This window comes from Lampetra fluviatilis, chromosome 69 (genome assembly GCF_964198595.1).
Source record: "Lampetra fluviatilis chromosome 69, kcLamFluv1.1, whole genome shotgun sequence".
Lineage (NCBI taxonomy): Eukaryota > Metazoa > Chordata > Hyperoartia > Petromyzontiformes > Petromyzontidae > Lampetra > Lampetra fluviatilis.
In genome coordinates this window covers 5,459-71,500 of record NC_136343.1, presented here as the reverse complement: position 1 = coordinate 71,500, position 66,042 = coordinate 5,459, and the positions used below count along the sequence as shown (strand labels likewise).

Here is a 66,042-nt window from a genome sequence, read left to right as displayed (position 1 = left end):
TATTATTATTACTATTATTACTATTATTACTATTACTATTATTACTATTATTTACTATTATTACTTACTATTACTACTTTACTTATTACTTATTACTATTATTATTACTATTCTATTACTATTATTATTACTATTATTATTATTACTACTATTACTATTATTATTACTATTATTACTATTATTACTATTTATTACTACTATTTATTACGTACTCTATTACTATTATTACTACTATTATTACTATTACTATTATTACTACTATTATTACTACTATTATTACTACTATTATTACTTACTATTATTACTATTATTACTACTATTATTACTATTACTATTATTACTACTATTATTACTACTATTATTACTACTATTATTACTACTATTATTACTACTATTATTACTATTATTATTACTACTTATTACTTACTATTATTACTACTATTACTACTATTATTACTATTATTACTATTATTACTATTATTACTACTATTATTACTACTATTACTACTATTATTACTACTTATTACTATTACTATTATTTACTACTATTACTACTATTATTACTACTATTACTACTATTATTACTATTACTATTATTACTATTATTACTACTATTATTACTATTATTACTACTATTATTACTACTACTATTACTATCTACTATTACTACTACTATTACTACTTATTACTACTATTACTACTACTATTACTACTATTACTATTATTACTACTATTATTACTACTATTATTACTACTACTATTACTACTATTACTACTTACTATTACTTACTACTATTACTACTACTATTACTACTACTATTACTACTACTATTACTACTATTACTACTTATTACTATTACTATTATTACTACTATTACTATTATTACTACTATTACTACTTACTATTACTACTATTACTACTATTACTACTATTACTACTATTATTACTACTATTACTACTATTACTACTATTACTACTATTATTACTACTATTACTACTATTACTACTATTACTACTATTACTTACTATTACTATTACTATTATTACTACTATTACTATTATTACTACTATTACTATTACTATTATTATTACTACTACTATTACTACTATTACTACTATTACTACTATTACTACTACTATTATTATTACTACTACTATTACTACTACTATTACTACTATTACTACTATTACTACTATTACTACTATTACTATTACTATTATTATTACTTACTATTTACTACTATTACTACTATTACTATTATTACTACTATTACTACTATTACTATTATTATTATTCACCACTCACCATTCAGCCCCCCCCCCCCCCCTTCTTCTTCTTCCCCTGACTCCTACACTCTACACCCCCCCCCCCCCACCCCCACCACCCCCACCACCCCCCCCACCCCCACCACCCCCACCACCCCCACCACCACCCCCCCCCCCACCCCCACCCCCACCACCCCACCACCCCCACCACCCCCACCACCCCCACCACCACCCCCACCACCACCCCCCCCCCCACCACCACCCCCACCACCCCCACCACCCCTTACCCCTCACCACCCCCCCCCACCCCCACCCCCACCACCCCCCCTCCCCACCACCCCCCACCCCACCCCCTCCCCCCACCACCCCCACCTCCCCACCACCCCCTCCACCCCCCCACCACCCCTCCACCCCCTACTACCCCTCCACCACCCCCTCCTCCACTACCACCACCCTACACCACTACTACCACTCCTACCACCACTCCTACCCACCACTACCACCACCTCCCCACTACCACCTACCCCTACTACCCCCTACTACCCCCTACTACCACTACTACTACCACTACTACCTCCCACTACTCTACCACTACTACCACTACCTACCACTACTACCTACCACCACTACTACCACCACTACTACCACCACTACCACTACTACCACTATACTACCACTACTACCACTACTACCACTACTACTACCACTACTACTACCACTACTACTACCACCACTACTACCACCACTACCACCACTACTACCACCACTACCACCACTACCACCACTACCACCACTACTACCACTACTACCACCACTACTACCACTACTACTACCACCACTACCACTACCACCACTACCACCACTACTACCACTACTACCACCACTACTACCACCACTACCACCACTACCACCACTACCACCACTACTACCACTACTACCACCACTACTACCACTACTACCACCACCACTACCACCACTACTACCACCACTACTACCACCACTACTACCACCACTACTACCACCACTACTACCGACCACTACCACTACCACCACTACTACCACCACTACCACCACTACTACCACCACTACTGCCACCACTACTACCACCACTACTACCACCACTACCACTACCACCACTACTACCACCACTACCACTACTACTACCACCACTACTACCACCACCACTACCACCACTACCACCACTACCACCACCACTACCACTACTACCACCACCACCACTACCACCACTACCACCACTACCACCACCACTACCACCACTACCACTACTACTACCACTACTACCACTACTACCACCACTACCACCACCACCACTACCACCACTACCACCACTACCACCACCACTACCACCACTACCACTACTACTACCACTACTACCACTACTACCACCACTACCACCACCACCACTACCACTACTACCACCACTACCACTACCACTACCACCACCACTACCACTACCACCACCACTACCACTACTACTACCACTACCACCACTACCACCACTACCACTACCACCACCACCACTACCACCACTACCACCACTACCACTACCACCACTACCACTACTACCACCACTACTACCACTACCACCACTACTACCACTACCACCACCACTACCACTACCACCACCACTACCACTACTACCACTACCACCACTACCACCACTACCACTACCACCACTACCACCACTACCACCACTACCACTACCACCACTACCACCACTACCACTACCACCACTACCACCACTACCACCACCACCACTACCACCACCACTACCACTACTACCACTACCACCACTACCACCACTACCACCACCACTACCACTACCACCACCACTACCACCACTACCACCACTACCACCACTACCACCACCACTACCACTACCACCACCCACTACCACTACCACTCACCCCACCCACTACTACCACCACTACCACCACTACTACCACCTACTACCACCACCACTACTACTACCACCACTACTACCACCACTACTACCACCACTACCACCACTACTACCACTACTACCACTACCACTACCACCACTACCACCACCACTACCACCACCACTACTACTACCACCACTACTACCACCACTACCACCACCACTACCACTACTACCACTACCACCACCACCACCACTACCACTACTACTACCACCACTACTACCACCACTACCACCACTACCACCACTACCACTACTACCACTACCACCACCACCACCACTACCACTACTACTACCACCACTACTACCACCACTACCACCACTACCACCACTACCACTACTACCACTACCACCACCACTACTACTACCACCACTACTACCACCACACTACCTACCCACCACTACCACCACTACTACCACTACTACCACTACCACTACCACCACTACCACCACCACTACTACCACCACTACTACCACCACTACCACCACTACTACCACTACTACCAACTACCACTACCCCACCACCACTACTCACCACTACCACCACCCACATACTACTACCACCACTACTACCACCACTACCACCACCACTACCACTACTACCACTACCACCACCACCACCACTACCACTACTACTACCACCACTACTACCACCACTACCACCACTACCACCACTACCACTACTACCACTACCACCACCACCACCACTACCACTACTACTACCACCACTACTACCACCACTACCACCACTACCACCACTACTACCACTACTACCACCACTACTACCACCACTACCACTACTACCACCACTACCACTACTACCACCACTACTACCACCACTACACTACTACCACCACTACCACCACTACCACCCTACCACCACTACTACCACCACTACCACCACTACCACCACTACTACCACCACTACCACTACTACCACCACTACCACCACTACCACTACCACCACTACCACCACTACCACCACTACCACCACTACCACCACTACTACCACCACTACCACCACCACTACTACCACCACTACCACTACTACCACCACCACCACTACTACCACCACTACCACTACCACCACTACCACCACTACTACCACTACCACCACTACCACCACCACTACTACTACTACCACCACTACCACCACCACTACTACCACCACTACCACTACCACTACCACCACTACCACTACTACCACCACTACTACCACTACCACCACCACTACCACTACCACCACTACCACCACCTACTTCCACTACCACCACTACCACCACCACTACTACCACCACTACCACCACTACTACCACTACCACCACTACCACCACCACTACTACCACCACTACCACCACCACTACCACCACTACTACCACCACTACTACCACCACTACCACCACTACTACCACCACTACCACCACCACTACTACCACCACTACCACCACTACCACCACTACTACCACTACTACCACCACTACCACCACTACCACCACTACTACCACCACTACCACTACTACCACTACTACCACCACTACCACCACCACTACCACTACTGCCACCACTACTACCACCACTACTACCACTACTACCACTACTACCACCACTACCACTACTACCACTACTACCACCACTACCACCACCACTACCACTACTGCCACCACTACTACCACCACCACTACCACTACTACCACTACTACCACCACTACCACTACTACCACTACTACCACCACTACCACCACCACTACCACTACTACCACTACTACCACCACTACCACCACTACCACCACTACTACCACCACTACCACTACTACCACTACTACCACTACTACCACTACTACCACCACTACTACTACCACTACTACCACCACTACTACCACTACTACTACCACTACTACTTCCACTACTACCACTACTACTACCACTACTACCACTACTACCACCACTACTACTACACTACTACTACCACTACTACCACTACTACTACCACTACTACCACTACTACTACCACTACTACCACTACTACTACCACCACTACTACTACCACTACTACTACCACTACCACCACTACTACCACCACTACTACTACCACCACTACTACCACACTACTACCGACCTACCCTGACCACCACTTACTACCCTACAACTACTACTACCACTACTACTCACCACCACTACTACCACTACTACTACACTACCACATACTATCACTACTACTACCACTACTACCACCACCACTACCACCACTACTACCACTACTACCACTACTACCACTACTACCACCCACCACTACCACCACTACTACCACCACTACTACCACTACTACCACCACTACTACCACCACTACCACCACTACTACTACTACCACCACTACCACTACTACCACCACTACCACCACTACTACCACTAACCTTACCACTTCCCCTACCACCCCCCCAAGTTTCTCCCAGCATCTCACCGTATCTCCCTCACATCTTTTCCCGTGTCTCCCCGTGTCTCTCACCGTGTCTCTCACCGTGTCTCTCACCGCGTCTCTCACCGCGTCTCCCCGTGTCTTTCACCGCGTCTCCCGTGTCTCTCACCGTGTCTCTCACCGTGTCTCTCACCGTGTCTCTCACCGCGTCTCCCCGTGTCTTTCACCGCGTCTCCCCGTGTCTCTCACCGTGTCTCTCACCGTGTCTCTCACCGCGTCTCCCCGTGTCTCTCACCGCGTCTCCCCGTGTCTCCCCGTGTCTCCCCGTGTCTCTCACCGCGTCTCCCCGTGTCTCCCCGTGTCTCTCACCGTGTCTCTCACCGCGTCTCCCCGTGTCTCTCCCCGTGTCTCCCCGTGTCTCCCCGTGTCTCCCCGTGTCTCTCACCGTGTCTCCCCGTGTCTCCCCCGTGTCTCTCACCGTGTCTCTCACCGCGTCTCCCCGTGTCTCTCACCGTGTCTCTCACCGTGTCTCCCCGTGTCTCCCCGTGTCTCTCCCCGTGTCTCTCACCGCGTCTCCCCGTGTCTCCCCGTGTCTCTCACCGTGTCTCTCACCGCGTCTCCCCGTGTCTCTCACCGCGTCTCCCCGTGTCTCCCCGTGTCTCCCCGTGTCTCTCACCGCGTCTCCCCGTGTCTCCCCCGTGTCTCCCCGTGTCTCTCACCGTGTCTCCCCGTGTCTCTCACCGTGTCTCCCCGTGTCTCTCCCCGCGTCTCCCCGTGTCTCTCACCGTGTCTCTCACCGTGTCTCCCCGTGTCTCTCACCGCGTCTCCCCGTGTCTCTCACCGCGTCTCCCCGTGTCTCCCCGTGTCTCCCCGTGTCTCCCCGTGTCTCTCACCGTGTCTCCCCGTGTCTCTCACCGCGTCTCTCCTCCCCCTGCCTCCCCGTGTCTCCCCGTGTCTCTCACCGTGTCACCCCGTGTCTCTCCCCGCGTCTCCCCGTGTCTCCCCGTGTCTCTCCCCGTGTCTCTCCCCGTGTCTCCCCGTGTCTCTCCCCGCGTCTCCCCGTGTCTCTCACCGTGTCTCCCCCGTGTCTCTCACCGCGTCTCCCCGTGTCTCTCACCGCGTCTCCCCGTGTCTCTCACCCGTGTCTCTCACCCGCGTCTCCCCGTGTCTCTCACCATGTCTCCCTGTGTCTCTCACCGTGTCTCTCACCGTGTCACCCCGTGTCTCTCCCCGCGTCTCCCCGTGTCTCCCCGTGTCTCCCCGTGTCTCTCACCGCGTCTCCCCGTGTCTCCCCGTGTCTCCCCGTGTCTCTCACCGTGTCTCCCCGTGTCTCTCACCGTGTCTCCCCGTGTCTCTCCCCGCGTCTCCCCGTGTCTCTCACCGTGTCTCTCACCGTGTCTCCCCGTGTCTCTCACCGCGTCTCCCCGTGTCTCTCACCGCGTCTCCCCGTGTCTCCCCGTGTCTCCCCGTGTCTCCCCGTGTCTCTCACCGTGTCTCCCCCGTTGTCTCTCACCGCGTCTCTCCTCCCCCTGCCTCCCCGTGTCTCCCCGTGTCTCTCACCGTGTCACCCCGTGTCTCTCCCAGCGTCTCCCCGTGTCTCCCCCGTGTCTCTCACCGTGTCTCTCCCCGCGTCTCCCCGTGTCTCCCCCGTGTCTCCCCGTGTCTCTCCCCGTGTCTCTCCCCGTGTCTCCCCGTGTCTCTCCCCCGCGTCTCCCCGTGTCTCTCACCGTGTCTCCCCGTGTCTCTCACCGCGTCTCCCCGTGTCTCTCACCGCGTCTCCCCGTGTCTCTCACCGTGTCTCTCACCGCGTCTCCCCGTGTCTCTCACGCGTCTCCCGTGTCTCTCACCGTGTCTCTCACCGCGTCTCCCCGTGTCTCTCACCATGTCTCCCTGTGTCTCTCACCGTGTCTCTCACCGTGTCTCCCCGTGTCTCTCACCGCGTCTCCCCGTGTCTCTCCCCGTGTCTCTCCCCGCGTCTCCCCGTGTCTCTCACCGTGTCTCCCCGTGTCTCTCCCCGTGTCTCTCCCCGTGTCTCTCCCCGTGTCTCTCCCCGTGTCTCTCCCCGCGTCTCCCCGTGTCTCTCACCGCGTCTCCCCGTGTCTCTCACCGTGTCTCTCACCGTGTCTCCCCGTGTCTCTCACCGCGTCTCCCCGTGTCTCTCACCGCGTCTCTCACCGTGTCTCTCACCGCGTCTCTCACCGCGTCTCCCCGTGTCTCTCACCGTGTCTCTCACCGTGTCTCTCACCGCGTCTCCCCGTGTCTCTCACCGCGTCTCTCACCGCGTCTCCCCGTGTCTCTCACCGCGTCTCCCCGTGTCTCTCACCGTGTCTCTCACCGTGTCTCTCACCGTGTCTCTCACCCGCGTCTCCCCGTGTCTCTCCCCGTGTCTCTCCCTGTGTCTTTCCCCGTGTCTCTCCCCGTGTCTCTCCCCGTGTCTCTCCCCGTGTCTCTCCCCGCGTCTTTCCCCGTGTCTCTCACCGTGTCTCTCCCTGTGTCTTTCCCCGTGTCTCTCCCCGTGTCTCTCCCCGTGTCTCTCCCCGTGTCTCTCCCTGTGTCTTTCCCCGTGTCTCTCCCGTGTCTCTCCCCGTGTCCTCTCACCGTGTCTCTCACCGCGTCTCCCCGTGTCTCTCACCACGTCTCTCCCCGGTGGTCTCTCACCGCGTCTCTCACCGTGTCTCTCCCCGCGTCTCCCCGTTGTCTCTCACCGCGTCTCCCGTGTCTCTCCCCGCGTCTCATCGTGTCTCTCCCCACGTCTCCCCGTGTCTCTCCCCGCGTCTCATCGTGTCTCTCCCCGCGTCTCCCCGTGTCTCTCCCCGCGTCTCCCCGTGTCTCTCACCGTGTCTCCCTGTGTCTCTCCCCGCGTCTCCCCGTGTCTCTCCCCGTGTCTCCCCGTGTCTCTCACCGTGTCTCTCCCCGTGTCTCCCCGTGTCTCCCCGCGTCTCCCCGTGTCTCCCCGTGTCTCCCCCGTGTCTCTCCCCGTGTCTCACCGTGTCTCTCACCACGTCTCCCCGTATCTCTCACCGCGTTTCCCCGTGTCTCTCACCGTGTCTCTCACCGGTGTCCTCTCCCCGCGTCTCCCCGTGTCTCTCACCGCGTCTCTCCTGCCTCCCCCGTGTCTCCCCGTGTCTCACCGTGTCTCTCACCGCGTCTCTCCTGCCTCCCCCGTGTCTCCCTGGTGTCTCACCGTGTCTCTCTCCTGCCTCCCCGTGTCTCCCCGTGTCTCTCCCCGCGTCTCCCCGCGTCTCCCCGTGTCTCCCCGTGTCTCACCGTGTCTCTCACCGTGTCTCTCCTGCCTCCCCGGTGTCTCCACAGTTTCGCTTCCGGCCAGGAGATTAAAAAGAAGAAAACTTTGTTCGGACTCCGAATCCGAGTTCCCCCGTCACCCCCTCCTCCCGCCCATCCTCCTCCTCCTCCTCTCACGGAGACACGGGGAGGACGCGGGGGACACGGAGACACGGGGAGGACGCGGGGACACGGAGACACGGGGAGGACGCGGGGACACGGGGGGCACAAGAGGAGGTGAGGCAACGTGGTGATGATGATCCTGCTGAGGCTGCGGTGCCTCTAGGATTAGGAGGAAGTAGCCAAACTCCCTGTGAGTGGGTGGGTGGTGGTGAGTGGGTGGGTGGGGTGGGTGTGTGAGTGAGTGAGTGGGTGAGTGGGTGAGTAGGTGGGTGGGTGGTGGGTGGGTGGGTGGTGAGTGGGTGGGTGAGGTGGGTGGGGTGGTGGGTGGGTGGGTGGTGAGTGGGTGGGTGGTGAGTGGGTGGGTGAGTGGGTGGGTGGGTGAGTGGGTGGGTGGGTGGGTGAGTGGGTGGGTGGGGTGGGTGAGTGAGTGAGTGGTGTGGGTGGGTGCTTGAGTGAGTGGGTGGGTGGGTGAGTGGGTGGGGTGGGTGGGTGAGTGAGTGAGTGAGTGAGTGAGTGGGTGGGTGGGTGAGTGGGTGGGTGGGTGGGTGAGTGAGTGGGTGGGTGAGTTGGTGGGTGGGTGAGTTGGTGGGTGAGTTGGTGAGTGAGTGGGTGGGTAAGTGGGTGGGTGAGTGGGTGGGTGAGTGAGTGAGTGGGTGGGTGGGTGAGTGGGTGGGTGAATGGGTGGGTGGGTGGGTGAGTGGGTGAGTGGGTGGGTGGGTGAGTGAGTGGGTGGGGTGGGGTGGGTGGGTGGGTGAGTGGGTGGGTGGGTGGGTGGGTGAGTGGGTGGGTGAGTGGGTGAGTGAGTGAGTGAGTGGGTGGGGTGGGTGGGTTGGTGGGTGAATGGGTGGGTGGGTGGGTGAGTGAGTGGGTGGGTGGGTGGGTGAGTTGAGTTGAGTGGGTGGGTGGGTGGGTGAGTGAGTGAGTGGGGTGGGTGGGTGGGTGAGTGGGTGGGTGAGTTGGTGAGTGAGTGGGTGGGTGAGTGGGTGGGTGGGTGAGTGGGTGGGGTGGGTGAGTGGGTGAGTGAGTGGGTGGGTGAGTGGGTGAGTGAGTGGGTGGGTGACTGGGTGAGTGAGTGAGTGGGTGCGTGGGTGGGTGGGTGAGTGGGTGGGTGGGTGGGTGCGTGGGGTGGGTGGGGTGGGTGGGTGAGTGGGTGGGTGGGTGGGTGAGTGGGTGGGTGGGTGATGATTGAGTGAGTGAGTGGGTGGGTGGGTGGGTGGGTGGGTGGGTGAGTGAGTGGGTGGGTGGGTGGGTGGGTGGGTGAGTGGGTGGGTGGGTGGGTGGGTGATTGAGGTGAGTGGTGGGTGGGTGAGTGAGTGAGTGGGTGGGTGAGTGAGTGGGTGGGTGGGTGGGTGGTGTGAGTGGGTGGGTGAGTGAGTGGGTGGGTGGGTGGGTGGGTGAGTGAGTGGGTGGGTGAGTGAGTGGGTGGGTGGGTGGGTGAGTGGGTGGGTGAGTGGGTGGGTGACTGGGTGAGTGAGTGAGTGGGTGAGTGGGTGGGTGGGTGAGTGGGTGGGTGAGTGGGTGGGTGGGTGGGTGGGTGGGTGGGTGGGTGAGTGGGTGGGTGGGTGATTGAGTGAGTGAGTGGGGTGGTGAGTGGGTGGGTGGGTGAGTGGGTGGGTGGGTGAGTGGGTGGGTGAGTGGGTGGGTGGGTGGGTGGGTGGGTGGGTGAGTGGGTGAGTGAGTGGGTGGGTGAGTGGGGTGAGTGAGTGGGTGGGTGAGTGGGTGGGTGAGTGAGTGAGTGGTGGATGAGTGGGTGGGTGGGGTGGGTAGGTGAGTGGGTGGGTGAGTGGGTGGGTGGGTGGGTGAGTTGGTGAGTGAGTGGGTGGGTGAGTGGGTGGGTGGGTGAGTGGGTGGGGGTGGTGAGTGGGTGAGTGAGTGGGTGGGTGAGTGGGTGAGTGAGTGGGTGGGTGAGTGGGTGGGTGACTGGGTGAGGTGAGTGAGTGGGTGGGGGTGCGTGGGTGGGTGGGTGGGTGAGTGGGTGGGTGCGTGGGTGGGTGGGTGGGTGAGTGGGTGGGTGGGTGGGTGAGTGGGTGGGTGGATGATTGAGTGAGTGGGTGGGTGGGTGGGTGGGTGAGTGAGTGGGTGGGTGGGTGGGTGGGTGAGTGGGTGGGTGGGTGGGTGGGTGATTGAGTGAGTGAGTGGGTGGGTGGGTGGGTGGGTGAGTGAGTGGGTGGGTGAGTGAGTGAGTGGGTGGGTGAGTGAGTGGGTGGGTGGGTGGGTGGTGGGTGGGTGAGTGGGTGGGTGGGTGGGTGGGTGGGTGAGTGGTGTGGGTGAGTGGGTGGGTGACTGGGTGAGTGAGTGAGTGGGTGGGTGAGTGGGTGGGGTGGGTGAGTGGGTGGGTGAGTGGATGGGTGGGTGAGTGGGTGGGTGGGTGGGTGATTGAGTGAGTGAGTGGTGGGGTGAGTGGGTGGGTGGGTGAGTGGGTGGGTGGGTGGGTGGGTGAGTGGGTGGGTGGGTGGGTGGGTGGAGTGGGGTGAGTGGGTGAGTGAGTGGGTGGGTGAGTGGGTGAGTGAGTGGGTGAGTGAGTGGTGTGGTGTGAAGTGGGTGGGTGACTGGGTGAGTGAGTGAGTGGGTGGATGAGTGGGTGGGTGGGGTGGGTAGGTGAGTGGGTGGGTGAGTGGGTGGGTGAGTGGGTGGGTGGGTGGGTGGGTGAGTGGGTGGGTGGGTGGGTGGGTGAGTGGGTGGGTGGGTGGGTGAGTGGGTGGGTGGGTGGGTGGGTGGGTGAGTGGGTGGGTGGGGTGAGTGGGTGGGTGACTGGGTGAGTGGGTGAGTGGGTGGGTGACTGGGTGAGTGAGTGAGTGGGTGGGTGAGTGGGGTGGGTGAGTGGGTGGGTGGGTGATTGAGTGAGTGGGTGGGTGATTGAGTGAGTGAGTGGGTGGGTGAGTGGGTGGGTGGGTGAGTGGGTGGGTGGGTGAGTGGGTGGGTGGGTGGGTGAGTGGGTGGGTGAGTGGGGTGAGTGAGTGGGGTGAGTGAGTGGGTGGGTGACTGGGTGAGTGAGTGAGTGGGTGGGTTAGTGGGTGGGTGGGTGGGTGAGTGGGTGGGGTGGGTGGGTGATTGAGTGAGTGAGTGAGTGTTGTCGTGGTGATGAAGATCCTGCTGAGGCTGCGGTGCCTCTAGGATTAGGAGGAAGTAGCCAACTCCCTGTGAGTGTAGTGTGTAGTGTAGTGTGTAGTGTAGTGTGTAGTGTAGTGTGTAGTGTAGTGTGTAGTGATGTAGTGTAGTATGTAGTGTAGTGTATAGTGTAGTGTGTAGTGTGTAGTGTAGTGTAGTGATGTAGTGTAGTGTGTAGTGTAGTGTGTAGTGATGTAGTGTATAGTGTAGTGTGTAGTGATGTAGTGTAGTATGTAGTGTGTAGTGTAGTGTATAGTGTAGTGTGTAGTGTATATTGTAGTGTGTAGTGATGTAGTGTAGTGTGTAGTGTAGTGTGTAGTGATGTAGTGTAGTGTGTAGTGTAGTGTGTAGTGATGTAGTGTAGTGTGTAGTGTAGTGTGTAGTGATGTAGTGTAGTGTGTAGTGTAGTGTGTAGTGATGTAGTGTAGTGTGTAGTGTAGTGTAGTGTGTAGTGTAGTGTAGTGTGTAGTGTAGTATGTAGTGTAGTGTGTAGTGTGTAGTGTAGTGTGTAGTGTAGTGTGTAGTGATGTTAGTGATGTAGTGTAGTGTAGTGATGTAGTGTAGTATGTAGTGTAGTGATGTGTAGTGTAGTGTAGTGTGTAGTGTAGTGTGTAGTGATGTAGTGTAGTGTGTTGTGTAGTGTGTAGTGATGTAGTGTAGTGTGTAGTGTAGTGTAGTGTGTAGTGTAGTGTAGTGTGTAGTGTAGTATGTAGTGTAGTGTGTAGTGTGTAGTGTAGTGTGTAGTGTAGTGTGTAGTGATGTAGTGATGTAGTGTAGTGTAGTGATGTAGTGTAGTATGTAGTGTAGTGATGTAGTGTAGTGTAGTGTGTAGTGATGTAGTGTAGTGTGTAGTGATGTAGTGATGTAGTGTAGTGATGTAGTGTAGTATGTAGTGTAGTGATGTAGTGTAGTGTAGTGTGTAGTGTAGTGTGTAGTGATGTAGTGTAGTGTGTAGTGATGTAGTGATGTAGTGTAGTGATGTAGTGTAGTATGTAGTGTAGTGATGTAGTGTAGTGTAGTGTGTAGTGTAGTGTGTAGTGATGTAGTGTAGTGTGTAGTGATGTAGTGATGTAGTGTGTAGTGTAGTGTAGTGTAGTGTGTAGTGTAGTGTGTAGTGATGTAGTGTAGTGTGTAGTGATGTAGTGATGTAGTGTGTAGTGTAGTGATGTAGTGTAGTGTAGTATGTAGTGTGTAGTGATGTAGTGTAGTGTAGTGTGTAGTATAGTATGTAGTGTAGTGATGTAGTGTAGTGTAGTGATGTAGTGTAGTGTGTAGTGTAGTGTAGTGATGTTGTGCAGTATGTAGTGTAGTGTGTAGTGTAGTGTAGTGATGTAGTGTAGTGTGTAGTGTAGTGTGTAGTGTAGTGTAGTGATGTTGTGTAGTATGTAGTGTAGTGTGTAGTGTAGTGTAGTGATGTAGTGTAGTGTGTAGTGTAGTGTGTAGTGATGTAGTGTAGTGTGTAGTGTAGTGTAGTGATGTAGTGTAGTATGTAGTGTAGTGATGTAGTGTAGTATGTAGTGTGTAGTGATGTAGTGTAGTGTGTAGTGTAGTGTATAGTGTATAGTGTAGTATGTAGTGTAGTGTATAGTGTAGTATGTAGTGTAGTGTGTAGTGTAGTGTGTAGTTTCATGTCTGCATCTCTATTTCCCTCGCCCAGATTGCCAAGTTCCATCAATTCTCGTCTGGCCAAGAAATGCTCCATCAGGGACACCACTCCCCCCCCCTCTCCTCCTCCTCCTCCTCCGCTCGTGAAGACAGCATCCCGCGCACACGCTCACGCGCACACACGCACGCACACACACGCGCACACACGCACACACGCGCACACACGCACACACGCGCACGCACGCACACACGCGCGACTCCCACGTACATCTCAACAGCAGCGGCATCTGCAGATACGGCTGAAAAAGGTGAACGGGGAACCTGGAAACACTCGCCCGCTCGCTCGCCCATTCATCCACCCACTCAGCCACTCACTCACCCACTCACCCACCCACTCAGCCACCCACCCACTCACCCACCCACTCAGCCACCCACTCACCCACCCTCTCACTCGCTCGCCCGCTCGCTCACCCACTCGCTCGCCCGCCTACCCACTCACCCACCCACTCAGCCACCCACTCACCCACCCACTCACTCGCTCGCCCGCTCGCTCGCCCGCCTACCCATTCACCCACCCACTCAGCCACCCACTCAGCCACCCACTCACTCAACCACCCACCCACTCACTCACCCACCCACCCACCCACCCATTCACCCACCCACCCACTCACCCACCCACTCACCCACCCACCCACCCACTCACCCACCCACTCACCCACTCACCCACCCACCCACTCACCCACCCACCCACTCACTCACTCACCCACCCACCCACTCACTCACTCACCCACTCACCCACCCACTCACTCACTTATCCACCCACTCACCCATCCACCCACTCACTCACCCACCCACTCACTCACTCACCCACTCACTCACTCACTCATCCACCCAACCACTCACTCACTCATCCACCCACTCACCCACCCACCCACTCACCCACCCACTCACTCACTCACTCACTCATCCACCCACCCACTCACCCACTCACTCACTCATCCACCCACTCACCCACCCACCCACTCACCCATCCACCCACTCACTCACTCACCCACCCACTCACTCATCCACCCACTCACCCATCCACTCACCCACTCACCCACCCACTCACTCACTCACTCATCCACCCACTCACCCATCCACCCACTCACTCACCCACCCACCCACTCATCCACCCACTCACCCATCCACCCACTCACTCACTCATCCACCCACTCACCCACTCACTCACCCACCCACCCACTCACTCACTCACTCACCCACTCACCCACCCACCCACTCACTCACTCATCCACCCACTCACCCATCCACCCACTCACCCACTCACCCATCCACCCACTCACTCACCCACCCACCCACTCACCCACCCACTCACTCACTCATCCACCCACCCACTCACCCACTCACTCACTCATCCACCCACTCACCCACCCACTCACCCATCCACCCACTCACTCACTCACCCACCCACTCACTCACTCATCCACCCACTCACCCATCCACCCACTCACTCACTCACCCACTCACCCACTCACCCACCCACTCACTCACTCATCCACCCACTCACCCATCCACCCACTCACTCACTCACCCACCCACTCACTCACTCATCCACCCACTCACCCATCCACCCACTCACTCACTCACCCACCCACTCACTCACTCATCCACCCACTCACCCATCCACCCACTCACTCACCCACCCACTCACTCACTCATCCACCCACTCACCCATCCACCCACTCACTCACTCACCCACCCACTCACTCACTCATCCACCCACTCACCCATCCACCCACTCACTCACTCACCCACTCACCCACCCACTCACTCACTCATCCACCCACTCACCCATCCACCCACTCACTCACTCACCCACCCACTCACTCACTCATCCACCCACTCACCCATCCACCCACTCACTCACTCACCCACCCACTCACTCACTCATCCACCCACTCACCCATCCACCCACTCACTCACTCACCCACCCACTCACTCACTCATCCACCCACTCACCCATCCACCCACTCACTCACTCACTCACCCACTCACCCACTCACCCACCCACTCACTCACTCATCCACCCACTCACCCATCCACCCACTCACTCACTCACCCACTCACCCACTCACCCACCCACTCACTCACTCATCCACCCACTCACCCATCCACCCACTCACTCACTCACCCACTCACCCACCCACTCACTCACTCATCCACCCACTCACCCATCCACCCACTCACTCACTCACCCACTCACCCACTCACCCACCCACTCACTCACTCATCCACCCACTCACCCATCCACCCACTCACTCACTCACCCACTCACCCACTCACCCACCCACTCACTCACTCATCCACCCACTCACCCATCCACCCACTCACTCACTCACCCCACTCACCCACTCACCCACCCACTCACTCACTCATCCACCCACTCACCCATCCACCCACTCACTCACTCACCCACTCACCCACTCACCCACCCACTCACTCACTCATCCACCCACTCACCCATCCACCCACTCACTCACTCATCCACCCACTCACCCATCCACCCACTCACTCACCCACTCACCCACCCACTCACTCACTCATCCACCCACTCACCCATCCACCCACTCACTCACTCATCCACCAACTCACCCATCCACCCACTCACTCACTCACCCACTCACCCACCCACTCACTCACTCATCCACCCACTCACCCATCCACCCACTCACTCACTCATCCACCCACTCACCCATCCACCCACTCACTCACTCACTCACCCACTCACCCACCCACTCACTCACTCATCCACCCACTCACCCACCCACTCACTCACTCACCCACTCACCCACCCACTCACTCACTCATCCACCCACTCACCCACTCACTCACTCATCCACCCACTCACCCATCCACCCACTCACTCACTCATCCACCCACTCACCCATCCACCCACTCACTCACTCACCCACTCACCCACCCACTCACTCACTCATCCACCCACTCACTCACCTTGGTGTTTGCTGTCTTGCCAGGAGATGGATCTGAACTCTGAACTCCCAGTCAACTCTTTCGCCTGCTCCACACGCCACGTGGACAAAACACGGTGAGACACGGGGGGGTGAGACACGGGGGGTGAGACACGGGGGGGTGAGACACGGGGGGTGAGACACGGGGGGGGTGAGACACGGGGGGGAGACACGGGGGGAGACACGGGGGGTGAGACACGGGGGGGAGACACGGGGGGAGACACGGGGGGAGAGACACGGGGGGTGAGACACGGGGGGGGAGACACGGGGGGTGAGACACGGGGGGGAGACACGGGGGGGGAGACACGGGGGGTGAGACACGGGGGGGAGACACGGGGGGTGAGACGCGGGGGGTGAGACACGGGGGGTGAGACACGGGGGGGGAGACACGGGGGGGGAGACACGGGGGGTGAGACACGGGGGGGAGACACGGGGGGGTGAGACGCGGGGGGTGAGACGCGGGGGGGAGACACGGGGGGGGAGACACGGGGGGGGAGACACGGGGGGAGAGACGCGGGGGGGGAGACACGGGGGGTGAGACACGGGGGGGAGACACGGGGGGGAGACACAGGGAGAGAGACACGGGGGGAGACACGGGGGGGGAGACACGGGGGGTGAGACACGGGGGGGAGACACGGGGGGGGAGACACGGGGGGTGAGACACGGGGGGTGAGACACGGGGGGGAGACACGGGGGGAGAGACGCGGGGGGGAGACACGGGGGGTGAGACACGGGGGGTGAGACACGGGGGGGAGACACGGGGGGGGAGACACGGGGGGGAGACACGGGGGGAGAGACGCGGGGGGGGAGACACGGGGGGTGAGACACGGGGGGTGAGACACGGGGGGGAGACGCGGGGGGGGAGACGCGGGGGGAGAGACGCGGGGGGGGGAGACACGGGGGGTGAGACACGGGGGGGAGACACGGGGGGGGAGACGCGGGGGGGAGACACGGGGGGGAGACACAGGGAGAGAGACACGGGGGGAGACACGGGGGGGGAGACACGGGGGGTGAGACACGGGGGGGAGACACGGGGGGGGGAGACACGGGGGGTGAGACACGGGGGGTGAGACACGGGGGGAGACACGGGGGGGAGACACAGGGAGAGAGACACGGGGGGAGACACGGGGGGGGAGACACGGGGGGGAGACACGGGGGGGGAGACACGGGGGGTGAGACACGGGGGGGAGACACGGGGGGAGAGACGCGGGGGGGGAGACACGGGGGGTGAGACACGGGGGGAGACACGGGGGGGGAGACACGGGGGGTGAGACACGGGGGGGAGACACGGGGGGGGAGACACGGGGGGGGAGACACGGGGGGGTGAGACACGGGGGGTGAGACACGGGGGGAGACACGGGGGGGAGACACAGGGAGAGAGACACGGGGGGAGACACGGGGGGGAGACACGGGGGGTGAGACACGGGGGGGAGACACGGGGGGGGAGACACGGGGGGTGAGACACGGGGGGGAGACACGGGGGGGGAGACACGGGGGGGGAGACGCGGGGGGGAGACACGGGGGGTGAGACACGGGGGGGAGACACGGGGGGGGAGACACGGGGGGGGAGACGCGGGGGGGAGACATGGGGGGGGGAGACACGGGGGGGTGAGACACGGGGGGGAGACACGGGGGGGGAGACGCGGGGGGGGAGACACGGGGGGTGAGACACGGGGGGTGAGACACGGGGGGGAGACGCGGGGGGGGAGACGCGGGGGGGGAGACGCGGGGGGGAGACACGGGGGGGAGACACGGGGGGAGAGACGCGGGGGGGGAGACACGGGGGGTGAGACACGGGGGGTGAGACACGGGGGGGAGACACGGGGGGGGAGACACGGGGGGAGAGACGCGGGGGGGGAGACGCGGGGGGTGAGACACGGGGGGGGAGACACGGGGGGGGAGACGCGGGGGGGAGACACGGGGGGGAGACACAGGGAGAGAGACACGGGGGGAGACACGGGGGGGGAGACACGGGGGGTGAGACACGGGGGGGAGACACGGGGGGGGAGACACGGGGGGTGAGACACGGGGGGTGAGACACGGGGGGGAGACACAGGGAGAGAGACACGGGGGGAGAGACACGGGGGGAGAGACGCGGGGGGGAGAGACGCGGGGGGGGAGACACAGGGAGAGAGACACGGGGGGGGAGACGCGGGGGGGGAGACACGGGGGGAGAGACACGGGGGGAGAGACGCGGGGGGGGAGACACAGGGAGAGAGACACGGGGGGGGAGACACGGGGGGAGAGACGCGGGGGGGGAGACACGGGGGGTGAGACACGGGGGGGAGACACAGGGAGAGAGACACGGGGGGGGAGACACGGGGGGAGAGACGCGGGGGGAGAGACGCGGGGGATGAGACACGGGGGGGAGAGACGCGGGGGGGGAGACACGGGGGGTGAGACACGGGGGGGGAGAGACACGGGGGGTGAGACACGGGGGGGGAGACACAGGGAGAGAGACACGGGGGCAGACACGGGGGGTGAGACGCGGGGGGAGAGACGCGGGGGGGGAGACGCGGGGGGGGAGACACGGGGGGTGAGACGGGGGGGGGAGACACGGGGGGGGAGACACGGGGGGGGAGACGCGGGGGGGGGGAGACGCGGGGGGGGAGACGCGGGGGGGGAGACGCGGGGGGTGAGACGCGGGGGGAGAGACGCGGGGGGGGAGACGCGGGGGGGGAGACACGGGGGGTGAGACGGGGGGGGAGACACGGGGGGGGAGACGCGGGGGGGGAGACACGGGGGGCGGGGGAGACACGGGGGGGAGACACGGGGGGGGAGACACGGGGGGTGAGACACGGGGGGTGAGACACGGGGGGGAGACACAGGGAGAGAGACACGGGGGGAGAGACACGGGGGGAGAGACGCGGGGGGAGAGACGCGGGGGGGGAGACACAGGGAGAGAGACACGGGGGGGGAGACGCGGGGGGGGAGACACGGGGGGGAGAGACACGGGGGGAGAGACGCGGGGGGGGAGACACAGGGAGAGAGACACGGGGGGGGAGACACGGGGGGAGAGACGCGGGGGGGGAGACACGGGGGGTGAGACACGGGGGGGAGACACAGGGAGAGAGACACGGGGGGGGAGACACGGGGGGAGAGACGCGGGGGGAGAGACGCGGGGGATGAGACACGGGGGGGAGAGACGCGGGGGTGGAGACACGGGGGGTGAGACACGGGGGGGGAGAGACACGGGGGGTGAGACACGGGGGGGGAGACACAGGGAGAGAGACACGGGGGCAGACACGGGGGGTGAGACGCTGGGGGAGAGACGCGGGGGGGGGAGACGCGGGGGGGGAGACACGGGGGGTGAGACGGGGGGGGGAGACACGGGGGGGGGAGACACGGGGGGGGAGACGCGGGGGGGGAGACGCGGGGGGGGAGACGCGGTGGGGGAGACGCGGGGGGTGAGACGCGGGGGGGGAGACGCGGGGGGGGAGACGCGGGGGGGGAGACACGGGGGGTGAGACGGGGGGGGAGACGCGGGGGGGGAGACGCGGGGGGGGAGACGCGGGGGGGGGAGACGCGGGGGGGGAGACGCGGGGGGGGAGACGCGGGGGGTGAGACGCGGGGGGAGAGACGCGGGGGGGGAGACGCGGGGGGGGGAGACACGGGGGGTGAGACGGGGGGGGGAGACGCGGGGGGGGAGACGCGGGGGGGGAGACGCGGGGGGGGAGACGCGGGGGGGGAGACGCGGGGGGGGAGACGCGGGGGGGGAGACGCGGGGGGGGAGACGCGGGGGGGGAGACACGGGGGGTGAGACGGGGGGGGGAGACACGGGGGGGGAGACGCGGGGGGGGAGACGCGGGGGGGGAGACGCGGGGGGGGAGACACGGGGGGGGGAGACGCGGGGGGGGAGACACGGGGGGTGAGACGGGGGGGGGGAGACACGGGGGGGGAGACGCGGGGGGGGAGACACGGGGAGAGAGACATCTAAAGTTTGGCATTTTTACTTGAAGTCACATTTCTCAATGACCCCCCCCCCCTCGTCCCCCCCCCAGGGGCATGACGTCATTTATGGGCAGCCCCATAGACCGAGCGGTAGATGCGATGGCGTCACTTGGGAGCAATTTCTTGTGCAATGTGCGTGGGGTGTGGTGGGGACTGGAGTGTATACAGGTAGCAGCAATGTTCCAGACGGCCCCCCGGGGAGTATCTGTCTATCGTGCATAAATAAATATATAATACAAACAGCTCTTTGATTGGTGGAGACCAACTGCCGGGTACGGAGAGGGGCCTAAGGGGGGGGGGGGTCAGGGGAGGGGGGGGTCAGGGGAGGGGCCTAAGGGAGGGGGGGGGGGTCAGGGGAGGGGCCTAAGGGAGGGGGGGGGTCAGAGGAGGGGCCTATGGGAGGTGGGGGGTCAGGGGAGGGGCCTAAGGATATGGGGGTGGGTCAGGGGAGGGGCCTATGGGAGGGGGGGGGTCAGGGGAGGGGCCTAAGGGAGGGGGGGGGGTCAGGGGAGGGGCCTAAGGATATGGGGGTGGGTCAGGGGAGGGGCCTATGGGAGGGGGGGTCAGGGGAGGGGCCTAAGGATATGGGGGGGGGGGGTCAGGGGAGGGGCCTAAGGGAGGGAGGGGGGGTCAGGGGAGGGGCCTAAGGATATGGGGGGCGGTCAGGGGAGGGGCCTAAGGGAGGGAGGGGGGGTCAGGGGAGGGGCCTAAGGATATGGGAGGGGGGGGGGTCAGGGGAGGGGCCTAAGGGAGGGAGGGGGGGTCAGGGGAGGGGCCTAAGGATATGGGGGGGGGTCAGGGGAGGGGCCTAAGGGAGGGGGGGGGGTCAGGGGAGGGGCCTAAAGATATGGGGGGCGGTCAGGGGAGGGGCCTAAGGGAGGGAGGGGGGGTCAGGGGAGGGGCCTGAGGGAGGGAGGGGGGGGGTCAGGGGAGGGGCCTAAGGAAGAGGGGGGGGGTCAGGGGAGGGGCCTGAGGGAGGGGGGGGGGGTCAGGGGAGGGGCCTGAGGGAGGGAGGGGGGGGTCAGGGGAGGGGCCTAAGGAAGAGGGGGGGGTCAGGGGAGGGGCCTGAGGCAGGGGGGGGGGTCAGGGGGGGGGGGGCTGATAGTGAAGGGGGCTGGCTGCCTGGCTGGCTGCCTGGCTCCCTCAAGTCAAGTTGTCTTCTACACAGGTAGAGGAACAACAGGCTCCACACTGCCCACCAGGGATTATGTGTCTATCTGTCACGCACGAATTGGCTGTCCAAGCAAGTCGCTACCTGCCCACTCCGAAGGAACGTGTTGAACGCGCGTGAATGGCTCTGGGTATCCACTGCCACGTTCAACACGTTCCTTCGGGAGTGGGCAGGTAGGAACTGGATTGGACAGCGCATTCGTGCCAGAGGTCGCAACCGGGTACCCGATACCTGGCTACCCGTACCCGGCTGGGTACGGGTAGCCGGGTATCGGGTAGGGTCCATCAAAGATCCACCAAAGGTCTATCAAAGATCCACCAAAAATCCATCAAAGATCCATCAAAGATCCATCAAAGATCCATCAAAGATGGACAAAGATCCATCAAAGATCCATCAAAGATCCATCAAAGATCCACCAAAGATCCACCAAAGATGGACAAAGATCCATCAAAGATCCACCAAAGATCCATCAAAGATCCATCAAAGATCCATCAAAGATCCATCAAAGATCCACCAAAGATGGACAAAGATCCATCAAAGATCCATCAAAGATCCATCAAAGATGGACAAAGATCCATCAAAGATCCATCAAAGATCCATCAAAGATGGACAAAGATCCATCAAAGATCCACCAAAGATCCACCAAAGATCCATCAAAGATCCATCAAAGATGGACAAAGATCCACCAAAGATCCATCAAAGATCCATCAAAGATGGACAAAGATCCATCAAAGATCCACCAAAGATCCACCAAAGATGGACAAAGATCCACCAAAGATCCATCAAAGATCCATCAAAGATCCATCAAAGATGGACAAAGATCCACCAAAGATCCATCAAAGATCCATCAAAGATGGACAAAGATCCACCAAAGATCCATCAAAGATCCATCAAAGATGGACAAAGATCCACCAAAGATCCATCAAAGATCCATCAAAGATCCACCAAAGATCCACCAAAGATGGACAAAGATCCATCAAAGATCCATCAAAGATCCATCAAAGATCCACCAAAGATCCACCAAAGATGGACAAAGATCCATCAAAGATCCATCAAAGATCCATCAAAGATCCATCAAAGATCCACCAAAGATGGACAAAGATCCATCAAAGATCCATCAAAGATGGACAAAGATCCATCAAAGATCCATCAAAGATCCATCAAAGATGGACAAAGATCCATCAAAGATCCACCAAAGATCCACCAAAGATCCATCAAAGATCCATCAAAGATGGACAAAGATCCACCAAAGATCCATCAAAGATCCATCAAAGATGGACAAAGATCCATCAAAGATCCACCAAAGATCCATCAAAGATCCATCAAAGATCCATCAAAGATCCATCAAAGATGGACAAAGATCCATCAAAGATCCATCAAAGATCCATCAAAGATGGACAAAGATCCATCAAAGATCCATCAAAGATCCATCAAAGATCCATCAAAGATGGACAAAGATCCATCAAAGATCCATCAAAGATCCATCAAAGATCCACCAAAGATCCACCAAAGATCCATCAAAGATCCATCAAAGATGGACAAAGATCCACCAAAGATCCATCAAAGATCCATCAAAGATGGACAAAGATCCATCAAAGATCCACCAAAGATCCAACAAAGATGGACAAAGATCCACCAAAGATCCATCAAAGATCCATCAAAGATCCATCAAAGATGGACAAAGATCCATCAAAGATCCATCAAAGATCCATCAAAGATGGACAAAGATCCACCAAAGATCCATCAAAGATCCATCAAAGATCCATCAAAGATGGACAAAGATCCACCAAAGATCCATCAAAGATCCATCAAAGATGGACAAAGATCCACCAAAGATCCATCAAAGATCCATCAAAGATCCACCAAAGATCCACCAAAGATGGACAAAGATCCATCAAAGATCCACCAAAGATCCATCAAAGATCCATCAAAGATCCATCAAAGATCCACCAAAGATCCACCAAAGATGGACAAAGATCCATCAAAGATCCATCAAAGATCCATCAAAGATGGACAAAGATCCATCAAAGATGGACAAAGATCCATCAAAGATCCATCAAAGATCCATCAAAGATCCATCAAAGATCCACCAAAGATCCACCAAAGATGGACAAAGATCCATAAAAGATCCATCAAAGATCCATCAAAGATCCATCAAAGATGGACAAAGATCCATCAAAGATCCACCAAAGATCCATCAAAGATGGACAAAGATCCATCAAAGATCCATCAAAGATCCATCAAAGATGGACAAAGATCCATCAAAGATCCACCAAAGATCCATCAAAGATCCATCAAAGATGGACAAAGATCCATCAAAGATCCATCAAAGATCCATCAAAGATGGACAAAGATCCACCAAAGATCCATCAAAGATGGACAAAGATCCACCAAAGATCCACCAAAGATCCACCAAAGATGGACAAAGATCCATCAAAGATCCATCAAAGATGGACAAAGATCCATCAAAGATCCACCAAAGATGGACAAAGATCCACCAAAGATCCACCAAAGATGGACAAAGATCCATCAAAGATCCATCAAAGATCCACCAAAGATCCACCAAAGATGGACAAAGATCCACCAAAGATCCACCAAAGATGGACAAAGATCCATCAAAGATCCACCAAAGATCCACCAAAGATCCACCAAAGATGGACAAAGATCCACCAAAGATCCACCAAAGATGGACAAAGATCCATCAAAGATCCATCAAAGATGGACAAAGATCCATCAAAGATCCACCAAAGATCCACCAAAGATCCACCAAAGATGGACAAAGATCCATCAAAGATCCATCAAAGATCCACCAAAGATCCATCAAAGATCCACCAAAGATCCACCAAAGATGGACAAAGATCCATGAAAGATCCACCAAAGATCCACCAAAGATCCATCAAAGATCCATTAAAGATCCACCAAAGATGGACAAAGATCCATCAAAGATCCACCAAAGATCCATCAAAGATCCATTAAAGATCCACCAAAGATCCATCAAAGATCCATCAAAGATCCATCAAAGATCCATTAAAGATCCACCAAAGATCCACCAAAGATCCATCAAAGATCCACCAAAGATCCATCAAAGATCCATCAAAGATCCACCAAAGATCCACCAAAGATCCATCAAAGATCCACCAAAGATCCATCAAAGATCCACCAAAGATCCACCAAAGATCCATCAAAGATCCATTAAAGATCCACCAAAGATCCACCAAAGATCCATCAAAGATCCATCAAAGATCCATCAAAGATCCATCAAAGATCCATCAAAGATCCATTAAAGATCCACCAAAGATCCACCAAAGATCCATCAAAGATCCATCAAATATCCATCAAAGATCCACCAAAGATCCATCAAAGATCCATCAAAGATCCATCAAAGATCCATCAAAGATCCATTGAAGATCCACCAAAGATCCATCAAAGATCCATCAAAGATCCATCAAAGATCCATCAAAGATCCATCAAAGATCCATCAAAGATCCATTAAAGATCCACCAAAGATCCATCAAAGATCCATTAAAGATCCACCAAAGATCCACCAAAGATCCATCAAAGATCCATTAAAGATCCATCAAAGATCCACCAAAGATCCATCAAAGATCCATTAAAGATCCATCAAAGATCCACCAAAGATCCATCAAAGATCCACCAAAGATCAACCAAAGATCCATCAAAGATCCATCAAAGATCCATTAAAGATCCACCAAAGATCCACCAAAGATCCATCAAAGATCCATCAAAGATCCATCAAAGATCAACCAAAGATCCATCAAAGATCCATCAAAGATCCATTAAAGATCCACCAAAGATCCACCAAAGATCCATCAAAGATCCATCAAAGATCCACCAAAGATCAACCAAAGATCCATCAAAGATCCACCAAAGATCCATTAAAGATCCACCAAAGATCCACCAAAGATCCATCAAAGATCCATCAAAGATCCATCAAAGATCCATCAAAGATCCATTAAAGATCCACCAAAGATCCATCAAAGATCCATTAAAGATCCACCAAAGATCCATCAAAGATCCACCAAAGATCCACCAAAGATCCATCAAAGATCCATCAAAGATCCATCAAAGATCCACCAAAGATCCACCAAAGATCCATCAAAGATCCACCAAAGATCCACCAAAGATCCATCAAAGATCCATCAAAGATCCGTCAAAGATCCACCAAAGATCCACCAAAGATCCATCAAATATCCATCAAAGATCCACCAAAGATCCATCAAAGATCCATCAAAGATCCATCAAAGATGGACAAAGATCCATCAAAGATCGATCAAAGATCCATCAAAGATCCACCAAAGATGGACAAAGATCCATCAAAGATCCATCAAAGATCCACCAAAGATCCATCAAAGATCCACCAAAGATCCATCAAAGATCCATCAAAGATTCATCAAAGATCCATCAAAGATCCACCAAAGATCCACCAAAGATCCATCAAAGATCCATCAAAGATCCACCAAAGACCCATCAAAGATCCATCAAAGATCCACCAAAGACCCATCAAAGATCCATCAAAGATCCACCAAAGATCCATCAAAGATCCATCAAAGATCCACCAAAGACCCATCAAAGATCCATCAAAGATCCATCAAAGATCCACCAAAGATCCATCAAAGATCCATCAAAGATCCACCAAAGATCCATCAAAGATCCATCAAAGATCCATCAAAGATCCATCAAAGATCCACCAAAGATGGACAAAGATCCATCAAAGATCCATCAAAGATCCACTAAAGATCCATCAAAGATCCACCAAAGATCCATCAAAGATCCACCAAAGATCCACCAAAGATCCATCAAAGATCCACCAAAGATCCATCAAAGATCCACCAAAGATCCATCAAAGATCCACCAAAGATCCATCAAAGATCCATCAAAGATCCATCAAAGATCCACTAAAGATCCATCAAAGATCCACCAAAGATCCATCAAAGATCCATCAAAGATCCACCAAAGATCCACTAAAGATCCATCAAAGATCCACCAAAGATCCATCAAAGATCCATCAAAGATCCACCAAAGATCCATCAAAGATCCAACAAAGATCCATCAAAGATCCACCAAAGATCCATCAAAGATCCACCAAGGATCCACCAAAGATGGACAAAGATCCATCGGGTACGGGTAAGGAATCAAAACCCGTTTGCGACCTCTGATTCGTGCACGGCAGAGAGCTCGCGGTCACGTGACGCACCTCAACCAATCCGGGAGCTTGCTCCGTGTTTGGGAGGGGCCTAGCACGACAGACAAGTAGTCCCTGATGGGCAGGGTGGAACTGCTGGTGGATCTTTGGTGGATCTTTGATGGATCTTTGATGGATCTTTGGTGGATCTTTGATGGATCTTTGATGGATCTTTGATGGATCTTTGGTGGATCTTTGATGGATCTTTGATGGATCTTTGGTGGATCTTTGGTGGATCTTTGATGGATCTTTGATGGATCTTTGGTGGATCTTTGGTGGATCTTTGGTGGATCTTTGGTGGATCTGTGATGGATCTTTGGTGGAACTGCTGGTGGATCTTTGGTGGATCTTTGGTGGATCTTTGATGGATCTTTGGTGGATCTTTGATGAATCTTTGGTGGATCTTTGGTGGATCTTTGGTGGATCTTTGATGGATCTTTGGTGGATCTTTGGTGGATCTTTGATGGATCTTTGATGGATCTTTGATGGATCTTTGGTGGATCTTTGGTGGATCTTTGATGGATCTTTGGTGGATCTTTGATGGATCTTTGATGGATCTTTGGTGGATCTTTGGTGGATTTTTGATGGATCTTTGGTGGATCTTTGGTGGATCTTTGGTGGATCTTTGATGGATCTTTGATGGATCTTTGGTGGATCTTTGATGGATCTTTGATGGATCTTTGGTGGATCTTTGGTGGATCTTTGGTGGATCTTTGGTAGATCTTTGGTGGATCTTTGATGGATCTTTGATGGATCTTTGGATCTTTGGTGGATCTTTGATGGATCTTTGATGGATCTTTGGTGGATCTTTGGTGGATCTTTGGTGGATCTTTGGTGGGTCTTTGATGGATCTTTGGTGGATCTTTGGTGGATCTTTGGTAGATCTTTGGTGGATCTTTGATGGATCTTTGATGGATCTTTGATGGATCTTTGGTGGATCTTTGATGGATCTTTGATGGTTCTTTGGTGGATCTTTGGTGGATCTTTGGTGGATCTTTGGTGGATCTTTGATGGATCTTTGCCCTTATTTTATGGATCTTTGGTGGATCTTTGATGGATCTTTGATGGATCTTTGATGGATCTTTGGTGGATCTTTGATGGATCTTTGATGGATCTTTGATGGATCTTTGGTGGATCTTTGGTGGATCTTTGGTGGATCTTTGGTGGATCTTTGATGGATCTTTGATGGATCTTTGGTGGATCTTTGGTGGATCTTTGATGGATCTTTGATGATCTTTGGTGGATCTTTGGTTGATCTTTGGTCGATCTTTGATGGATCTTTGGTGAATCTTTGGTTGATCTTTGGTCGATCTTTGATGGATCTTTGGTGGATCTTTGGGGGATCTTTGATGGATCTTTGATGGATCTTTGATTGATCTTTGGTGGATCTTTGGTGGATCTTTGATGGATCTTTGATGGATCTTTGGTGGATCTTTGATGGATCTTTGATGGATTTTTGATGGATCTTTGGTTGATCTTTGGTGGATCTTTGATGGATCTTTGGTGGATCTTTGATGGATCTTTGATGGATCTTTGATGGATCTTTGGTGGATCTTTGATGGATCTTTGGTGGATCTTTGATGGATCTTTGGTGGATCTTTGATGGATCTTTGATGGATCTTTGATGGATCTTTGATGGATCTTTGGTTGATCTTTGGTGGATCTTTGATGGATCTTTGGTAGATCTTTGGTGGATCTTTGATGGATCTTTGATGGATCTTTGGTGGATCTTTGGTGGATCTTTGATGGATCTTTGGTGGATCTTTGATGGATCTTTGATGGATCTTTGATGGATCTTTGATGGATCTTTGGTTGATCTTTGGTGGATCTTTGATGGATCGTTGGTAGATCTTTGGTGGATCTTTGATGGATCTTTGATGGATCTTTGGTGGATCTTTGATGGATCTTTGATGGATCTTTGGTGGATCTTTGATGGATCTTTGATGGATCTTTGATGGATCTTTGATGGATCTTTGGTTGATCTTTGGTGGATCTTTGATGGATCTTTGGTAGATCTTTGGTGGATCTTTGATGGATCTTTGGTGGATCTTTGGTGGATCTTTGGTGGATCTTTGATGGATCTTTGTCCATCTTTGATGGATCTTTGGTGGATCTTTGATGGATCTTTGGTGGATCTTTGATGGACCTTTGATGGATCTTTGGTGGATCTTTGATGGATCTTTGATGGATCTTTGATGGATCTTTGATGGATCTTTGATGGATCTTTGATGGATCTTTGGTGGATCTTTGGTGGATCTTTGGTGGATCTTTGATGGATCTTTGGTGGATCTTTGATGGATCTTTGGTGGATCTTTGGTGGATCTTTGATGGATCTTTGATGGATCTTTGATGGATCTTTGATGGATCTTTGGTGGATCTTTGGTGGATCTTTGGTGGATCTTTGGTGGATCTTTGATGGATCTTTGGTGGATCTTTGGTGGATCTTTGGTGGATCTTTGGTGGATCTTTGATGGATCTTTGGTGGATCTTTGGTGGATCTTTGGTGGATCTTTGGTGGATCTTTGATGGATCTTTGATGGATCTTTGATGGATCTTTGGTGGATCTTTGGTGGATCTTTGGTGGATCTTTGGTGGATCTTTGGTGGATCTTTGATGGATCTTTGATGGATCTTTGATGGATCTTTGGTGGATCTTTGATGGAAATTTGGTGGATCTTTGATGGATCTTTGGTGGATCTTTGGTGGATCTTTGGTGGATCTTTGGTGGATCTTTGATGGATCTTTGATGGATCTTTGGTGGATCTTTGATGGATCTTTGGTGGATCTTTGGTGGATCTTTGGTGGATCTTTGGTGGATCTTTGGTGGATCTTTGGTGGATCTTTGATGGATCTTTGATGGATCTTTCATGGATCTTTGATGGATCTTTGGTGGATCTTTGATGGATCTTTGATGGATCTTTGATGGATCTTTGGTGGATCTTTGGTGGATCTTTGGTGGATCTTTGATGGATCTTTGGTGGATCTTTGGTGGATCTTTGGTGGATCTTTGATGGATCTTTGATGGATCTTTGATGGATCTTTGATGGATCTTTGATGGATCTTTGATGGATCTTTGGTTGATCTTTGGTGGATCTTTGATGGATCTTTGGTAGATCTTTGGTGGATCTTTGATGGATCTTTGATGGATCTTTGGTGGATCTTTGATGGATCTTTGGTAGATCTTTGGTGGATCTTTGATGGATCTTTGATGGATCTTTGGTGGATCTTTGATGGATCTTTGATGGATCTTTGATGGATCTTTGATGGATCTTTGATGGATCTTTGATGGATCTTTGGTGGATCTTTGGTGGATCTTTGGTGGATCTTTCATGGATCTTTGGTGGATCTTTGGTGGATCTTTGATGGATCTTTGATGGATCTTTGATGGATCTTTGATGGATCTTTGGTGGATCTTTGGTGGATCTTTGATGGATCTTTGATGGATCTTTCATGGATCTTTGGTGGATCTTTGATGGATCTTTGGTGGATCTTTGGTGGATCTTTGATGGATCTTTGATGGATCTTTGATGGGTCTTTGATGGATCTTTCATGGTGGACCTTTGACCTTTGGTGGACCGTTCCCCTTGTGTGCGAGCAGACGCAGCAGCAGCAGCCGCAGCAGCAGCAGCAGGAGCTCCCGCAGGAGTCGGAGCCGCATCAGCAACAGCCGCATCAGCCGCAACAGCCGCATCAGCAGCAACAGCCGCATCAGCAGCAGCAGCAACAGCCGCATCAGCAGCAGCAGCAGCAACAGCAGCAGCAGCCGGCAGAGGAGTGGTTCGCTGGGCCTCTCCCCAGCGCCCCCACCCCTCACCCCGCCCCTCACCCTGCCCCTCACCCCACCCCTCACGGCCGTGCGGGCACCCAGACCCCAGGGCGGAACCGGTGAGGGTCAGGGAGCGACACCACCGCCACCACCGTCACCGCCACCACCACCACCATCACCGCCGCCCTCTCTCCGCGTGTCTCCGGATGTCCCCGCGAGTGATCCGCCGTGTCTCCGCGTGTCTCCGGATGTCCCCGCGAGTGATCCGCCGTGTCTCTGCGTGTCTCTGGATGTCCCCGTGACTGCGTCCGCCCCCCTCGGAGGCTCGATGGGCCGCTTGGCCTGCGGCGAGCGCCTCGTGGTGCGGGGACGGAGGACGTCACCGGACGGCTCCACTCACTACCTGGTGGAGTGGCTGGGACGCACCGCTTAGCGGGGGGGGCACGGGGGGGGGGGGGGGGAGAGACGGGGAGAGACATGGGGGACACGGGGAGAGACACGGGGGGGGGGAGAGACACGGGGGGAGACACGGGGGGACACAGGGAGAGACGGGGAGAGACACGGGGAGAGAGAGAGAGACACGGGGAGAAATGGGGAGAGACACGGGGGGAGACACGGGGAGACACACAGGGGAGAGACGCGGGGAGAGATGCGGGGAGAGACGCGGGGAGACACGGGGAGACACACGGGGGGGGAGACGGGGGAGACACGGGGGGGGAGACGGGGAGACACGGGGAGACACGGGGGGACACGGGGATACACGGGGAGAGAGACACGGGGAGAGACACGGAGAGACACGGAGAGAGACACGGGGAGGGAGACGGAGAGAGAGACACGGGGAGAGACGCGGGGAGAGACACGGGGGAGGGCACAGACAGAGACACGGGGAGACACGGGGGGGGGCACGGGGAGACACGGGGGGGGGGGGGGGGGAGACACGGGGGGGGAGACGGGGGAGACACAGGGGGGGAGTTGGGGGAGACACGGGGAGAGACGCGGGGAGAGACGCGGGGGAGGGCACAGACAGAGACACGGGGAGACACGGGGGGGGGCACGGGGAGACATGGGGGGGGGGGGACGGGGGAGACACGGGGGGGGAGACGGGGGAGACACGGGGGGGGAGACATGGGGGGACACGGGGGGACACGGGGGGACACGGGGAGAGAGAGAGACACGGGGAGACATGGGGAGAGACACGGGGAGAGAGAGAGAGACACGGTGAGAGACACAGACAGAGACACGGGGAGACACGCAGGAACACGGGGGGGACACGGGGAGACACGGGGGAGAGACACGGGGGGACGCAGAGACATGGAGGGGGACACGGGGAGACACTAGAGACACGGGGAGAGACGCGGGGAGAGACGTGGGGAGACACGGGAGGGGACACGGGGGGAGACGGGGGGAGAGACACGGGGAGGGACACGGAGAGAGACACGGGGAGAGACACAGGGGAGAGACAGGGGAGAGACACGGGGAGACACGGAGAGAGACACGGTGAGACACGGGGAGAGAGACACGGGGAGAGAGACACGGGGAGAGACACGGGGAGAGAGAGACACGGGGAGAGAGACACGGGGAGAGAGACAGGGGAGAGACACAGGGGAGAGACACAGGGGAGAGACACGGAGAGACACGGGGAGACACGGAGAGAGACATGGGGAGACACGGAGAGAGACACGGGGAGACACGGAGAGAGACACGGGGAGAGAGACGGGGGTGGGACACGGGGAGACATGGGGGGAGACACGGGGGGGGAGACACGGGGGGGGGAGAGACGGGGGGGGGAGACGGGGGGGGGCACAGACAGAGACACGGGGGGGGACACGGGGAGAGAGACACGGGGAGAGACACGGGGAGAGAGACGCGGGGAGAGACACGGAGAGAGACACGGGGAGAGAGACGGGGGGGGGACACGGGGAGAGACACGGGGAGACACGGGGAGAGACATGGGGAGACACGGGGGGGGGAAACACGGGGGGGGGAGACACGGGGGGGGGACACGGGGGGGGGGAGACGGGGGGGGACACGGGGGGAGGACACGGGGAGAGACACGGGGGGGGACACGGGGGGGGGAGACGGGGAGAGACACGGGGGGGGACACGGGGGGGAAGACACGGGGAGAGACACGGGGGAGAGACACGGGGGAGAGACACGGGGAGACACGGGGGGGGACACGGGGGGGACACGGGGGGAGACACGGGGGGGGACACAGACAGAGACACGGGGAGAGACACAGGGGAGAGACACGGGGAGACACGGGGAGAGACACGGGGAGAGAGACACGGGGGAGAGAGACACGGGGAGAGAGACACGGGGAGAGACACGGATAGAGAGACACGGGGAGAGACACTGGGAGAGACACGGGGGGAGAGATATGGGGAGAGACACGGGTAGAGACACGGGGGGAGAGAGACACGGGGAGAGAGACACGGGGAGAGAGACACGGGGAGAGAGACACGGGGGGAGGACACGGGGAGAGACACGGGGGGGGACACGGGGGGGAGGACACGGGAGAGACACGGGGGGAGACACGGGGAGAGACACGGGGGAGAGACACGGGGGAGAGACACGGGGAGACACGGGGGGGGACACGGGGGGGACACGGGGGGAGACACGGGGGGGGACACAGACAGAGACACGGGGAGAGACACAGGGGAGAGACACGGGGAGACACGGGGAGAGACACGGGGGGAGAGAGACACGGGGAGAGAGACACGGGGAGAGACACGGATAGAGAGACACGGGGAGAGACACTGGGAGAGACACGGGGGGAGAGATATGGGGAGAGACACGGGTAGAGACACGGGGGGAGAGAGACACGGGGAGAGAGACACGGGGAGAGAGACACGGGGGAGAGACACGGGGAGAGACACGGGGGGAGACACGGGTGGAGGACACGGGGAGAGACACGGGGGGAGACACGGGGAGAGACACGGGGAGAGACACGGGGGAGAGACACGGGGGAGAGACACGGGGAGACACGGGGGGGGCACGGGGGGGACACGGGGGGAGACACAGGGGGGGACACGGGGAGAGACACGGGGAGACACGGCGAGAGACACGGGGAGAGATACGGGGGGAGACACGGGGAGAGAGACACGAGGGGAGAGAGACACGGGGGGAGAGACACGGAGAGAGAGACACGGGGAGAGACACTGGGAGAGACACGGGGGGAGAGACATGGGGAGAGACACGGGGAGAGACACGGGGGGAGAGAGACACGGGGAGAGAGACACGGAGAGAGAGACATGGGGGAAGACACGGGGAGAGAGACACGGGGAGAGAGAGACATGGGGGGAGACACGGGGAGAGAGACACGGGGAGAGAGGAGACACGGGGAGAGACACAGGGAGAGAGAGACACACAGAGAGACACGGGGAGAAACATGGGGAGAGACACGGGGAGAGACACAGATAGACACGGGGAGAGAGACACGGGGGGGGGGGCACACGGGGGGAGGGGGACACGGGGGGAGACACGGGGAGAGACACGGGGAGAGACACGGGGAGAGACACGGGGAGAGACACGGGGAGAGAGACACGAGGAGAGACACAGAGAGACACGGGGAGAGACACAGAGAAACACGGGGAGAAACATGGGGAGAGACACGGGCATAGACACAGAGAGACACGGTGAGAGAGACACGGGGGGGGGGGACACACGGGGCGAGACACGGGGAGAGAGACACGAGGAGAGACACAGAGAGACACGGGGAGAGACACAGAGAGACACGGGGAGAGACACGGAGAGACACTGGGGGGGGTGACACAGGGGGGGGGACACACGGGGAGAGACACGGGGAGAGAGACACGAGGAGAGACACAGAGAGACACGGGGAGAGACACAGAGAGACACGGGGAGAGACACAGAGAGACACGGGGAGAGACACGGAGAGACACTGGGGGGGGGGACACAGGGGGGGGGACACACGGGGAGAGACACACGGGGAGAGACACGGAGAGACACTGGCGGGGGGGGACACGGTGGGGGGGGGGGACACGGGGGGGGGGGAACTTCGTGCAAGTGAAGCGTCTCCATTCTGACACTCACTCTCACACACAGACAAAGCTCCCCCAGGTAGCCTGTACCAGACTGCAGGGGCAAGTGCTGTTAGCGAGTAGCAGCACCTGCGAAGGCTACCGGCGCTGTGGCACACGAAGGTTGAGTGCCAGGCTAGGTGCATGAGGAGGTCACGGGACAGAGCCTGCAGGTGCCATGGGTTGACTGCTGTGCCAGGCTAGGTGCATGAGGAGGTCACTGGGCAGACCCAGCAGGTGCCATGGGTTGACTGCTGTGCCAGGCTAGGTGCATGAGGAGGTCACGGGACAGACCCAGCAGGTGCCATAGGTTGACTGACCGAGATGACTGGCTGATGCACCACCTGTGCCCCCTACTGTGCCAACTTGCTGCGCTTTAGCCACCCGGCGCTCCGCTCGTTGTTGTGAGCGTCGCTCCTCCGCCCTCCGTTGTTGTTGGAGGGCGACTGCCTCCGACTGCCCAGTAGCGTCCTTCACGAGCCTCCTCCACAGAGGCCGATCTTGACACCGCTGGTACCAGTCATCGGCAAGTCCACTCAGCTCCACATCCTCCCGTACCACATCACTCCATCTGTTCTCTAGCCCGTGTATCTCACTCACCTACTCACCCACTCACCCACACCCTCTCACTCACCCTTGCACTCACCCACACACTCACGCACAAACTCACACACTCACCCACTCACTCACGCACTCACCCACTGACTCACTCGCTCACACACCCACCCACACACTCACCCATCAGCTCCATCTCTTCTCCAGCTCATGCCGTGCCCGTTGACGCCACCCTCTGTCCGGCCAAACAGAAGCTGCATTGGGCATGCGGTGGCTGGGCATGAGGTGGCTGGGCATGCGGTGGCTGGGCATGAGGTGGCTGGGCATGAGGTGGCTGGGCATGCGGTGGCTGGGCATGAGGTGGCTGGGCATGAGGTGGCTGGGCATGAGGTGGCTGGGCATGCGGTGGCTGGGCATGAGGTGGCTGGGCATGCGGTGGCTGGGCATGCGGTGGCTGGGCATGCGGTGGCTGGGCATGCGGTGGCTGGGCATGCGGTGGCTGGGCATGCGGTGGCTGGGCATGAGGTGGCTGGGCATGAGGTGGCTGGGCATGAGGTGGCTGGGCATGCGGTGGCTGGGCATGCGGTGGCTGGGCATGCGGTGGCTGGGCATGCGGTGGCTGGGCATGCGGTGGCTGGGCATGCGGTGGCTGGGCATGAGGTGGCTGGGCATGAGGTGGCTGGGCATGAGGTGGCTGGGCATGCGGTGGCTGGGCATGCGGTGGCTGGGCATGAGGTGGCTGGGCATGCGGTGGCTGGGCATGAGGTGGCTGGGCATGCGGTGGCTGGGCATGCGGTGGCTGGGCATGCGGTGGCTGGGCATGCGGTGGCTGGGCATGCGGTGGCTGGGCATGAGGTGGCTGGGCATGAGGTGGCTGGGCATGCGGTGGCTGGGCATGCGGTGGCTGGGCATGAGGTGGCTGGGCATGCGGTGGCTGGGCATGCGGTGGCTGGGCATGCGGTGGCTGGGCATGCGGTGGCTGGGCATGCGGTGGCTGGGCATGAGGTGGCTGGGCATGAGGTGGCTGGGCATGCGGTGGCTGGGCATGCGGTGGCTGGGCATGAGGTGGCTGGGCATGAGGTGGCTGGCCATGAGGTGGCTGGGCATGCGGTGGCTGGGCATGCGGTGGCTGGGCATGCGGTGGCTGGGCATGAGGTGGCTGGGCATGAGGTGGCTGGGCATGCGGTGGCTGGGCATGAGGTGGCTGGGCATGAGGTGGCTGGGCATGCGGTGGCTGGGCATGAGGTGGCTGGGCATGAGGTGGCTGGGCATGAGGTGGCTGGGCATGCGGTGGCTGGGCATGAGGTGGCTGGGCATGAGGTGGCTGGGCATGAGGTGGCTGGGCATGAGGTGGCTGGGCATGAGGTGGCTGGGCATGAGGTGGCTGGGCATGAGGTGGCTGGGCATGAGGTGGCTGGGCATGAGGTGGCTGGGCATGCGGTGGCTGGGCATGAGGTGGCTGGGCATGAGGTGGCTGGGCATGCGGTGGCTGGGCATGAGGTGGCTGGGCATGAGGTGGCTGGGCATGCGGTGGCTGGGCATGAGGTGGCTGGGCATGCGGTGGCTGGGCAGAGTTAGGCTCTAAGGAAAGCTGTCTCGGGTGTGGACCAATCAACTTCAAGGACAGTGCACATCATTATCAGAGTTGTGTGTTTTGTTTGCATTACGACTGCAGGTATTGTGGTCTATGCAAACATGACTCCTTGTAAAAAAAGTGTCCGTTTTGTTGCCAGATAGAAGGGTAAAGAAACAATTATCAGTATATGAATTGTCTTGCAAACTGATTGGTCCACACCAGAGACAGCTTTCTTTAGAGCCTAGTCTCATACAGTGTTAGACCAGATGACGCCAAAAGGCGCACAACTCAAAGACAAATGCCATTACACTTGTAGTAATGCTTATGACTCGTTGACACCGGAGTTGGAGGCACACTTGTTTATTTGAATACCAACTTTGTGACATACACAATTGAGGGGGTATCGGCCCCCTCACCCGTCTATCTGAGGACACACCTCTAGGCTAACCTTAGCCTGCCTCTGAGTCCTCCACTAATGGGCTAGGGGAGGCTATCTTGGCCCGACACTGGTCAGTCGGGCCCGGTACCCAGAGTCCAGACCAGCACTGGCTCTGGCTCTGGTACCACGCCACTGGCTCGAGCCTGCGCGGTCCTGATAAGGACGGCGTACCAGGGGGAGTCCAGGGCTCTATCTCAGACGTCTTCCGCCTCCTCTTCTTTAGCTAAACATCACTCCCGAGCCTCCCGATACATTCCCCTTTTATACACCCCCCTCCCTGAGGGGTGGGGCCCCGGGGGATCGTAACGTCCGAAGCGCGGACGTCGTAGAGGCCACCTGCCCGTGCACTGACGTAGCCCCGCCCACTGTGCTAGTTTCCCATAGGCTGCCATGCATAACGGGCTCTCTGTAACAGCCCTACACACTGGTCAACAACAACAACAACAAACATGTTTTTCTGGCCTGGACTTTTGCAGCTGTTCAAGACTAATTTCAGGGTGCCGATTCCAAATGTGATCTCAGATTTGCTCTGTCACATCTCGTTTTTAAATCCTTTATATTAAGTTCACTTGCTTGCTTGCTTGCGCGCTTACGACCGTGCAAATCTTGTGGTCGTTTTTTAACCCACTTCCCGTGATCCAATCGACATTTTGCACACAGACTCGTTGTGCGTGACAATTTATTTTCGTGAAAATTGTTTTCCAAAATTTTACACTTTTTAGGGAAAAAAAATGATATTTAATGACCAATTGCTTAATGGTGGCAGGCAATCATCTGACCCATAGGTGGCAGCCATCTCAAGCCAGAGGACGAGAGGACTCTAGCCGCCACGCATATAAAGGATTTAGAGTGAAAAACTTTGTTTTTACGGGTTAATTTTTATGCTATCGGCATACCCCATTTTCATTGATTTCCCCCGAAATTAACTCTGTCACTAATGATTGCAAGTTGTTGCGAGTCAGTGACTGCTTTAGTGTTAAAATACGGCGCTGTATTTTTAGGATAGCGTGTTTATAATATCATTTTATGTAGATATCCACAGTTATTTAATATTTTTCTTCTGCAGTTTTTATTGAAAATGCAATATTTGATATCTCGCTGTCTTCTCGACAAATGTGATGGACAAAAACTGATGCCAGATTTGGAATCGGCACCTTAAAACCGTTGGAATACCTTGTGCCAGAATAATGTGTTGACCAGTTTTATCAGGACATTGAGAGCTCGGGGTGCGCAGCTACATCATCGGACCTCCTTTGCCAGCAGCAAAATATAAGAATAGATTTTCCCCTTTTAAGAAGGGTGGACCGCACAGACTGTAACAACTACAGGGGCATCTCCCTCCTCCTCAGTGTGAGGCCGGGAAAGGCCCTGGCAAGGATTATTCAACATCGCCTTGCCAGGCACGCTGAGGAGAGGCTTGCGGAGCCCCAATGCGGTTTCAGGAAAGGGCGGTCCTGCACAGATGCCATATTTTCTGTCCGTCTGCTACAGCAGAGTTGTAGGGAATTCCAACAAGACCTACATCTCTGCTTTATTGACCTGGTCAATGCACTATGATACCATCAGTAGGCCTGGGCTCTGGGTTGTTCTTCGTGCTTTCGGAGTCCCTGACCCTCTGCTCACGATCATTAAGGACCTTCATGATGGTGAGCGGGCCCGGGTAAAACTACGTGGCTGGGAGTCGGAGCCTTTCCCTGTACACCTTGGGGTGCTACAGGGATGTCCTCTGGCTCCCACATTATTTAACATCTATTTTGACCACGTAGTTCGTGAAGCCTTCAATAGCTGTACGGGAGGAATTTCCATAACACATGCAACAACAACAACAACCGCCATTCGCCACTAAGTGGCGGTGACGTCACCACGACGCTTGTGCCAGGCCATGTGCACCTTGAGGCTGCCACGTGAAGTGTCGAACGCCCGCTGGCAGGAGGTCACGGGGCAGACCCAGCAGGTGCCACGGGTCGACTGACCGAGATGACCGAGATGACTGGCTGATGCACCACCTATGCCCCCTACTAACACATGCACACACGTGCAACACACGTGCAACACACGTGCAACACACGTGTACACACACACATCCTATTAACACGGTTGGATACGTACACATGTGCATTGCACAGATGATGCACACGCATGCAAAGCACACACGTTGTACACACAAAGTGTTAAGAACTTAAGAATGTGTTGAGTGTCGATTGGATTAAATAAACACGATGGTTGGTTTGGATTTTCAGTTTTTGGTGTTGTGGTGATTTTTGGTGGTGATGATGATTGTGGTGGTGGTGATGATTGTGGTGGTGGTGATGATTGTGGTGGTGGTGGTGGTGATGATTGTGGTGGTGATGATTGTGGTGGTGGTGATGATTGTGGTGGTGGTGATGATGATTGTGGTGGTGGTGATGATTGTGGTGGTGGTGATGATTGTGGTGGTGATGATTGTGGTGGTGGTGATGATTGTGGTGGTGGTGATGATTGTGGTGGTGGTGGTGATTTTTGGTGGTGATGATGATTGTGGTGGTGATGATGATTGTGGTGGTGGTGATGATTGTGGTGGTGGTGGTGGTGATGATTGTGGTGGTGATGATTGTGGTGGTGGTGATGATTGTGGTGGTGGTGATGATGATTGTGGTGGTGGTGATGATTGTGGTGGTGGTGATGATTGTGGTGGTGATGATTGTGGTGGTGGTGATGATTGTGGTGGTGGTGATGATTGTGGTGGTGGTGGTGATTTTTGGTGGTGATGATGATTGTGGTGGTGATGATGATTGTGGTGGTGGTGATGATTGTGGTGGTGGTGGTGGTGATGATTGTGGTGGTGATGATTGTGGTGGTGGTGATGATTGTGGTGGTGGTGATGATGATTGTGGTGGTGGTGATGATTGTGGTGGTGGTGATGATTGTGGTGGTGGTGGTGATTTTTGGTGGTGATGATGATTGTGGTGGTGATGATGATTGTGGTGGTGGTGATGATTGTGGTGGTGGTGGTGATGATTGTGGTGGTGGTGATGATTGTGGTGGTGGTGGTGATTGTGGTGGTGGTGATGATGATTGTGGTGATTGTGGTGATTGTGGTGGTGATGATTGTCATCGTGTTGATTGTGGTGATGATTGTGGTGGTGATAACGATGATTATGGTGGTGGTGATGATTGTGGTGGTGGTGGTGATGATTGTGGTGGTGATGATTGTGGTGGTGATGATTGTGGTGGTGATGATTGTGGTGGTGATGATTGTGGTGGTGATAACGATGATTGTGGTGGTGGTGATGATTGTGGTGGTGGTGGTGATGATTGGTGGTGATGATTGTGGTGGTGGTGGTGGTGGTGATGATTGTGGTGGTGGTGATGATTGTGGTGGTGGTGATGATTGTGGTGGTGGTGGTGGTGATGATGATTGTGGTGATTGTGGTGGTGATGATTATCATCGTGATGATTGTGGTGATGATCGTGGTGGTGATAACGATGATTGTGGTGATTGTGGTGATTGTGGTAAGACCTAGGCCTTGAAGAGAAGGCTGCTATCTCGTGTAGGCCAGTCTCAAAGACGATGCATTCATTGTTATCATTACACTGGTCAACAACAAAAACATTTTTTTTGGCCTGGACTTTTGCAGCTGTTCTAGACTAATTTCAGGGTGCCGATTCCAAATCTGATCTCAGATTTGCTCTATCACATCTCATTTTTATGCTATCGGCATACCCCATTTTCATTGATTTTACCCGAAATTAACTCTGTCACTTATGATTGCAAGTTGTTGCGAGTCAGTGACTGCTTTAGTGTTAAAATACGGTGCTGTATTTTTAGGATAGTGCGTTTATAATATCATTTCATGTAGATATCCACATTTATTTAATATTTTTCTTCCGCAGTTTTTATTGAAAATGCAATATTTGACATCTCAAAAACTTGATGTGATAGACAAAAACTGATGCCACATTTGGAATCGGCACCCCAAAATTACCTTAAAACCATTTCCCATAAATATGCTAAATTCCTCTTGATATGCAATTTATTTGGTCAAGGCGCTCTTCCCCCTCTAACCCAGCTTAAATATACGCTCCAAGCTTGGTGGCGTTTCATTCTTCACCTGAGGACGGCTGCTTGCGTTGTGGCCGAAACATCGTGAGAATTATTTTATTATGTTTTATTTTTATTATTTTATTACTTCCCTTCTACGTGACTTTACCGAAAGAACCAAGAAGATGAATCCCTGCAGTCACGAAAGCTTTAAATCGAAAGGTTCCACACTGCCCACCAGGGATTATGTGTCTGTCTGTCGTGCATAGCCACGCCATCGATTGGTGTTTCATGAAGCGCTTCTGGCAGGCTCAGCACCACGTGACGCGGATCGCACGAATGCGCCGTCCAACCAGGTTCCTACCTGCCCACTCCGAAGAAACGTGTTTTCATCTTCTTGGTTCTTTCGGTAAAGTCATCAAGTAGAAGGGAAATAATAAAATAATAAAAATAAAACATAATAAAATACAATTCTCACGACGTTTTGGCCACAACGCAAGCAGCCGTCCTCAGGTGAAGAACAGGTCTGCCGAAAGAACCAAGAAGATGAATCCCTGCAGTCACGAAAGCTTTAAATCGAAATGTATTTAATGTTTTATTTTTATTATTTTATTATTTCCCATGAGTATTAAAATACAATTGTATTTTATTATGTTTTATTTTATTATTTCCCTTCAGTATTAAAATACAATTGTATTTTGTTATGTTTATATTTTTATTATTTTATTACTTCCCTTCTACGTGACGACTTTACCGAAAGAACCAAGAAGATGAATCCCTGCAGTCACGAAAGCAGCTTTTAATCGAAATTTGAACGTGTTTTCTTCTGGTTTCTCCCGTTTTCTTCCACCCCTCCCTCCGCGTTCAAAATCGTCGTGACGCCTTCAGAGGCTTTGGCTCCTGCTGCTGCTGTGAGTGTCCACGTGATGATAATCCACTTTTCGATGTGAAGCTTTCGTGACAGCAGGGATTCATCTTCTTGGTTCTTTCGGTAAAGTCATCAAGTAGAAGGGAAATAATAAATAATAAAAATTAAACATAATAAAATGCAATTCTCACATTTTATTATGGGTTTTTTAAATAATAAAAATAATTCTCACGACGTTTCGGCCACAACGCAAGCAGCCGTCCTCAAGTGAAGAACAGGACTGTCGGAAAGACAGCATCTGAATGAGCACCACCAAGCTTGGCAGCGTATATTTAAGCTGGGTTGGAGGGGGAAGGGCGCCTTGACAAAGGAATTTGCATTTCAACAGAGGAATTTTGCATTTAGAATTTAGCATATTTATGCGAAATGCAGATATGGGATTAGTCACTACTTGTTAAGTTTAATGTTCATTTATTTCATTTATTCCATATCTTTATTCATTTATTCCATCTATTTATTGTGTTTCTTCTTTTTTTTGTGTGATTTTATGCATCTAATTATTGTAAACTTCGTGTAGAAATGCTTTATAATGAGAGATTTCTTGTGTCTGGAAGCAATTCATGTCATTTACATTAATTCTTATGGGGAAATTAATTCGGTGTTCGAACAAATCGGTGTTCGAATGGCTTTCATCTGCAGAACGTGAAGAACCAGTGGCATCTACATCTGCAGAACGTGAAGAACCAGTGGCATCTACATCTGCAGAACGTGAAGAACCAGTGGCATCTACATCTACAGAACGTGAAGAACCAGTGGCATCTACATCTGCAGAACGTGAAGAACCAGTGGCATCTACATCTGCAGAACGTGAAGAACCAGTGGCATCTACATCTGCAGAACGTGAAGAACCAGTGGCATCTACATCTGCAGAACGTGAAGAACCAGTGGCATCCAAGTCTACAGAACATGAAGAACCAGTGGCATCTACATCTACAGAACGTGAAGAACCAGTGGCATCTACATCTATAGAACGTGAAAACCAGTGGCATCTACATCTGCAGAACGTGAAGAACCAGTGGCATCTACATCTGCAGAACGTGAAGAACCAGTGGCATCTACAGAACGTGAAGAACCAGTGGCATCTACATCTGCAGAACGTGAAGAACCAGTGGCATCTACATCTACAGAACGTGAAGAACCAGTGGCATCTACATCTACAGAACGTGAAGAACCAGTGGCATCTACATCTGCAGAACGTGAAGAACCAGTGGCATCTACATCTGCAGAACGTGAAGAACCAGTGGCATCTACATCTGCAGAACATGAAGAACCAGTGGCATATACATCTGCAGAACGTGAAGAACCAGTGGCATCTACATCTGCAGAACGTGAAGAACCAGTGGCATCTACATCTACAGAACGTGAAGAACCAGTGGCATCTACATCTACAGAACGTGAAGAACCAGTGGCATCTACATCTGCAGAACGTGAAGAACCAGTGGCATCTACATCTACAGAACGTGAAGAACCAGTGGCATCTACATCTACAGAACATGAAGAACCAGTGGCATCTACATCTGCAGAACGTGAAGAACCAGTGGCATCTACATCTGCAGAACGTGAAGAACCAGTGGCATCTACATCTGCAGAACGTGAAGAACCAGTGGCATCTACATCTGCAGAACATGAAGAACCAGTGGCATCTACATCTGCAGAACGTGAAGAACCAGTGGCATCTACATCTACAGAACGTGAAGAACCAGTGGCATCCAAGTCTACAGAATATGAAGAACCAGTGGCATCTACATCTGCAGAACGTGAAGAACCAGTGGCATCTACATCTACAGAACGTGAAGAACCAGTGGCATCTACATCTACAGAACATGAAGAACCAGTGGCATCTACATCTGCAGAACGTGAAGAACCAGTGGCATCTACATCTGCAGAACGTGAAGAACCAGTGGCATCTACATCTGCAGAACGTGAAGAACCAGTGGCATCTACATCTGCAGAACATGAAGAACCAGTGGCATCTACATCTGCAGAACGTGAAGAACCAGTGGCATCTACATCTACAGAACGTGAAGAACCAGTGGCATCCAAGTCTACAGAATATGAAGAACCAGTGGCATCTACATCTGCAGAACGTGAAGAACCAGTGGCATCTACATCTACAGAACGTGAAGAACCAGTGGCATCTACATCTGCAGAACGTGAAGAACCAGTGGCATCTTCATTTGCAGAACGTGAAGAATCAGTGGCATCTACATCTGCAGAACGTGAAGAACCAGTGGCATCTACAGAACCAGTGGCATCTACATCTACAGAACCAGTGGCATCTACATCTACAGAACCAGTGACATCTACATCTACAGAACGTGAAGAACCAGTGGCATCTACATCTGCATCTGCAGAACGTGAAGAACCAGTGGCATCTACAGAACCAGTGGCATCTACATCTACAGAACCAGTGACATCTACATCTACAGAACGTGAAGAACCAGTGGCATCTACATCTACAGAACCAGTGGCATCTACAGAACCAGTGGCATCTACAGACGGTGAAGAACCAGTGGCATCTACATCTACAGACTGTGAAGAACCAGTGGCATCTACATCTACAGAACCAGTGGCATCTACAGAACCAGTGGCATCTACATCTACAGAACCAGTGGCATCTACATCTACAGAACCAGTGGCATCTACATCTACAGAACCAGTGGCATCTACAGAACCAGTGGCATCTACATCTACAGAACCAGTGGCATCTACATCTACAGAACCAGTGGCATCTACATCTACAGAACCAGTGGCATCTACAGACGGTGAAGAACCAGTGGCATCTACAGAACCAGTGGCATCTACATCTACAGAACCAGTGGCATCTACAGAACCAGTGGCATCTACAGAACCAGTGGCATCTACAGACTGTGAAGAACCAGTGGCATCTACATCTACAGAACCAGTGGCATCTACAGAACCAGTGGCATCTACAGAACCAGTGGCATCTATAGACTGTGAAGAACCAGTGGCATCTACAGAACCAGTGGCATCTACATCTACAGAACCAGTGGCATCTACAGACGGTGAAGAACCAGTGGCATCTACAGAACCAGTGGCATCTACATCTACAGAACCAGTGGCATCTACAGAACCAGTGGCATCTACAGAACCAGTGGCATCTACAGACTGTGAAGAACCAGTGGCATCTACATCTACAGAACCAGTGGCATCTACAGAACCAGTGGCATCTACAGAACTAGTGGCATCTACAGACTGTGAAGAACCAGTGGCATCTACAGAACCAGTGGCATCTACATCTACAGAACCAGTGGCATCTACAGACGGTGAAGAACCAGTGGCATCTACAGAACCAGTGGCATCTACATCTACAGAACCAGTGGCATCTACAGAACCAGTGGCATCTACAGAACCAGTGGCATCTACAGACTGTGAAGAACCAGTGGCATCCAAGTCTACAGAACATGAAGAACCAGTGGCATCTACATCTACAGAACCAGTGGCATCTACAGAACCAGTGGCATCTACAGAACCAGTGGCATCTACAGACTGTGAAGAACCAGTGGCATCTACATCTACAGAACCAGTGGCATCTACAGAACCAGTGGCATCTATAGACTGTGAAGAACCAGTGGCATCTACAGAACCAGTGGCATCTACATCTACAGAACCAGTGGCATCTACAGACGGTGAAGAACCAGTGGCATCTACAGAACCAGTGGCATCTACATCTACAGAACCAGTGGCATCTACAGAACCAGTGGCATCTACAGAACCAGTGGCATCTACAGACTGTGAAGAACCAGTGGCATCTACATCTACAGAACCAGTGGCATCTACAGAACCAGTGGCATCTACAGAACTAGTGGCATCTACAGACTGTGAAGAACCAGTGGCATCTACAGAACCAGTGGCATCTACATCTACAGAACCAGTGGCATCTACAGACGGTGAAGAACCAGTGGCATCTACAGAACCAGTGGCATCTACATCTACAGAACCAGTGGCATCTACAGAACCAGTGGCATCTACAGAACCAGTGGCATCTACAGACTGTGAAGAACCAGTGGCATCTACATCTACAGAACCAGTGGCATCTACAGAACCAGTGGCATCTACAGAACTAGTGGCATCTACAGACTGTGAAGAACCAGTGGCATCTACAGAACCAGTGGCATCTACATCTACAGAACCAGTGGCATCTACAGACGGTGAAGAACCAGTGGCATCTACAGAACCAGTGGCATCTACATCTACAGAACCAGTGGCATCTACAGAACCAGTGGCATCTACAGAACCAGTGGCATCTACAGACTGTGAAGAACCAGTGGCATCTACATCTACAGAACCAGTGGCATCTACAGAACCAGTGGCATCTACAGAACTAGTGGCATCTACAGACTGTGAAGAACCAGTGGCATCTACAGAACCAGTGGCATCTACATCTACAGAACCAGTGGCATCTACAGACGGTGAAGAACCAGTGGCATCTACAGAACCAGTGGCATCTACATCTACAGAACCAGTGGCATCTACAGAACCAGTGGCATCTACAGAACCAGTGGCATCTACAGACTGTGAAGAACCAGTGGCATCTACATCTACAGAACCAGTGGCATCTACAGAACCAGTGGCATCTACAGAACTAGTGGCATCTACAGACTGTGAAGAACCAGTGGCATCTACAGAACCAGTGGCATCTACATCTACAGAACCAGTGGCATCTACAGACGGTGAAGAACCAGTGGCATCTACAGAACCAGTGGCATCTACATCTACAGAACCAGTGGCATCTACAGAACCAGTGGCATCTACAGAACCAGTGGCATCTACAGACTGTGAAGAACCAGTGGCATCTACATCTACAGAACCAGTGGCATCTACAGAACCAGTGGCATCTACAGAACTAGTGGCATCTACAGACTGTGAAGAACCAGTGGCATCTACAGAACCAGTGGCATCTACATCTACAGAACCAGTGGCATCTACAGACGGTGAAGAACCAGTGGCATCTACAGAACCAGTGGCATCTACATCTACAGAACCAGTGGCATCTACAGAACCAGTGGCATCTACAGAACCAGTGGCATCTACAGACTGTGAAGAACCAGTGGCATCTACATCTACAGAACCAGTGGCATCTACAGAACCAGTGGCATCTACAGAACTAGTGGCATCTACAGACTGTGAAGAACCAGTGGCATCTACAGAACCAGTGGCATCTACATCTACAGAACCAGTGGCATCTACAGACGGTGAAGAACCAGTGGCATCTACAGAACCAGTGGCATCTACATCTACAGAACCAGTGGCATCTACAGAACCAGTGGCATCTACAGAACCAGTGGCATCTACAGACTGTGAAGAACCAGTGGCATCTACATCTACAGAACCAGTGGCATCTACAGAACCAGTGGCATCTACAGAACCAGTGGCATCTATAGACTGTGAAGAACCAGTGGCATCTACAGAACCAGTGGCATCTACATCTACAGAACCAGTGGCATCTACAGACGGTGAAGAACCAGTGGCATCTACAGAACCAGTGGCATCTACATCTACAGAACCAGTGGCATCTACAGAACCAGTGGCATCTACAGAACCAGTGGCATCTACAGACTGTGAAGAACCAGTGGCATCTACATCTACAGAACCAGTGGCATCTACAGAACCAGTGGCATCTACAGAACTAGTGGCATCTACAGACTGTGAAGAACCAGTGGCATCTACAGAACCAGTGGCATCTACATCTACAGAACCAGTGGCATCTACAGACGGTGAAGAACCAGTGGCATCTACAGAACCAGTGGCATCTACATCTACAGAACCAGTGGCATCTACAGAACCAGTGGCATCTACAGAACCAGTGGCATCTACAGACTGTGAAGAACCAGTGGCATCCAAGTCTACAGAACATGAAGAACCAGTGGCATCTACATCTACAGAACCAGTGGCATCTACAGAACCAGTGGCATCTACAGAACCAGTGGCATCTACAGACTGTGAAGAACCAGTGGCATCTACATCTACAGAACCAGTGGCATCTACAGAACCAGTGGCATCTATAGACTGTGAAGAACCAGTGGCATCTACAGAACCAGTGGCATCTACATCTACAGAACCAGTGGCATCTACAGACGGTGAAGAACCAGTGGCATCTACAGAACCAGTGGCATCTACATCTACAGAACCAGTGGCATCTACAGAACCAGTGGCATCTACAGAACCAGTGGCATCTACAGACTGTGAAGAACCAGTGGCATCTACATCTACAGAACCAGTGGCATCTACAGAACCAGTGGCATCTACAGAACTAGTGGCATCTACAGACTGTGAAGAACCAGTGGCATCTACAGAACCAGTGGCATCTACATCTACAGAACCAGTGGCATCTACAGACGGTGAAGAACCAGTGGCATCTACAGAACCAGTGGCATCTACATCTACAGAACCAGTGGCATCTACAGAACCAGTGGCATCTACAGAACCAGTGGCATCTACAGACTGTGAAGAACCAGTGGCATCTACATCTACAGAACCAGTGGCATCTACAGAACCAGTGGCATCTACAGAACTAGTGGCATCTACAGACTGTGAAGAACCAGTGGCATCTACAGAACCAGTGGCATCTACATCTACAGAACCAGTGGCATCTACAGACGGTGAAGAACCAGTGGCATCTACAGAACCAGTGGCATCTACATCTACAGAACCAGTGGCATCTACAGAACCAGTGGCATCTACAGAACCAGTGGCATCTACAGACTGTGAAGAACCAGTGGCATCTACATCTACAGAACCAGTGGCATCTACAGAACCAGTGGCATCTACAGAACTAGTGGCATCTACAGACTGTGAAGAACCAGTGGCATCTACAGAACCAGTGGCATCTACATCTACAGAACCAGTGGCATCTACAGACGGTGAAGAACCAGTGGCATCTACAGAACCAGTGGCATCTACATCTACAGAACCAGTGGCATCTACAGAACCAGTGGCATCTACAGAACCAGTGGCATCTACAGACTGTGAAGAACCAGTGGCATCTACATCTACAGAACCAGTGGCATCTACAGATCCAGTGGCATCTACAGAACTAGTGGCATCTACAGACTGTGAAGAACCAGTGGCATCTACAGAACCAGTGGCATCTACATCTACAGAACCAGTGGCATCTACAGACGGTGAAGAACCAGTGGCATCTACAGAACCAGTGGCATCTACATCTACAGAACCAGTGGCATCTACAGAACCAGTGGCATCTACAGAACCAGTGGCATCTACAGACTGTGAAGAACCAGTGGCATCTACATCTACAGAACCAGTGGCATCTACAGAACCAGTGGCATCTACAGAACTAGTGGCATCTACAGACTGTGAAGAACCAGTGGCATCTACAGAACCAGTGGCATCTACATCTACAGAACCAGTGGCATCTACAGACGGTGAAGAACCAGTGGCATCTACAGAACCAGTGGCATCTACATCTACAGAACCAGTGGCATCTACAGAACCAGTGGCATCTACAGAACCAGTGGCATCTACAGACTGTGAAGAACCAGTGGCATCTACATCTACAGAACCAGTGGCATCTACAGAACCAGTGGCATCTACAGAACTAGTGGCATCTACAGACTGTGAAGAACCAGTGGCATCTACAGAACCAGTGGCATCTACATCTACAGAACCAGTGGCATCTACAGACGGTGAAGAACCAGTGGCATCTACAGAACCAGTGGCATCTACATCTACAGAACCAGTGGCATCTACAGAACCAGTGGCATCTACAGAACCAGTGGCATCTACAGACTGTGAAGAACCAGTGGCATCTACATCTACAGAACCAGTGGCATCTACAGAACCAGTGGCATCTACAGAACCAGTGGCATCTATAGACTGTGAAGAACCAGTGGCATCTACAGAACCAGTGGCATCTACATCTACAGAACCAGTGGCATCTACAGACGGTGAAGAACCAGTGGCATCTACAGAACCAGTGGCATCTACATCTACAGAACCAGTGGCATCTACAGAACCAGTGGCATCTACAGAACCAGTGGCATCTACAGACTGTGAAGAACCTGTGGCATCTACATCTACAGAACCAGTGGCATCTACAGAACCAGTGGCATCTACAGAACTAGTGGCATCTACAGAATGTGAAGAACCAGTGGCATCTACAGAACCAGTGGCATCTACATCTACAGAACCAGTGGCATCTACAGACGGTGAAGAACCAGTGGCATCTACAGAACCAGTGGCATCTACATCTACAGAACCAGTGGCATCTACAGAACTAGTGGCATCTACATCTACAGAACCAGTGGCATCTACATCTACAGAACCAGTGGCATCTACATCTACAGAACCAGTGGCATCTACATCTACAGAACCAGTGGCATCTACATCTACAGAACCAGTGGCATCTACAGAACCAGTGGCATCTACATCTGCAGAACGTTACGAACAAATGTTCGTAAGTCGGGGACTAACTACGTCATCGCGAGTTGAACGAACTCCAGTTACCTCGAGTCAACCCTCCGCCGCTCGGGTGACGTCACCGCGGGGGGCGGGGGGTGGGGGTTAGTTGGGCGGGGCCTCCGGGTGATGGTGGGCGGGGCGTCGATTGGCTGGGGGTGCTGCCTTCCCATTGGCCCGAGCGCGGTCACCCCACTCCCATATAAGGAGATGTGGGCGGGGCCAGTGTGAAGAGAGGGAGGGGGGAATTGTCGCGGGGGGATTCAATGGGACTGTGCACGCAGCCTCGGAGCGGGCAGCTTCTATACTGACAAGTCGTGGTGGTGGTGGTTGTGGTGTTGGTTGTTGTGGTGGTTGTTGTGGTGGTGGTGGTTGTTGTGGTGTTGGTTGTTGTGGTGGTGGTGGTTGTTGTGGTGGTGGTGGTTGTGGTGGTGGTTGTTGTTGTGGTGGTGGTGGTGGTTGATTAAGTGGGTGGTTGATTAAGTGGGGTGGTGGTTGTGGTGGTGGTTGTGGTTGTTGTGGTGGTGGTTGTTGTGGTGGTTGATTAAGGGGGTGGTGGTGGTTGTGGTGGTGGTTGTGGTGGTGGTTGTGGTGGTGGTTGTGGTGGTGGTTGATTAAGGGGGGTTGTGGTGGTGGTGGTTGTGGTGGTGGTTGAATAAATGGGTGGTGGTTGAGGTGGTGGTGGTGGTTGTTGATTAAGGGGGTGGTGGTGATTGTGGTGAGTGGTTGTGGTGGTGGTGAGTGGGGGTGTTGGTGAGTGGTGGTGAGTGGTGGTGGTTGTGGTGGTGGTGGTTGTTGATTAAGGGGGTGGTTGTGGTGGTGAGTGGTGGTGAGTGTTGGTGGTGAGTGGTGGTGGTGGTGAGTGGTGGTGAGTGGTGGTGGTGGTGAGTGGTGGTGAGTGGTGGTGAGTGGTGGTGGTGGTTGTGGTGGTGGTGGTTGTTGATTAAGGGGGTGGTTGTGGTGGTGAATGGTGGTGAGTGGTGGTGAGTGTTGGTGGTGAGTGGTGGTGGTGGTGGTGAGTGGTGGTGGTGGTGAGTGTTGGTGGTGGTGGTGAGTGGTGGTGGTGGTGGTGAGTGGTGGTGGTGAGTGTTGGTGGTGGTGGTGAGTGTTGGTGGTGGTGGTGAGTGGTGGTGGTGGTGGTGAGTGGTGGTGAGTGGTGGTGGTGAGTGGTGGTGAAGGTGGATCACCAGGAGGAGGAGGAGCCATGGACGAGATGGACGAGATGGAAGAAGTCTTGGGTGAGTTGGTGAGTGAGTGAGTGGGTGAGCGAGTGGGTGAGTGAGTGAGTGGGTGGGTGAGTGAGTGAGTGGGTGAGTTGGTGAGTGTGGGTGGGTGAGTGATTGAGTGAGTGTGTGGGTGGGTGAGTGAGTGAGTGGGTGGTTGGTGAGTGAGTGGATGGGTGGGTGAGTGAGTGTGTGAGTGTGTGAGTGAGTGAGTGAGTGGGTGAGTGGGTGGTTGGTGAGTGAGTGGATGGGTGAGTGAGTGTGTGGGTGAGTGAGTGAGTGAGTGGGTGGGTGAGTGGGTGGTTGGTGAGTGAGTGGATGGGTGGGTGAGTGAGTGTGTGAGTGTGTGAGTGAGTGAGTGGGTGGGTGAGTGGGTGGTTGGTGAGTGAGTGGATGGGTGGGTGAGTGAGTGTGTGGGTGGGTGAGTGAGTGAGTGGATGGGTGAGTGGGTGGTTGGTGAGTGAGTGGATGGGTGGGTGAGTGAGTGTGTGAGTGTGTGAGTGAGTGAGTGTGTGAGAGTGCGTGAGTTAGTGTGTGCCTGTGTGAGTGTGTGTCTGTGTGTGTGTCTATGTGAGTGAGTGTGTGTGAGTGAGTGTCTGTGTGGGTGACCTGGTCAAGGCCTACGATACCATCAGTAGGCCTGGGCTCTGGGTTGTTCTTCGTGCTTTCGGAGTCCCTGACCCTCTGCTCACGATTATTAAGGACCTTCATGATGGTGAGCGGGCCCGGGTAAAACTACGTGGCCGGGAGTCAGAGCCTTTCCCTGTACACCTTGGGGTGCGACAGGGATGTCCTCTGGCTCCCACATTATTTAACATCTATTTCGACCACGTAGTTTGTTAAGCCTTCAATAGCTGTGCCGGGGGAATTTCCATTTGGTACAGATATAATGGGAGGCTGATCGACGCCCGGGTGCAATCAAGGGATGGCTCCCTATTGGTCAACCACGTTATGTATGCCGATGATTTGGTAATAGCTGCTCATTCAGAAGAGGAGTTGGAGATACTGCTGCTGAGACTGGAGCGTGCCACTAAGAGGTGGGGCCTTACCATCAGCCCCACCAAAACTAGGCACCTGCCTGGGTATTTTGTACCATCGAACACTCAACCCCCACAACTCCCAATCGGTGATGGGGCAGTAGTGGAGAGAGTTTCCCATACCTGGGCAGTGTGCTTATGACCGGCTCCAGTTTAACAGCAGAGGTCTCACTCCGAATCAGTCGAGTGGCAATATCTTTTCATCGGTTGCGTAACGCTGTGTGGAAGCTACCTGGTCTGTCGCTCCGCACGAAGCTTCAGGTCTTCTCGGCCACAGTCATTCCCTCCCTTCTCTACGCTTGCGAAACGTGGACCCCCCTAGTGGAGCATCTTCGCCGGTTGGAAACATTTAGGCTGGCCTGCCTACGATCCATCCTGGGTTTAACCAGGCTGGATTGTGTGATGAGCTCACAAATCCTTGAAAGATCTGGGCAAAGTCCCATCGGTGAGCTCCTCCGGCAGGCAAGGCTGCGTTGGCTGGGTCATGTAGCCCGCATGCCCAGCCACCGCATGCCCAAACAGCTTTTGTTCGGCCGGATCGAGGGGGCTAAACGGGCACGGAACGGGCTAGAGAAGAGATGGAGTGATGTGGTACAGGAGGACGTAGAGCTGAGTGGACTTGCCGATGACTGGTACCAGCGGTGTCAAGATCGGCCTCAGTGGAGGAGGCTCGTGAAGGACGCTACTGGGCAGTTGGAGGCAGTCGCCCTCCAACAACAACGGAGGGCAGAGGAGCGACGCTCACAACAACGAGCGGAGCGCCGGGTGGCTAAAGCGCAGCAAGTTGGCACAGTAGGGAGCACAGGTGGTGCATCAGCCAGTCATTTCGGTCATCTCAGTCGACCCGTGGCACCTGCTGGGTCTGCCCCGTGTCCTGCCAGCGGGCGTTTCACACTTCACGTGGCCTCAAGGTGCACGGGTTACCTGGCACAAGCGTCGTGGTGATGTCACCGCCACTTAGTGGCGAATGGCGGTTGTTGTTGTGAAAATAAGTGTGTGTGAGTGCGTGTGTGAGAGCGTGAGAGTGTGTGAGGGTGAGTGTGACAGTCCTCTTCCCCTTTGCCTCCACAAAGGGGAAGAAGAAGAGAGATGAACGGGAGTCCGGCTCGAGGTGTCGTACGATCCGATGTCGTTCGAACGCTCCCTCGGTTTTCTCGCTTGCAGCCCTTTTGAGACGTCCCTCCTCCTCCTCCTCCTCCTCCTCCTCCCCCTCCTCCTCCTCATCCTCCTTCATCACGACATACTCCCTGTCGGAGGACCGGGGCTGTCCCCGCATCGATGAGGACCTGAACCTCCCGTAGCGGCGATGTCGCCGGTTTTATTTTGGTGCCTTCTGCCCTGGGTGGTCCAACACCATGTGAGACTAGGCTCTAAGGAAAGCTGTCTCGGGTGTGGACCAATCAACTTCAAGGACCATGTGAGACTAGGCTCTAAGGAAAGATGTCTCGGGTGTGGACCAATCAACTTCAAGGACCATGTGAGACTAGGCTCTAAGGAAAGCTGTCTCGGGTGTGGACCAATCAACTTCAAGGACCATGTGAGACTAGGCTCTAAGGAAAGCTGTCTCGGGTGTGGACCAATCAACTTCAAGGACCATGTGAGACTAGGCTCTAAGGAAAGCTCTCTCGGGTGTGGACCAATCAACTTCAAGGACCATGTGAGACTAGGCTCTAAGGAAAGCTGTCTCTGGTGTGGACCAATCAACTTCAAGGACCATGTGAGACTAGGCTCTAAGGAAAGCTGTCTCGGGTGTGGACCAATCAACTTCAAGGACAGTGCATATCATCATCAGAGTTGTTTCTTTTTGTTTGCATTTTGACTGCTTGTGTTGTGGTTATTGCAAACATGATGCCTTGTATAAAGGTGTCAGTTTTTGTACCAGTTGAAAGGGTAAAAACCTATTACTATATTTTGCCACTGGTAAAGGAGGTCTCAGTGTAAATGCTTACCCCGAGCTCTCATACTCTGATGGTGCATTGTCTTTGAGTTGTGCGCCTTTTGGCGTCATCTGTTCCAACCCATGTGAGACTAGGCTCTAAGGAAAGCTGTCTCTGGTGTGGACCAATCAACTTCAAGGACCATGTGAGACTAGGCTCTAAGGAAAGCTGTCTCGGGTGTGGACCAATCAACTTCAAGGACCATGTGAGACTAGGCTCTAAGGAAAGCTCTCTCTGGTGTGGACCAATCAACTTCAAGGACCATGTGAGACTAGGCTCTAAGGAAAGCTGTCTCGGGTGTGGACCAATCAACTTCAAGGACCATGTGAGACTAGGCTCTAAGGAAAGCTCTCTCGGGTGTGGACCAATCAACTTCAAGGACCATGTGAGACTAGGCTCTAAGGAAAGCTGTCTCTGGTGTGGACCAATCAACTTCAAGGACCATGTGAGACTAGGCTCTAAGGAAAGCTGTCTCGGGTGTGGACCAATCAACTTCAAGGACAGTGCATATCATCATCAGAGTTGTTTCTTTTTGTTTGCATTTTGACTGCTTGTGTTGTGGTTATTGCAAACATGATGCCTTGTATAAAGGTGTCAGTTTTTGTACCAGTTGAAAGGGTAAAAACCTATTACTATATTTTGCCACTGGTAAAGGAGGTCTCAGTGTAAATGCTTACCCCGAGCTCTCATACTCTGATGGTGCATTGTCTTTGAGTTGTGCGCCTTTTGGCGTCATCTGTTCCAACCCATGTGAGACTAGGCTCTAAGGAAAGCTGTCTCGGGTGTGGACCAATCAACTTCAAGGACAGTGCATACATCATCAGAGTTATGTTTTTGTTTGCATTACGACTGCAGGTATTGTGGTCTATGCAAACATGACTCCTTGTAAAAAAAAATTGTCAGTTTTGTTGCCAGATAGAAGGGTAAAAAAACAATTATCAAGTCTGACAGAGTTTTATTGAATTTTCCACCTTTTCCACGTCCCACCACTCTGGCCAGCCTGTTGAACAAATCCTACTGATTTCGATTTAAAGCTTTCGTAACTGCAGGGATTCATCTTCTTGGTTCTTTCGGTAAAGTCACGTAGAAGGGAAATAAAATAATAAAAATAAAACATAATAAAACTATTCTCACGACGTTTTGGCCACAACGCAAGCAGCCGTCCTCAGGTGAAGAACAGGTCTGTCTGGGCACCACCAGGCTTGGCAGCGAATATTTAAGTGAGTGAGTGGTGAGTGAGTGAGTTGGTGAGTGAGTGAGTGGGTGAGTGAGTGGCTGAGTGAGTGAGTGGTGAGTGAGTGGGTGGCTGAGTGAGTGACTGAGTGAGTGGGTGGCTGAGTGAGTGGGTGAGTGAGTGTCTGAGTGAGTGTCTGAGTGATTGGTGAGGAGTGGTGGCTGAGTGGTGAGGAGTGGTGGGTGAGTGGTGAGGAGTGGTGAGGAGTGGTGGCTGAGTGGTGAGCTCCCTCTCTCTCCCAGGACCCGTGAACTACGAGGCGCTGTGGAAAGACCTCAAAGAGGAGCTTTGCCTGCAGATGAGTGGCTGAGTGAGTGAGTGGTGAGTGAGTAGGTGGGTGGCTGAGTGAGTGAGTGGTGAGTGAGTGGGTGGGTGAGTGAGTGAGTGGATGAGTGAGTGAGTGGCTGAGTGAGTGAGTGGTGAGTGAGTGGGTGGCTGAGTGAGTGAGTGGCTGAGTGAGTGAGTGGCTGAGTGTCTGAGTGAGTGGGTGAGTGAGTGTCTGAGTGAGTGACTGAGTGAGTGAGTGGGTGGGTGAATGAGTGAGTGGCTGAGTGTCTGAGTGAGTGTCTGAGTGACTAAGTAAGTGTTGAGGAGTGGTGGCGAGTGAGTGACTGAGTGGTGAGGAGTGGTGGGTGAGTGGAGTGGTGAGGAGTGGTGGGTGAGTGGTGAGCTCTCTCCTGCAGGACCCCTGAACCACGAGGCGCTGTGGGAGGACCTCAAAGAGGAGCTTTGTCTGCAGATGAGTGGCTGAGTGAGTGAGTGGTGAGTGAGTGGGTGGGTGAGTGACTGAGTGGGTGGGTGAGTGTCTGAGTGAGTGAGTGAGTGGCTGAGTGTCTGAGTAAGTGGCTGAGTGAGTGAGTGGTGAGTGAGTGGGTGAGTGAGTGGGTGGCTGAGTGACTGAGTGAGTGAGTGGGTGGGTGGGTGAGTGACTGAGTGAGTGGTGAGTGAGTGGGTGGCTGAGTGAGTGAGTGGTGAGTGAGTGGGTGGGTGGCTGAGTGAGTGAGTGGCTGAGTGAGTGAGTGGCTGAGTGTCTGAGTGAGTGAGTGTCTGAGTGACTAAGTGAGTGGTGAGTGACTGGTGAGGAGTGGTGGCTGAGTGGCAGAGGTGTGGACTCGAGTCATGTGACTTGGACTCGAGTCATGAATTTGATGACTTGCGACTCGACTTGGACCTGCATAACAATGACTTTGTCCCACCTATGAGATGTGGACTCGAGTCATGTGACTTGGACTCGAGTCAGACTCGAGTCATGAATTTGATGACTTGCGACTCGACTTGGACTTGCATAACAATGACTTTGTCCCACCTCTGCTGAGTGGTGAGGAGTGGTGGGTGAGTGGTGAGGAGTGGTGGCTGAGTGGTGAGCTCCCTCTCTCCCCTAGGACCCGTGAACTACGAGGCGCTGTGGAAAGACCTCAAAGAGGAGCTTTGCCTGCAGATGAGTGGCTGAGTGAGTGAGTGGTGAGTGAGTGGGTGGGTGGGTGGCTGAGTGAGTGAGTGGTGAGTGAGTGGGTGGGTGAGTGAGTGAGTGGATGAGTGAGTGAGTGAGTGGCTGAGTGAGTGAGTGGTGAGTGAGTGGGTGGCTGAGTGAGTGAGTGAGTAGGTGGGTGGGTGAGTGAGTAGGTGGCTGAGTGAGTGGGTGGCTGAGTGTCTGAGTGAGTGGGTGAGTGAGTGTCTGAGTGAGTGTCTGAGTGACTAAGTAAGTGTTGAGGAGTGGTGGCGAGTGAGTGACTGAGTGGTGAGGAGTGGTGGGTGAGTGGTGAGGAGTGGTGAGGAGTGGTGGGTGAGTGGTGAGCTCTATCCCGCAGGACCCCTGAACCACGAGGCGCTGTGGGAGGACCTCAAAGAGGAGCTTTGTCTGCAGATGAGTGGCTGAGTGAGTGAGTGGTGAGTGAGTGGGTGGTTGGGTGAGTGACTGAGTGGGTGGGTGAGTGTCTGAGTGAGTGAGTGAGTGGCTGAGTGTCTGAGTGAGTAAGTGGCTGAGTGAGTGAGTGGTGAGTGAGTGGGTGAGTGAGTGGGTGGCTGAGTGACTGAGTGAGTGGGTGGGTGGGTGAGTGACTGAGTGGGTGGGTGGGTGAGTGACTGAGTGAGTGGTGAGTGAGTGGGTGGCTGAGTGAGTGGGTGAGTGACTGAGTGAATGAGTGAGTGACTGAGTGTCTGAGTGAGTGTCTGAGTGAGTGGCTGAGTGTCTGAGTGAGTGAGTGTCTGAGTGACTAAGTGAGTGGTGAGTGAGTGGTGAGGAGTGGTGAGGAGTGGTGGGTGAGTGGTGAGGAGTGGTGGCTGAGTGGTGAGGAGTGGTGGGTGAGTGGTGAGCTCTCTCCCGCAGGACCCCTGAACTATGAGGCGCTGTGGGAGGACCTCAAGGAGGAGCTTTGCCTGCAGAGCGATGGCGGCGGGGGGGCGTGGTCAGGCCTCGAGTGGGCGTGGTCTACCGACGAGGGGGCGTGGCCAGCACTTCCGGGGGCGGAGCCATCGCCGGCCGATCGGCCAATGGGAGAAGGCGGCGGCGGTGGAGCCACGCCCCCCCCGCCGGGCCCTCGTGAGCAGCCAATCGGAGCGTCCGACGAGACCGGGAGGGCGGTGGGGGGGGGCGGCAGCCGCCGCGGGGAGCCAATGGGAGGAGAGGATGCTGGGCGGCCAATGGGGAGCGTCGTTGTTGCCAGGAGGGCGTTCCCCACCTCGCTGAGTCAGTTGCTCGACGGTTGGACGGAGTCGGAGGCCTGTGCAGTGACAACAACAACGACAACAACACAGGGCACAACAACAACAACAACAATGCCGTGGGAAACAACAACAACACGGGGCACATCAACAACAACAACGCAGGGCACAACAACAATGCCACAGGCCACAACAACACGGGGCACAACAACAATGCCGTGGGAAACAACGACAACGCAAGGCACATCAACAACAACAACGCAAGGCACAACAACAACAAACATGGACAGAACGGACAATACGACACGGAGCACGGCCCATAGCAACGCTGCCCATAGCAACGCTGCCCATAGGAACGCTACCCATAGCAACGCTGCCCATAGGAACGCTCCGCATAGCAACGCACCCCTTAGCAACGCACCCCTTAGCAATGCACCCCATAGCAACGCACCCCTTAGCAACGCACCCCATAGCAACGCACCCCATAGCAACGCTCCTCTCATCTTGCTCCATAGCAACGCCTCCCTCAGTTCGTTCCCTAGCAACGCTCCACTCAGCTCGTTCCCTAGCAACGCTCCCCATTGCAACGCTCCACTCAGCTCGCCCCATAGCAACGCCCCACTCAGCTCTCTCCATAGCAACGCTCCACATAGCAACGCTGCCCTCAGCTCGTTCCCTAGCAACGCTCCCCATAGCAACGCTGCTTTCAGCTCGTTCCCTAGCAACGCGCCACTCAGCTCTCCCCATAGCAACGCTCCACTCAGCTCTCCCCATAGCAACGCTCCCCATAGCAACGCACCACTCAGCTCTCCCCATAGCAACGCCCCACTCAGCTCTCCCCATAGCAACGCCCCTCTCAGTTCTCCCCATAGCAACGCCCCACTCAGCTCCCCCCATAGCAACGCCCCTCTCAGCTCTCCCCATAGCAACGCTCCTCATAGCAACGCTCCTCATAGCAACGCTCCACTCAGATCCCCCCATAGCAACGCTCCTCTCCACTCTCCCCATAGCAACGCTCCTCTCAGCTCTCCCCATAGCAACGCTCCCTATAGCAACGCCCTACTCAGCTCTCCCCATAGCAACGCTCCGCTCAGCTCTCCCCCTAGCAACGCTCCCCATAGCAACGCCCCACTCAGCTCTCCCCATAGCAACGCTCCGCTCAGCTCTCCCCATAGCAACGCTCCCTATAGCAACGCCCCACTCAGCTCTCCCCATAGCAACGCTCCGCTCAGCTCTCCCCCTAGCAACGCTCCCCATAGCAACGCCCCACTCAGCTCTCCCCATAGCAACGCTCCGCTCAGCTCTCCCCATAGCAACGCTCCCTATAGCAACGCCCCACTCAGCTCTCCCCATAGCAACGCTCCGCTCAGCTCTCCCCCTAGCAACGCTCCCCATAGCAACGCCCCACTCAGCTCTCCCCATAGCAACGCTCCGCTCAGCTCTCCCCCTAGCAACGGTCCCCATAGCAACGCCCCACTCAGCTCTCCCCATAGCAACCCCTCCCCCCAACTCTGGAGTCACATGACCCCGCCTCCCAGCAACACGCCCCCCTGGCAACAGCCGTCGCCCTGGCAACAGCCGTCGCCGGGGCAACGCGAGGAGCCTCAGCCAATGGAAGTGGAGGGGGCTGCCGTTGCCATGGCGACGACGACGACGCAACCAATCAGCTTCCAGATCCCGGTAACTATGGTGACGGTCTCTGTGCATCACCCCCCCCCCCCCCCACGTCTCATCCAGCAGTGTCTCTCCCCCCGTGTCTCTCTCCCCGTGTCTCTCCCCCCGTGTCTCTCTCCCCGTGTCTCTCTCCCCGTGTCTCTCTCCCCGTGTCTCTTTCTCTCTCCCCGTGTCTCTCTCCCCGTGTCTCTCTCCCCGTGTCTCTCTCTCCCCGTGTCTCTCTCCCCGTGTCTCTCTCCCCGTGTCTCTTTCTCTCTCCCCGTGTCTCCCCCCCGTGTCTCTCTCCCCGTGTCTCTCTCCCCGTGTCTCTCCCCGTGTCTCTCTCCCCGTGTCTCCCTCTCCCCGTGTCTCTCTCCCCGTGTCTCTCTCCCCGTGTCTCTCCCCGTGTCTCCCTCCCCGTGTCTCTCTCCCCGTGTCTCTCCCCGTGTCTCTCTCCCCGTGTCTCTCTCCCCGTGTCTCTCTCCCCGTGTCTCCCTCTCCCCGTGTCTCTCTCCCCGTGTCTCTCTCCCCGTGTCTCTCCCCGTGTCTCTCTCCCCGTGTCTCTCTCCCCATGTTTCCCTCCCCGTGTCTCTCTCCCCCCGTGTCTCTCTCCCCGTGTCTCTCTCCCCCGTGTCTCCCTCCCCGTGTCTCCCTCCCCGTGTCTCTCTCCCCCTGTGTCTCTTTCTCTCTCCCCGTGTCTCTCTCCCCCCCGTGTCTCTCTCTCCCCGTGTCTCTCTCCCCGTGTCTCCCCCCCGTGTCTCTCTCCCCGTGTCTCTCTCCCCGTGTCTCTCTCCCCGTGTCTCCCTCCCCGTGTCTCTCTCTCCCCCGTGTCTCTCTCCCCGTGTCTCTCTCCCCGTGTCTCCCTCCCCGTGTCTCTCTCCCCCCGTGTCTCTCTCTCCCCGTGTCTCCCTCCCCGTGTCTCTCTCCCCGTGTCTCTCTCCCCGTGTCTCCCTCCCCGTGTCTCTCTCCCCGTGTCTCTCTCCCCGTGTCTCCCTCCCCCGTGTCTCTCTCACCCCCCGTGTCTATCACCCCGTGTCTCTCTCCCCGTGTCTCCCACCTCCCACTCCCCGTGTCTCTCTCCCCATGTCTCTCTGTGTGTCTCCCCCGTGTCTCTCTCTCCGTGTGTCTCTCTCCCCGTGTCTCCCTCCTCCCACTCCCTGTGTCTCTCTCACCCTGTGTCTCTCTCACCCTGTGTCTCTCTCCCCGTGTCTCCCTCCCCGTGTCTCACCGTGTCTCCCTCCCCGTGTCTCCCAGTGTCTCCCTCACTGTGTCTCACCGTGTCTACCTCCCCGTGTCTCCCTCCCCGTGTCTCCCCGTGTCTCCCTCCCTGTGTCTCACCGTGTCTACCTCCCCGTGTCTCCCTCCCTGTGTCTCACCGTGTCTCCCTCCCTGTGTCTCACCGTGTCTACCTCCCCGTGTCTCCCTCCTCCCACTCCCCGTGTCTCCCACCGTGTCTCTCTCCCCGTGTCTCTCCCCGTGTCTCTCCCCATGTCTCTCCCCGTGTCTCTCCCCGTGTCTCACCGTGTCTCACCGTGTCTCTCCCCGTGTCTCACCGTTGTCTCACCGTGTCTCTCCGTGTCTCACCGTGTCTCACCGTGTCTCTCCCCGTGTCTCTCTGTGTCTCTCTCTGTGTCTCTCTGTGTCTCTCCCCGTGTCTCCCCGTGTCTCCCTCCTCCCACTCCCCGTGTCTTTCTCCCCGTGTCTATCACCCCGTGTCTCTCACCCTGTGTCTCTCTCCCCGTGTCTCCCTCCCCCCGTGTCTCTCCCCCGTGTCTCTCCCCGTGTCTCCCCGTGTCTCTCTCCCCCATGTCTCCCCGTGTCTCTCTGTGTCTCTCTCCGTGTCTCTCTGTGTCTCTCCCCGTGTCTCCCCGTGTCTCCCTCCTCTCCCCACCCACCCCCCCACACCAGACCCTGGTGGTGCCGGTTTTCTTCAATCTCGCTCCGGCCACTCGATGGGAGGAGATCCGCAAGTCTACGGCGGTGGTGGCGGGCGGTGGTGGGAGACACGGGGGGAGAGAGGGGAGACACGGGGGGGGAGGAGGGAGACACGGGGGGGGAGGGGGTGGACGCGGGGGGGAGACGCGGGGGGTGGACGGAGCGCGGAGACAAACGCACAACGCGGTGGAGAAGCGCTACACGCCTCTCCATCAACGACCGCATCGGAGAGCTGAGAGGCATCCTCACCGGGGGAGACAAGGTGAGTGGGTGGGTGGTGTGGGGTGAGTGAGTGGGTGGGTGGGTGAGTGGGTGGGTGGGTGAGTGAGTGAGTGGGTGAGTGGGTGAGTGGGTGGGTGGGTGAGTGGGTGGGTGAGTGAGTGAGTGGGTGGGTGGGTGAGTGGGTGGGTGGGTGGGTGAGTGGGTGGGTGGGTGGGTGAGTGGGTGGGTGGGTGGGTGAGTGGGTGGGTGGTGGGGTGAGTGGGTGGGTGGGTGGGTGGGTGGGTGGGTGAGTGGGTGGGTGGGTGGGTGAGTGGGTGGGTGGTGTGGGTGGGTGGGTGGGTGAGTGGGTGGGTGGGTGAGTGGGTGGGTGGGTGGGTGGGGTGAGTGGGTGGGTGGGTGAGTGGGTGGGTGGGTGGGTGAGTGGGTGGTGGGTGGGTGAGTGGGTGGGTGAGTGGGGTGGGTGGGTGGGTGGGTGGGTGGGTGGGTGGGTGGGTGGGTGAGTGGGTGGGTGGGTGGGTGGGTGGGTGAGTGAGTGGGTGAGGGTGGGTGGGTGGGTGAGGTGGTGGTGAGTGGGTGGGTGGGGGTGGGTGAGTGGGTGGTGGGTGGGTGGGTGAGTGGGTGGTGTGGGTGGGTGGGTGAGTGGGTGGGTGGGTGGGTGGTGTGGGTGGGTGGTGGGTGAGTGGGTGGGTGGGTGAGTGGGTGGGTGGGTGTGGGGGTGGGTGAGTGGGTGGGGTGGGTGGGTGGTGAGTGGGTGGGTGGGTGAGTGGGTGGGTGGGTGGGTGGGTGGGTGGTGGGTGAGTGGGTGGGTGGGTGAGTGGGTGGGTGGGTGGGTGAGTGGGTGGGTGGTGGGTGGTGGGTGGGTGGGTGGGTGAGTGGGTGGGTGGGTGAGTGGGTGGGTGGGTGTGGGTGGGTGGGTGGGTGGTGGAGTGGGGGGTGGGTGGGTGGGTGAGTGGTGGGTGGGTGGGTGGTGTGGGTGGGTGGGTGGGTGAGTGGGTGGGTGGGTGAGTGGGTGGTGGGTGGGGTGAGTGGGTGGGTGGGTGGTGTGTGGGTGGGTGGTGTGGGTGGGGTGAGTGGGTGGGTGGGTGGGTGGGTGAGTGGGTGGGTGGGTGAGTGGGTGGGTGGGTGGTGAGTGGGTGGGTGGGTGGGTGGAGGTGGGTGAGTGGGTGGGTGGGTGGGTGGGTGAGTGGGTGGGTGGGTGGGTGAGTGGGTGGGTGGGGGAGTGGGTGGGTGAGTGGGTGAGTGGGTGGGTGAGTGGGTGAGTGGGGGTGTGGGTGAGTGGGTGTGTGGGTGGGTGAGTGGGTGAGTGGGTGGGTGGTGTGGGTGAGTGGGTGAGTGGGTGAGTGGGTGGAGTGGGTGGTGTGGGTGGGTGGGTGGGTGGGTGGGTGGTGTGGTGTGGGGGTGAGTGGAGTGGGTGGGTGAGTGAGGTGGGTGGGTGGTGGGTGGGTGAGGTGAGGTGGGTGGTGGGTGGGTGTGTGGGTGGGGTGTGGTGGGTGGTGTGGTGGGTGGTGGGGTGGGTGAGTGGTGGGTGGGTGAGTGGGTGGGTGGGTGAGGTGGGTGGTGGGTGGGTGGGTGAGTGGGTGGGTGGGTGAGTGGGTGGGTGGGTGAGTGGGTGGGTGGGTGAGTGGAGGGTGGAGTGGGTGGGTGAGTGGGTGGGTGGCGTGAGTGGGTGGGTGGGTGAGGGGTGTGTGGAGTGGGTGGTGTGGGTGGGTGGGTGGGTGTGTGGTGGGTGTGGTGAGTGGTGAGTGGGTGGAGTGGGTGGGGTGGTGAGTGGGTGGGTGGGTGAGTGGGTGAGTGGGTGGTGTGGGTGGTGGTGGTGGGGAGTGGGTGGGTGGGTGAGTGAGTGGAGTGGGTGGGTGGGTGGTGAGTGGGTGGGTGGGTGGGTGGTGGGGTGAGTGGGGTGGGTGGGTGGGTGGAGTGGGTGGGTGGGGTGGGGGTGAGTGTGTGGGGTGGGTGGGGTGGGTGGGTGGGTGGGTGGTGGGTGGTGGTGGGGTGGGTGGTGGTGGGTGGGTGGGTGGGTGAGTGGGTGTGGGTGGGTGGGTGGGGTGGGTGAGTGGGTGGGTGGTGGGTGGGTGGTGAGTGGGTGGGTGAGTGTGGGTGGGTGTGATGGGTGGTGAGGTGGAGTGGTGGTGGTGAGGTGAGTGAGGTGGGGAGTGAGTGACTGAGTGGATGAGTAAGTGGGTGAGTGAGTGGATCACTGGGTGAGTGAGTGAGTCACTGGGGTGAGTAAGTGGTGTGAATGAGTGGGTGAGGTGACTGAGTGGGTGAGTGGAGTGATGGTGAGTGAGTGAGTGATGGTGAGTGACTGAGTGAGTGACTGACTGAGTGGAGTGAGTCACTGGGTGAGGTGACTGACTGGGTGAGTGAGTGAGTGAGTGACTGGGTGAGTAAGTGAGGTGAATGAGTGGGTGAGCGACTGACTGAGTGACTGAGTGACTGAGTGAGTGACTGAGTGACTGAGTGAGTGAGTGAGTGACTGAGTGAGTGACTGAGTGGGTGAGTGAGTCACTGGGTGAGTGACTGACTGGGTGAGTGAGTGAGTGACTGGGTGAGTAAGTGAGTGAATGAGTGGGTGAGCGACTGACTGAGTGACTGAGTGACTGAGTGAGTGACTGAGTGAGTGAGTGAGTGACTGAGTGAGTGGACTGAGTGAGTGACTGACTGAGTGAGTGAGTGAGTCACTGGGTGATTGACTGACTGGGTGAGGTGAGTGACTGGGTGAGTGACTGACTGGGTGAGTGAGTGAGTGAGTGAGTGACTGGGTGAGTAAGTGAGTGAATGAGTGGAGTGAGCGACTGACTGAGTGACTGGAGTGACTGAGTGAGTGACTGAGTGAGTGAGTGAGTGACTGAGTGGGTGAGTGGGTGAGTGAGTGACTGAGTGACTGAGTGAGTGACTGACTGAGTGAGTGAGTGACTGGGTGAGTGTGCTTCACCGTGTCCCAGCAGATGAGCAAGTCTGCCGTGCTGGGTCGCACCATCGACTACATTCCGCTCGCTGCAGCAGCTCAACGTGCGACTGCGCCGGGAGAACCGCGAGCTGAGACGCTGCACACGGAGAGACACGGGGGGAGCAGGTACAGAGAAAAACACAGGGGGAGACACGGGGGGAGAGAGACACGGGGAGAGAGACACGGGGAGAGAGACACAGGGGGAGACACGGGGGGAGAGACACGGGTAGAGAGACACAGGGGAAACACGGGGGGAGAGACACGGGGGGAGAGGAGACACGGGGAGAGAGAGACACGAGGAGAGAGACACGGGGA

The 66,042-nt window shown here is 55.0% G+C and overlaps 1 protein-coding gene and 1 long non-coding RNA gene across 2 annotated transcripts; both read left to right on the top strand.

Moving 5' to 3' along the window:
- The first annotated feature begins 8,955 nt into the window (after positions 1-8,955).
- Positions 8,956-31,317, top strand: LOC144952638 (uncharacterized). Its single transcript, XR_013640660.1, has 4 exons — positions 8,956-9,162; positions 13,814-14,069; positions 16,797-16,867; positions 30,713-31,317. It is a non-coding gene; the product is annotated as an uncharacterized LOC144952638 (long non-coding RNA).
- Positions 31,318-51,950: 20,633 nt separating this feature from the next.
- On the top strand, positions 51,951-62,632 carry LOC144952654 (uncharacterized). The gene is made up of 3 exons (XM_078883131.1): positions 51,951-52,116; positions 58,636-60,650; positions 62,532-62,632. Exon 2 carries the CDS (start codon positions 59,401-59,403, stop codon positions 60,493-60,495), a length of 1,095 nt encoding a protein of 364 aa, XP_078739257.1. The 5' UTR covers positions 51,951-52,116; positions 58,636-59,400; the 3' UTR covers positions 60,496-60,650; positions 62,532-62,632.
- Positions 62,633-66,042: the final 3,410 nt, after the last annotated feature.

Excerpts from the sequence above, each read along its gene's own strand:
- LOC144952654 (XM_078883131.1), top strand. The coding sequence starts at position 59,401 with ATGCACCCCATAGCAACGCACCCCTTAGCAACGCACCCCATAGCAACG.